The sequence below is a fragment of the Enhydra lutris genome, unplaced genomic scaffold (genome assembly GCF_002288905.1).
Source record: "Enhydra lutris kenyoni isolate GAN:26980312 unplaced genomic scaffold, ASM228890v2 scaffoldscaffold2, whole genome shotgun sequence".
Lineage (NCBI taxonomy): Eukaryota > Metazoa > Chordata > Mammalia > Carnivora > Mustelidae > Enhydra > Enhydra lutris.
Window position 1 is genome coordinate 68665488 of NW_019154086.1, and position 72089 is coordinate 68737576.

General features: G+C 39.4%; 2 protein-coding genes across 2 annotated transcripts in view; both read left to right on the forward strand.

Moving 5' to 3' along the window:
* Window positions 1–4912: 4912 nt before the first annotated feature.
* On the forward strand, window positions 4913–49675 carry LOC111151629 (gamma-aminobutyric acid type A receptor rho3 subunit). The gene is made up of 9 exons (XM_022509744.1): window positions 4913–5037; window positions 13944–14062; window positions 20610–20677; window positions 23022–23245; window positions 27602–27684; window positions 29425–29565; window positions 35633–35785; window positions 45036–45232; window positions 49373–49675. Exons 1-9 carry the CDS (start codon window positions 4913–4915, stop codon window positions 49673–49675), a joined length of 1413 nt encoding a protein of 470 aa, XP_022365452.1.
* Window positions 49676–62793: 13118 nt separating this feature from the next.
* Window positions 62794–72089, forward strand: part of LOC111147334 (ribosomal oxygenase 2) — a 30809-nt gene continuing 21513 nt past the window's right edge. The window contains exons 1-2 of the mRNA XM_022503330.1: window positions 62794–62808; window positions 68049–68520. Of these exons, the coding sequence (XP_022359038.1) occupies window positions 68083–68520 (438 nt within the window). The 5' untranslated portion in view covers window positions 62794–62808; window positions 68049–68082. The remainder of the gene's footprint in view (window positions 62809–68048; window positions 68521–72089) is intronic.

Sequence of the window (72089 nt, forward strand, 5' to 3'; positions counted from 1 at the left end):
CCTCATGATACCTGGTCTTGTACATATGTAAGAAGAAAGGCAAAACATGTCTGGTCATGTAGTACTTGACCTATAGTGAGCAAGCTCAAATGAAAGGATTGTCTGACTAACTGCTGATGCTCTCTGGGGAAGGGGAGATAACAGAAAAAGGAAGAAGGCAGCATTCTACCCTGAGTGAGCTGGGCATCCCCAACTGCTCGGTTTCAAGGACGTATATTGTCCTCTCCCCCAGAGGCCTGTTGCCAGTACATGTTTTTCTTAAGGCTATATCTAAGCATGCTTGGTAACTAGTATAATTTCTCATAAGTTATATTTTAAGCAGTACATTGTTCTGAGGGACGGTTACATTAGATTTTTTTTTTTTTTAAAGGAGATCTGAGGCCAACCAAGTTTGGGAAACAGAATTCAGGAAAACTAAACAAGCTCTTTTAATAAGGCTTTTGATGTGTTAATAATCATTCAACAAATATTTATTAAACACAAACTATTTCCCAAAAATCGTTGTGTTTGGAATACTCCAAGGTACAAACAAAGAAAGATTGCTTTCTTGTACAGCTTACATTCTAGCAAGGTTAGACAGAAAACAAACAATAAACATAACAATTAAGCTGTATAAAACATGCTAAGGCTATAAAAGGTCAACTGTAGCACGGGTTGTTGGAAGAAAGGGAACATACTACATTTTTTTTTGAAGAGTGGTCAGGGTACGTTCCATTGAGTAAATGACATTTGAGCAAAGATAAGGAGTTACCTGGATATCTGGATAAAGAGTGTGTCAGTCAGGCAAGTGTAACAACCTATTTCCATCTCAGTTTCCTGAGGTGGAAACATTCTTGCTAATGTTCAAGGAACAACAGAGGTCTGTGGTTGCAGAACAGCTGATGGGAAGGGAAGGAACAGTAGGAGTCAGAGAAGCAAAGAGGAGGAGGGAGTTGTAGATTATGGGGTGCTTTCCTAGCCATTGTAAAGACTCTGTAAATTGAGAAAAAGGAGAAGCCATTCCAATTTGGAAGAGAGAAGTGACTTTACTTGATCTTTATTTTGAAAGAATCACTGGTTGTCATGAATTAAATGAAACAGAGCAAGGGAAGAAGCAAGCAGACCACTTAGGTCACTGCTGTAAAAATTCAAGCAAGATGGTGACTGAAGACCAGAGAAGTGGCTGAGGTGGTAGTGAGAAGCATTCGGGTCCTGGATGTATTTTTAAGGTGGATTGGACATGGAGTGTGGGAGAGGAGTCAAGAAAGGACAGTATTGTTATAAGTTGAGATAGAGAAAGTTGTAGGTGAATCAGAACAGAAATATTAATGAGGTTACTTTTGGACATGTTAAACTTAAGATACTTATCAGACATCCAAGTAAAAATATTAAGCAGGCAGTTAGATGTGTGTCTTAGTCCATTCAGGCTGCTGTAACACCAACGGGGTGACTGATAAATGACAGAAATTTGTTTCTCACAGTTCCAGAAGCTGAAAGTTCGAGATGAGGGTGCTGGTGTGGTCAGGTGAGAGTCTCCTGGGTTGCAGATTTTTCATTGTATACTCACATGGTAGAAGGGGTGAGGATCTCTGGTGTCACTTTAATAAGGCCACTAATCCCATTTTTTGGAGGGCTTCATCCTCATGACCTAATTACCTCCCAAAGGACCCACTTACTAAAACCATCACCTTTGGGGGTTAGGATTTTAACATATGAATTTTGGGGGCCACAAACACTGAGACCATAGCAATATGAGATGGAATTTTGGAAGAAAGATCAATGATATAAATTGGGGAGTTGTTGGTATGGTTTTTAAAGCCTTGAGACTGGATGAGATCCCTAAAGAAGTGAGTTAACAGGAAATACCAGTGCTACAGTACTGGGGTACTGAGGGTGGCACTTTTCCAATATTATGCAGTCTGATGGAGGAGAGAGAATCAGGTAACAGGACTAGAGAAGAATGACCAGAGAGGAAAACAGGAGAGTACAGAATTCCAGAAGGCAGGTGAAGAAAACGTTTCAAATAGGAGGGAGATCAGGTGCGTCAATACTTCTAATAGACCAAACAAGATAAGGACTGAGACTAGACCATGGAACGAACAACCTCCAAGTTGTTATAGGACAGGAATACTTCCACTGTACCGTGTAATGTGAACTATAAATCCCTGAAAGGGTAGTAAAAATCTATTTCCCAAACTCACTTAGCACAAACCAATTTTTCACAAAATATCTCGTGTAGCCATGAACTACTTTGGGAAATACTGGTGCAGATAATGGTACTAAGTGAAGAGAACAGAATGGTACTAAGTGAAGAGAATAGCATAGAGTGGTAGGCTCAAGGGGTCAGGTCCTGCATCCCCCCAGAGCACTGAGGGGCAGAACAAACTGTGACCACAAGGAGGTCCTCCAGCAGCCAAAGTGACAGTAGTTTAAGACCGACAACTCTTCTGGTATGTCTTCGGTTGACAGGCTCTTTGCAGAAGAGGAAAGTTTAGTGGTCCAGAAATACATGAGAAAAGTGCTGACAAAAGAAAAGGAGTGAAAGGAAACCGTCTTTAGAATGGAATCCCGGGGCCAGCAGGGGGTGCTCTCACACCAACCAGTCCTTGTCCAATAGGACCCAATAGGAAGACCCAATAGGAAGAGAGAAACCATACCAGAGGATCCTGCTTGAATATCCCCGCAGGGGGAAGACAGGCTCACTTGCCGCTGGCCAATAAGAGACTGTCACAACTCTGGCAATGAGAAGCCCCTACACTTCGAATTCCCAGTTGATTACAGTGGACTGTTCATAACAGCCCTTCCCAACGTTCCCCTTTCCTCCACAAAGGTGAGTTCGTCCCCTTTTTCTACGGACTTGCAGATACCTTGCTAGGGCTTGCTTGTCCCGGACTGCAATTCTCTCCCTGTTCTGGAATAAACCTGTGTCTGACACTAAAATAACAGACAGTTTATTTCTAAGGTTGACACTTCTCTAGCCAGTAGGGAAATTAAAATTAAAACTACAGCCGCGGGGTGCCTGGGTGGCTTAGTCGTCAACCAGCTGCCTTCGGCTCAGGTCATGATCCCCCGGGTCCTGGGATTAAGCCCCAAATCGGGGTCCTAGGATCAAGCCCCCACCAGGGGTCCTGGGATTGAGCCCCACATCCACCTCCCTGCTCAGAGGGAAGCCTGCTTCTCCCTCTCCCACCCCCCAGCTTGTGTCCCTCTCTGGCTGTGTCTCTGTCAGATTGAAAACAAAAACAAAAAACAACAACAACAACAAAAGAAAAACTACAACAGCCATTGGATTAGGTAATATTTAAAAACCTGATAATACCAAGCTTAAAATAAGATTTTTAAAAATGAGGACTCTCGTGTTTCAGGGGTCAGGGTGTGAATTGGTATATTGGTTTTATGAGCAATATATTAGTATCCAGTAAATTTGAAGGTGTGAAAATTGTCCAGCCTCCCAGTTTTACTTCTAGGTATGTACCCTACATACCTAGAAACTCATACACGTGTGCACAAGCAAATATTTACAAGTATTCACTGCAGAAACGTTTATAATAGATAGTTTAGGATAGCAAAAGAAGAAATAATGTCTGCCAATAAAAGAATAAGTTAAATGTTAGTTATTCACACACACTGAAATGCCATATAGCAATTAAAAAGTGACTTAACTAGAGTTACGTCTATCAGCATAATAAATCTCTCAGCAAAATGTTAAGAGAAAAAGTAGGTTGCAGAAGTAACAGTATAATAGGTGACCATTTTTTTAAAGTTTCTGAAACATACAAAAGGTTTGGAAATATTTTGTAGTAAGCACATATTTTAAAGAGAAAAGGCATGGCTAAGAAGCATACAAGAAGGTTTTATGACATTGGCTAAGAGAAGATGTAACCTAAGTAAAAATAAATTAATGTGCCAAAGCAATAACATAGGATACAAGGTGTCAAGGAGACAAATCAATTCCAGGAAATTTAAGAATTTCCTTCAACTCCAGCTCTGAGAAGAAAATGGTATTCTTCCTCAATTCTGGTAAACAGGTCAGCTATTGCTATCTGCTCACTTTGTGATATTCCTGTTGGAGAAATTTAATTTCACTGACATACTCATTCTTTGGACCTTCGCATACATAGAGGAAATGTTTCCAGGGAATATTTCTACTCTTTGGGTGCAGAGAACTTTTAGGAATGTGTATGATCATAATTTAACAGTGACAGTGTTCCTTACACATGGCCCAAGGCTAATTTCTTTCTTATTTATCAGGCTGCTTAACATATTAAAACTTAAATTGAACCACTTATGCTTTCAATGGAATACACAATCATCTTAAAATATGGTTATTTGCCCAACAAAAATAATAATTTATTTTTTGTATGAGCTATGGCAATCTGTATGCATTTAGGGAGAGAAAGATTAATTTCTGGTTAAAAGGGAGCCATGAGAAAAAAGGTCTTCAAATGAATAATTAAAATTAAATTAATCATCTTTGTTCTTTTTAAGCATATTATTTTGCTGGATCATTAAATATATTCAAATGATATTGTGTTGGATTAAGGGGATTTAATGCCTAACCTCTCTTTGTCTGCCGAGGACTGCGGCTGAGAGTTCATTGAGTAGGAGATCAGGCATCCCACTAAGAACCTTCCCTGGAAAGAGGAACTAAAGGATGGAAACTGAAAATGAAAAGATCTGCTTTGTTCTCCCTAAACTGCAGATGAGCCAGACAGATGTTTGCCTGTAAGTGATGTGAACCTATTTAATCTACTAAAACAAAAGACACCGCATTGAAGGCAATGCCTCTCCCTTTTCCTTGATACCTTTACTTTGCCCTCTATTTCCTTTTCCTTTTACTTGGCACTCTATTTCCTTTTAAAGAGACGCATGAAGAAGCACTACGGATCGCAATATTGGCTGCATCCATCTACATTCCTTTCTTTCGGAAGAGATGATCCTGGCTTCCCCGTTGGTCTTCTTCACCAGCATCTGGATCGCACTGATGCCGGGTAACTGTGCTGCTTCTGAAATCACGAAGTCCCACCCGCAGTGCTCCTCTTCAGTGAAAAGATCCCGGTAAGAGAGTCATAGTATATCCTCTCCTCAGTCATTGCCCTCCCGCACCAGCTGCCTCAGCCCTATGGGAAACCTAGAAACAAATCTCCACAGGTATCACATATTTGTGGGTGACTGTCTCTAGAGATAGCATTTACCCATCAAAATAAATCACTTCTGGGTAGCATCAGGAAGAGCAGAAGCCTGGGTCTCTCTCTGGCAATTATATGCTTATTTTTGGAGAAAACAAGGGCTTGCATAGAGATCTTCTTTCAGGGAATGTATTTCTTCGATGAATAATGCATTTATTACTACTGATAATGACACAGGTTGAAAGTTTCCCCAAATTTGTTTGAGTAGAAATTGGTCTAAGCAACAACTTCTAATGTCAAGGACTTCAAGAGTAGACAGTTCCATATATCGATAACATAGTAATGGAAAGCATTAAAGCCATTTGTTGCCTTCCAAGGTAAGTTTTCATACCTCTGAAATATTACACTGAATGTCAATATATTATCATTATTATCTTATCATGAATAATTGAGAGCATGTGCGCACGTGCTAGCAAAGGCACATGAGCTGGTAGAGTGTTCATCCTGCTTCACCCATGGGTTTTAGTACTAGGGGTCCCAGGCAAAAGGAATGGTTAGTCACCCTCCCACGCAAGTGCCTTTAATAGCCAAAAATTGACTTCTTGCCTTGGGGGAAGTCTCTCCTTTTCACCAAGCGCAATACTTTGAAAAATACCCAGGAGGGGAAATTGAGGAATTTAGGTGAGTTACATCACCCAGCCAGCCTTGGCAATGAATGAGGTGACAGCTGTTTCAGCCAGATTGCCCTCTCATCTTGAATATTTATGAGGCACTCCCAATAAGATCAGGAAAATGAACATGAAATTTTAATAAATCCTTGTGAAGCCTCAGGTTTGATGACCAGAAACAAAGGAAGCGGCGGGGAGGTGAGGGGGTAGGCAGGAAAAATTTACTAGACTCCTGATTTCTTCTCTGCCCTTAAAAATCAAGGGCCATCTCTCACACTCTTTTTCCATGCTTTTTTTCCCACACTCGGATCTGAGATAATATGAAGTTTCGTCCAGTTTAGCCACTTTCTGAGTCTTCTTCAAGGCAGTTAGGCAAGCAATATTTGGGGAGCATAAGGTTACACCACCAGACTGAGGAAAAGAGATTGTCGTAGGAGCCAACCCATCACACAGACCCACTATGAATGGCAGAGTTGCTGCAGAAACATCTACTATGTGTGGTCATTTAGGTGTTCTTTAAGGGGCAAGAGGAGAACGTCAGTTCTTTGTGGTGAGGTGCGAATTTTTTTGTTCTTGTATAGGAGGTCTCCTTGTTAACTATATTTAAATGAAGAGGGAATCTCAGGGTGTCTACTTCTCGGGGCCAAACATGTCTGTTTTCACTTCTCCATATCCTAAGTGAGGTACCCCTTTCAGCAACAAGCTAGAATATAACTCATTGAAATTTCTATTAGTGTCTTTTGTTCTTCAGAGAAAAATCCTCTTGGGCAATAAGGATTGAATAAACCATCAACCATGGTTCAAAAGTAGCCACTTAGAATGAAAGCCATCATTTTCCCTGAGTGAACCGAGTAATCCAGCCAGCCAATTTCTGAGCTGTCACTTGCCAGTCTCTCATGCAGATTTGAAGGCATTTTTGACAAAAACACAGAAGTTACTCTATTAGGGTAGTTTCTAGAGTAAGGAGCCCGATTCTTCAGATCTTAGTATGTGAATAAATACTGTGAGGTTCTTTGCCCCTCACCCAATCTGATTATCAGTAACTAAGTAAGTAATGAATTAGTTAATTAATAATCCATTCTTTTATAACACAAGAGAACTAATAGAATAAACATTGAAGAAAGGCATGATCTTTCTTTAAAAACTATGAAGTGGATGTATTTACATAACCTGGCATCCCTGTGTATTATATTGGTTTTCATACAATCAGTCCCTTAAATGCTTTGCTATTAATTATTTTCTTTCAGAATATCATCTTACTCTTTACCCAAATATTCCTCTTTTTATCCAAATATTGTGAAAATTGTTTACCTAAAGATACCTTTTGTTTCTTAAAAACAAAACAGGAGGAGAAGGGGAATTGGCGAATAAAGTAAATTTTGGCTGGTGATAAATGTCCCTGTTTTACCTAGGGAAGAGATTTGGCTCCCTGGTGATACAAAGAGGATTAGGCATATAGACTCATTGAATATTTATTCATTCTTCCAACAGTCGTATTGAGTGCCCTTTTATATGCCAAGTGCCAGTCGGGGATTAAGGATGCTAGGGGAAAGATGCAGTGTCTGTGGCCTCAAGAATAGTGAGTAGAGTGCAGAGTCAGCCTCTATTGGCTTGAGCCAAGTGTTACCATTTCCAAGAAATCTGTTTGCTAGCTGTTGAAAATAAATATCATTAAAAATTAAACTATGTGTATAATTTATAAACATACAATTAAATAATTATTTCTTAAAAAGGTAATGAGGGGCACCTGGGTGGCTCAGTGGGTTAAGCGGCTGCTCAGGTCATGATCTCAGGGTCCTGGGACTGAGCCCCACATTAGGCTCTCTGCCCAGTGGGGAACTTGCTTCTCCCTCTCCCTCTACCTGCTGCTCCCCCTGCTTGTTCTTTCTCTCTCTCTGTCAAGTAAATAAATGAAATCTTTAAAAAAAAAAAAAAAAAAGGTAATAAATACTTAAAACTCACCACTTCCTTATTCCTTTACTATATTTTACTATATTATTTTTATATAATATATATATTGTCAGTACCTTGAAATCAGCCACATGGAAGTATTGACATTATGGAAATCAGCAAACACTACAAATAGGGCTGGGTTTTTGTTTTTGTTTTTGTTTTTGTACTCGGGGAGAACAACTTGCTAAACATTTACCAGCACATCCGTGAATCTAACATACAGGGATGGTCCTAGGGATGGCAATGCAAGTGCTCCTGCAAGGAAGACAGAAGGCAGTGGTAGAGGTTGGGCCAACTACAGACAGAGTGCTCCTCTGAAGCCCATAGCTGGTCATGTCCAGCCTTTTCTTGTTGCAAGAAAACTTGACCCCGGTGTTGCCAGATTCTTTGATTTTGTAAAAGACGCAGGAAAGTAAGATTTTCATGTGAAATTTTCCAATTTAATATAACATATGGGCTATGCAAAAAAAAAAAAAAAAAATACCTGCAGACCAGCTCTTAAACTGGTCTAATTTGCTTATTTCACAGATAGGGAAACTGAGGCCTTATCACTGAGCTCATGATTAGATAGAGACCCAAGTAAGATATAGAAACTGTCATGTCTCAAATGGGGCCTTCTCTCTGGGTGGCTCCTCCACAGAAATGTTTCTCTGTATGGGGTTTTTTCCTTTATAAGAGACGGTATGTTGACTAAAGTCAGGTATGTCTTCCCAGAACTGGAGAATTCAGGAACAGCTCAGTCAAAGCCACAAGACTTATAAAATGCACTATGTCCTCCCTAAGATAGTTCAAAAGCCTCAGGGACCTAGATATAAGCATCAGATCCAGAAGTATGAAGGTGGTCCTAGTGATCAAAAACTGGATCACCTAATGTTCCTACTTTATTGCATTCATGGATTTGCATCTATGTAGCCCAATAGGACATTTTTGCTTCATTTATATTTTTAAAAAGGAAAATAATAAATCTATGCAAGGAGTTTTTAAATGTTGCCTACACATTATTTGAGACTACTGGATTCCTTTGGTGTGTTGGTTCGTAACAGAGCTCCAGTGAGAGAGAAAAAAAAACAAAAAAACAAAAAACCAAAAAACTCCATGTTAAGCAGCAGGACATGCTTCTGGAATAACAAGGAGAATGGAATGATAAGGTGGAGAGTGATGCCTGAATCCTTCTTCGGAAAAGATCCAAGATGGCAAGTTCAACTTGTTCCAGATAATTTATAAAGCATTTATTACACATTCAATAACGGAATTTTACATGGAAACAACAAAAAGAATCTCAATTATGTTTTCCCTTTTCCAAGTTCTAATCCTTATTCATATAGCTCCATGATTTTTCATGTTTAAAATTATAGTATAGAAACTATTTTGTATTTTTTTAAGTTAATCACTTTCTACATTGTTTCACAGACATGATAATGGTTGGTAATTTTAATCACTCCATAATATTACTTTGAATTAAAGGATCAATTATTATTGAACATTTATTTTCAGTTTTGCACTGTTGTGAATCAGTAAATATTTTTATGCATGTAGTTTTCCCTGTACCAATAAAAATTACAAAATTCCTGGAAATGAATTATGAGTCAAAGCATATGAATTATCTTCATAGCACTTGAAATTGATTTCTAAAAGGGTTTTGCAAATATTTGCACTGTCACCTACAAAGTGTAAATATTTCCATTTTGTCATACCATTTTAACATGGTTTTAACATGGTTGGCTATTGAGATTTTGTGTTTGGGGCTCATTTAATAGATATAAAATGGTATTGTTCTTAATTGATATCTTGCTGTTAACTCTCTACATTAAATGTTTTTTATTTTTATTTTTTAAAGGTTTATTTAGTGGAGAGAGAGTGTGCACTCAAACACAAAGGAGGAGGGGCAGGAGGGGAGGGAGAGAGACAATCCAAGCAGACTCCCTGTGAGACCAGAGCCTGATACTGGGCTAGATCCCAGGACCCTGAGGTCATGACCTGAGCTGAAATCAAAAGTCAGATGCTTAACTGAATGAGTCACCCAGGCAGTCCTAGATTAAACATTTTTTTTTTTTTAGTATGCTTGTTAATTATATCCTTCCTTGGGTAAATAGTCTATTCATGTCAACTTACTTGTTTTCAACTAGTTTCATCCTAGTAAATTAATCAAATATATAGACCTTGGGAAAGCAGCTTTGTAAATAACCTGCTGAGTGTTAGTGACTCAATTAAAATGAGTTTTTGTCATTCCATTTATTTAACCCCAATGCCTCAGAATGACTTAGATGTATTTACTTTTCCTCATCTGGCTCTAGTACTTTCTAATTCTTTGCATAACATATCCTCCTCAAAGACTCCCTTAATCTCTCTGAATCCACTCAAAATCCAGTCTTTTCTTCCCCCACTTTCTTAATCACAAAATTATAATAGAGTTTCTGATACCAAGAAGAGGGAGAGCATGGAAATAGGTTTCCTTTGTTTCATCCAGGAAGGAAAAGATTCTAACTCAAAGCGAAAAGTGATGACTATTACAAGACTTACACCTACTCTTCCTCAATATTTGTTACACTTTGTGGGCAAAGACAAAGATTGAGAGTTCTCATGTAAGACTCTTCTGTGAACTGAGATTTCTTTGCTCAACCCTATCAGCACTGAGCCTTTTAGAAGACCCTCTTCCCAGACAGATGTTATCCAAAAACCTTCTTTCAGTAGCTACTAAAAATGAAGTTACTTTTTCTAGAAAAGGGGAGAGGGCAGGAGACACAAAGTGGTTTAAAGTGATATATATATATTGAATTAGACCAGAAAGTTCTGAGCTAAACCTGGTGCTCCATCATATATTAACCCCCTTATTAAGCATATTTGCTTCTCTTGCCTTTGTCCTATTTTGGTCTTCACTTTATTAATTTTTATGTATATCTTATTTTATAAGCCAGGGTCTTCATGCCAGGACACCTATACTCCTAAAGGTACATGCAAGCTATCAGAGGGGCATGTGGGCACAGATAGTTTTAAAACAATCAATTTCTGGATCTTTGACTTCCTCTGACCTCTTTCTTAGAATTAATCTACCTGAAAACTGGACTGCAGTCTCCTTCATGATGGCTCTGTCTCATTTGGCAAAATAAAGGCATACCTCTCCCTCTTCCTGAATATAAAATCCTCCTAGGTACAAAGAGATCATTATAAATATTATCGTTGATTGGTAGTGCATGACGCTAGTGTAAATAACACATGGTCTTCCAAAGTAGGTGACTTTTTTTTCTTTGTTTTCAATAAAATCGAAGAACCTAATTAATTTGTCAGGTTACAAATCACTAGAAATAATTATTGATGATAGATCACAATGTGAGTTTTAGGAAGTAAGAAAGAATTTAATTAAGTTATTGCTGAAACAATGTTGAAATAGAATTTCTTCAAAATTCATGTATGTAAAAGTTTTTTTAATAATTTCATCTATAAAGTAAAGAATGGGAATATAATTTATGCTAGATCTGATTTCATTATAGCAAGGAGTAATATCCATATACATGATGTAATTAGGGAAAATATACAATCATTTCATCAAGAAATACCTTTCTAATAAATTTTCATAATTTTCATAAGTATCAACATTTATATGAGTTATATTTTGCTTCATTTGTAATAGTCATAGATGCTAAAAGAGTTCATTTCAAAGTGAATGCATATATTCTTGCAAAGAAATATATGAGGTGATAAAATTCTATGAAGAAAATAAAATGGAAATACAAGTTCAAAGAAAGCAAAGAATGATAGAAAATTTCTTATTTTTAAAGAGAAGTTTGTTTCGTGTATTTTTTTAAAGATTTTATTTATTTGAGAGAGTGAGAGCAAGCACAAGTGGAGGGGATGGAGAAGAGAGGGAGCAACAGACTCCCTGATGGGCCCAGTGTGGGCTGGCATCAAGACCTGAGCCAAAGGCAAATGCTTAATCAACTGGAGCCACCCAGGCACCCCATTTCATGTATTTTAAAATGTATAATGTGAATATGTAGAGTCACTGAATACATTAAGTGTAGGAATAGGAGTTCTCTTTTAAATTATCAATATTTGTCGATATTTGAGTAAATTTAAATTTTATAATGAGAAAATTATAGACATCTTTTTAAATGTATGAGTACATATGTTTTCAAAATTCTTTTAGAGGGTATATAAGCCACACAATCCTTTTTGCAAAATAGGTAAGGTAAAGATAAAGTAAAAGATAAACAGGTATGGGACATCTCACTGTGTATCAGAAGAGTCCTTGAGGTAAGAACAGGTGTGTGTCCTTTCGGTACTGCCAAGAGTGGGCTTTTTAAGAGGCTCTGTGTTCAGTGTTCTTGGGATTCTTAATTAAGATTGATCCTTTCCAATCTCATGATGCTTCTGAAAATGTATGCTCTGAAAAGACACATGAGTGCTCACCATTTAGTTGTATTATATTACCAAAGGAGTTCACAAATTTTCATGAGTTTTCACCAAATTCATATTTCATTTTTCCTAAGATAGTAACAATTAGCTAGCTTTGATTAAATGTCTACTATTTTCCAGACCAGTGGTTCTCCTAAAAAATTGTTATAAATGCAAACTCTGGGCATGGGTCCCAGCAAACCAAGTGATTCAAATGCATGCCAAAGAAGATAATATTTACCAAATATCCTGGCATGAGACCTTGAACATAGTAGGCTTTTAATAAACATATTAGCTGCTATTACTTTTTCAATAAATCGCTCACTCTTGCTCCTGAAAAGAAATGGTCTAATTAATTTGAGATCCTTGGAAGAAATAGTTCTATGTATTCAGTTATTTGTAGGATATAATGACTTCATATGTATAGAATCAAACTCATTGTCTTCTACCCAAGACAGATTTCGTCTTCCAACTTCCCCCATTTCTCTCAAAGGCAAAAATAAGTCTCTGAGGGTCTGTACCAGAAACTTTCCTATTGAAAAACCATTCTGGATGGTGATAGATGTCCATAAGCCTAGACATATTTCTTCATCCAGCTGTTTCAGGATGTGAAATTCTCACCATCACAGGCACTTTATTGAGCTAAGAAATTGCATCTACAAGTCTTCCATTAGAGTTCACCATGCTTTCTGGAGAAGACATTTATGAACGCAAAAGCATATCAGGAATTCAGAGTAACTGAAATTCCCTTAGTAGACCCCTCGGTGTCTGGCTTGTTATTGCTTCAGCTGCTGCTGCTCACAGTGAGGTTGGCAGGCATCTTTCTCAGGAAGGAGCTGAGCAGAGTTGCGAGCACCTGGGACAAGAGGATTGCTCCACTTCCAGAGGAGCTGTGTTTCCACAGACATCCTGCCTCCACACTTAGCAAACCACTGCGAAGTATGGATCACAGGACCAAAAATGAGTCAAGGAGATTCAGCAACTTTTCCAAGTTCACAGACCCAGGGAGTAACAGAGTAACTCCCAGCTCAGACTCTGGGGGTGGGGGGAGGGAGCGTTGCAGGGAGGACACGCAAGAGGCCACACCCCACTTTGCCTTTACCCCAGAGAACTGTAGATGAAAATTGACTTCACCTACTTCACGACCGTACCAGACATCAAGTACAATCCAAATACAAAAACAAGCACAATGCCAAATCCATCCATTTTCGTTCTGGATTCCTCTCCATTCCCATTGCCATCCCTCAGGTTCTAGAACCTCCTACAGACATTCTGCTCTAATCTCAACTTGCACGCACACCTTCTGCTCATTTTTTCTTTGTAAAACACTATTTTCATCAGTTTACAATTTTTCAGTGTTTTTTGGTTTTGTTTTTATCTTTGTTTTTGTTTTAGTGTCTTAGTGCAGAAGTTGTTTGACTTTGATGGCCCCAAGAATCACTTAAGTAACATGTTTAATGCTGATTCCTAGGCCCTGTTTCCTCGGGCCTAGTGATCTGGGGTGGGATGCGTGAATCCAAGGTGGTAATGACAAGGTTTTCCTGGTCTAAAAACCTATATTCTGAGAAACATTACCTGCCAGTGCTTTACATCCAGACTTGGTTGATCACCTAAATTGCTCCAAATTTTGGGTTACCTTACCTGCCCACCATTATATAATAAAGAGTAAATCTTGTCAGCTCTTTAGTTATGTGTAGTATAAGCTGAGAAAATGAGCTTTAATGGTTATATTTCAGAGGATACCAAGTTGAATGCAGAAGGCTAATCTAAATTAAATTACCCAGAACATGTATATCTCAAAAGTATTTTCCCCCTTTTGGAGGGATAACAAACAAGAAGCCAGAATGAGGAAAGATGACAGTACCAAAGCATGGCTCCTGCAATACGAGCAACTTCTCCATATAGAGGAACACGACTTTGCAATGAGACCTGGATTTGGAGGTAAGCATTATCTTTACAAAACTCTTGTGCCGCAATCCCTTGCACTGTGAAAATGAAGTAGAAAATTTGAAGCAATTAAGACCAAAACACAAGACCATCAATTAAGAAAAAAAGCTTACAATGATATTCTCTTGAATGAGAAAAATTGATAAATTTTAAATTGATCAAAAAAAGATAAATGTCTCTAGTTATGGATCCACACTATTTACTAATTATAAATAGGGTGTGTTCGGTAAATAGTGAGTGGGTAGATCATGCCTATACAGCAACTTATTCTCCAACTAAAACCTATAAAATGGATTCTGTGATGATAGCCATAATATCTTATTGAATAACTTTATGAGCTTGAATGCCTGGCTTTGGTGAAAGGACTAACGCACCAAATGCCATGGCTTCCTATGAAAACCTCTGTTCAGGTTTTTCTTTTTATTACTTCCAGCACCTTCCAGATTGTTGGAGTGTCAGGCACTGGGCTGAGCCTGTTAATGCCCTAGCTTATTCCACCTTCCCAGTGCCTCGTGAGTAGGCACTATCATGATCCCTAATACTCCAGTATCCTAACCTCTCTACGCCCCAGTTTCCACACTGGAGTATTAGGGATCAGCTATAGGACAGGTGCAGCTTTTTCATAAACAACTCATACTTTAAGTTTTCAGAGTGAGGTAACACCCGTGGCACTGGCTCTCTTGTGGTTATGACCAAGGGAAGCACAGCAAGGTACCTCAGAGAACTCACTTGTTAGCAGGTAAAATAAAACAGCAGGTCAGGGAGTTGTGATGTTGAGGGATGTTTGTTGTTTTTTAATTTCGTGGAATCCATTGGGTTGCAATTCTGAGGGTCTGGCTCTGATTTTATTAGGTTCCTGACTAAAACATTAACAAGCATCAAAGTCACGGAGGGGTTCTTAACAACAGATTGCAGAGCCCCACCCCCACACCCAGGTGGCAATTCCCAGATCTGGGTGGGGCCAACAATATGTTTTTCTAATCAACTCCTGGGTGATGCTGATACAGCGGGTCTGAGAACCACATTTGATAATTGCTGAATTAGATTCTCAGCATCACATTAAATCTTGGGGCATTTCATTTTGTGGTTTTCCAGAGTATTTCTAACACTTATTAAACTTAATTTAAGCTTTTAGAAGCCTCGCAATTAATCAGGTTTAAAGATGTGTTTGTGTTTACTTCTGGGACTGCTCCTTTATCTTATTTTCTTCAACATCACTGCTCCTCAGACATGTCTTCCTTACTGGAATTCTCCCCAAAATGCCTGAGCCCTCAGCTACCATTCCCAACAGACCGTTTCTTTCCCCCAACGAAAGTTTGCCCAAAGTTTGGAACATGTACTCTACAGCCATCACGCAATAATTCTGTTCCTTGGTGTCCATGATTCTATAAAAAGTTTCTAAAGCCTCTCCTACCAACCTTTAGCTGCAGAAAATGTTACGAAGATAAACTTGCCCCGCCGTGGGCCTTTCAGGCACTAGAGGGCGCCAGTCGCACAGAAATGGCTTGGACCTGGCCTCCCCTGAACAGCAATTAGAAGCTCAAAATGACGTACGCTCTTCAACACCAGTACAAAAAAACCGCTTTAATTCCTGTCACTTTAGGTTCCTCAATTAAATGAATTCCTATCTTAGAAGAAAGTGTTCTGTGGATCTATTTGAGACCACTGAAAGCCAGAAAGATTGAGAGAAAAATGGCTGTCCTTGAATTTGGACCTTGAAACAAGCACTCTAGAAAGGCTTTATCACTCAATGTAGTTCAAGGACTGGCAGCAGAATCACCTGGGAGTTAGTTAAAAATACAGAAGCTCAGGCCCCACGCTCAGGCTTTCTGAATCAAAATCTGCATTTTAATAAGATCCCCAGGTGATTTGAATCCACTTTACAATTTGAGAGACACTGGGACAGAAGACTCGGGGAGGACTTTCTGCTCTTACCTTAAAACACTTAAATCTTGGGGGACGCCTGGGTGGCTCAGTTGGTTAAGCAGCTGCCTTCGGCTCAGGTCATGATCCCGGCGTCCTGGGATTGAGTCCCACATCGGGCTCCTTGTTCTGTGGGGAGCCTGCTTCTCCCTCTGCCTCTGCCTGCCACTCTGTCTGCCTGTGCTCGCTCACTCTCTCTGACAAATAAATAAAAATCTTTAAAAAAAAAAAAACACTTAAATCTTCATTCTCCCTCCCCTAGATCATCCCGGTCCCCCAGAAAAACATAAAACTGACCTTAAATTTCCACTTCTTTTGATCTGTTCGAGATACATGTTAAGATTTTATTTTGAGTGGGAATGCTTTATTAAAAAGCAGTTATTTTTCCTGAGGCTACATTGTGGGGTTATTAAAAATGCAATTGAAACGTGCTACTTAGTGGCAGGTGGCAAATCATCCCACGATGAAGAAATTTTTCTGACAATCATGGACTGGGGCTAAATGGTGTCCAAATGTCTTATGTGTTCAGTCAGCTCAGGCAGAAAAATCCATAAATTCAAGCAGAATTGTCAGCCTGGTAGTTCCGCGAAAACCAGTCCTTAACCATATCTAGTCTTGGTCAGAACAGCTTCTACCAGTGACCCATTTCTCTGTTCTCTTAAAGCTGCCTTCCCAGGAAATCAGGCTGCAGGACATATAAGCCAGGCTTAATTTATCTTCTTCTTTATACTTGTCCATAATATAAACACACGCACATATTTCTTTCCTCTTGAGCTAAATGTAACTTCAGCACTTCTCCTGCCTTAATGTGTTTTCCTAATTAGCTTTAACATTAAAACTAGCTGCTACTGCAGTGTTTTTTACTTTTATAAAGCATTAGAAGATTAATTGACTCATTATGTGGAAACAGGAGGATATAAATTTAGGGGAACTTTTTGTTTAACTTGGGTTATAAATTGCAACTCATTTTCTTTATGTTTTTCCTACCCTTTACATCTCTCATCACCGAGGGCTTTTGGTTTCAGTCTTAGAGATGATGATTTCTTTGTTCCTTTAAAATGAAATCAATTGAGCATCTAGATCCTGGTTCCTGAGTCAAGACAAAAGCTAACGTTGTGAAAGCCACCCATGGAATCTATGTTTGTCAAGCACAAGGGCTAGTCTGGGAGCCAGAGGGACCTGGCTGTGTTCCTTCATTAACTAGCCTTGGGTTTCAGGCAAGGCTGCTAACATCTCCGAGTGAGTTACGTCATAAGTCAGATGGAGCTAACATGGGTTCTACCTACCTACCTAACAAACGGCTGTGATGATAATATGAGATAATATATTGTATCATGTATTTTAAGTGCACTATACACATAAGATATATGACTGTTATTTAACAATCTTTATCCCAGCATGGATAAAAAAAGACTGATGGTCTATCTTCTTGTATATAAAAAAGACTACAAATGTGTGCGCTACTACCTGCGTATTGATCCTGGGTAATTAACACATAATGATAATGGCTAATGTTTCCTTATTTACACTATATTCCAAATGCTTTATATATGGAATTAATGTATTTGTGAAATTGTTATTGTTCGTGGTGTTCTACACATTACTGATCCAACCAATGCTAGACAGTTTGGTCGGTAAGGTGTTTGAACATTTAGTCTCACAGTAAGGCTATTAGGTAAGTACCATAGATTTATTTCCCCTATTTTACAGAAAACAAACTGAGACTTGGAGAAATTAAAGGATTTATGGAAGTTTTGGCTTTAACTCAGGTTTAGTAGCTAGAAATTCCATAATTTTTAATCCATGCGCTTTATTACTACCCTCTGAGACTCAGCTTCTTATCTGTAAAAGGAATGGTATTTGCAACTATAGCCAGCTCCAAAATTCTGTAATTTTACATCTTGCTTTTACATAGCCCTCCGCCTCACACTGTCCTTGAGAATATATAGATTCCTAGACCCCAAAGTAAGGTACACTTGGGCATGAAGTCCAGAGGAGCCAAAAATGAAGTCAGATGGCACCTGAGGGCAAACACTTTTCTTCAAAACGGAAGCCCTCATTCCCCAAGAATAGAATTGAATGGATGAAGAAAGAAATCAGTAATGTTTCCAGGAATCCATTCCTAATAGACAAGCCATGTTTTTGCCCCACTCTTTACCCCAGACCAGTCTTCCAACAACCCTGAGGGTCTAGTGCTTTCCAGTGGTGGCGTGAATATCTCCGTGTGTGGTGACTTTATATGACTTCCCCAGCCTTGCAGGAACAGTCATTAGCAATTGGGCTCTGCTTACAAGTCAAAAGACTTGACATGCAAATTGTTCACAGGTTTTTTCATAAAATAAGTGCTCTGTGAGAAGCACTGAATCATTTTCTCATCAGGAGTGGACTGATTATCTAAATGTTTGAGTGCAGGATTGGGACTAGTAGCTTGTGTTCCTATGAACAGGTTTGCATTTTTGCTGAATTGCAATAGCAATAACATATATTTTGTCCCATTTATGGAGCACCAATTAAGTTTAGTAACTGTGTATTTTTCTAGTCCTCAAAAAGTCTCCATGGTGAGTACTGCTACTAGGATTTTATAGGTGAGGAAACTAAGCTTAGAAATGTCACTTACCCTGGATCATGGATGAGTGGTAGAGCTGGTTTCAAACTCTACTCTGTGACTCTATTGCCAGAATTTTAACCAGGACATTTCTGCTACCTCTCTAAGACTTCGCCAAGCCTTTCAATCCCTTGGACTATTGGAGTTAATGGGAATATTTACTCATCCTGAAGCCATCCTGAAAGGCCATGAATTTCTATTTTGATCTCTCTACTAATTAAAGAAAAAAGTAAACAAAACAAAAGCATCAGAGCTGAACTCAGTATGTAATAGAGTAATCCCCAAAGAGTTCCCAAGTTAATACATAACCATAATTATTATTAAACAATTCTTAAATAGAATTGTCATAATTAATGTATAGAAAATAATTGGTCTAATACTGCAGGAAGCCGTTGGTGGTTAAGATGCGAGCAAAGTGTTCCTGAAGCCCAGAGTGAGCAATGTAGTTGGGTGACAAGTCTAGGGCCTCTCCAGCTGGAGCTACTGTAAGTAATGATATGAGGACATATTATGGAACATAAAAGGAAATCTGTCTTGATAAAGTGACAGTAACTTCAGCCAGTTAATGAGGGGAGTCCTAGATGGTGAACAGAGACTGGTGAGGCATAGCTCATTTTATAATGTGTTGTGCATTTATTTTTTATCTATTTTTTTAAAAGATCTTATTTATTCATTTGACAGAGAGAGTGAGGGCTCACAAGCAGGGGGGAGCAGCAGGCAGAGGGAGAAGCAGACTCCCCGATGAGCAAGAAACCAGACTCAGAACTGGATCCCAGGACCCTGAGATCATGACCTGAGCCCAAAGCAGCCACTGAAATAATTGACCGTGTGTTGTGCATTTAAAAGACGATCATTGGGCACTCTGCTGAATGATCAGCACATGTATGTCACATATCACAAATCCAGACATTAGTTAGCCTCAAGGAGCAAGTTTTCTAGACCGACCGTCTCACTCTTAGAATCTTGACTAAAACAGCCATCTGGGATCCATGTAGGCAAGATGTCTGTTTCTTCAAAAATAGTTGAAAGCATTTTTTTAAATTCAGAATTCTACAGAGACAATAAAATTTCATTGAGAATTGGTTACTATGAAAAGAAAACATATGAAGACTACATGTATAAACATATAAATTATTTAACATATATACACCAAATTCCATGCACGGTACTAAAGAAGAAAGTTGTTATCATCGGTTTACCCTCACACAGGAACTGATGAAACCCTTGGTGAGGTGTAGCAAGGAAACACCTTGGTCTCGGTCTGGTCTAGATTCTCTTATGGCATTGTCATCCATGTTCTCGGGACCCATGAACTGGATTCATTGAGACCCAACTTCAAACAAATCTTGGCACTTATCTGAGTTTTCTCCAATTCTGACTTTCAATACATTCTCATCAAACACATTTCTAAGGATGTTTGCTTCCTCCCAAGTGCAGATTATGGTTACTGACGTCCTGCAAAGAGACGATTGTGAATGTGTGGCATCCGTGCTTAGCACTGTTCTATCTACCGTCTCTTGTCTAGCCTGCCATGCCCTGCCAAATGAAAGAAGCTGATTTTCTGGCAAGGGAGAAAAGGCTCCAACATTTTCAGAGTTATGAGCTCCACGACTACTCCAGTCCCTGACTATAAAATATGATCCTTACAATCAAGAATACATAATTCTGTACACTCTTGGACACAGTTTTGAAACATTGTTCCATTTTAAATCACTGCTAGCTAAAACAAAAAACAAAAATTGGACTTGCTACTTCTATACTCTAAGTATACTATAAGAAGGAAAATATTGAGTTGTTTCTAAGCAAATGTGCAATGCTTTTTGAAATAACATTTATTTACACGTGCCTTTTATTGTAATTGACTATATAATAATATATCAATAGATAATGGAGAAATTTATTGTTAAAAATTTTTTAATTAATTCACTTACAAAATTGTTCTATCTCTGCTTTGAACATTTCCAAAATAATTTTAATGATTTCTCAATATATCATTCATTCTTCTTTCTGAAGGGTCTCCAGTGCCAGTAGGTATAGATGTCCAGGTTGAAAGCATTGACAGCATTTCAGAGGTTAACATGGTAAGTTTCTCTGAGATACTGGTCTTTTCCTGAAAGGATAAAGAATAGTGTCAAAATCACTGGTGTTTTAGTAAACCAATTTAATTATGTATGTTACTAATATGTATTTTTTCATAGAGTTGAAGTTACTTTGCTCTTTATTCATTTCTTTCTGCTTGAATTTAGATTTTAAATGTTACTTTATGCAAATACTACAGTTAAAGATAAAATGTAAAAAAAAAAAAAAAAAGGTAGGAAATCTCTTTAGGAAACCAGACCTAGAAAATATAAATCAATTAAATTGGAAGATCAGTAATCTTTTTATATATGTACTTAATATTTTTATTTATAGTGATTCCTCCTACTAGTCATTGACTAACTGAATGAAAAATTATAGAACATATAAAAATTCCAGCAAATTCTAAACAAACTTTCTATGACTTGTTATATTTGTTTCAACCTTCAGTTAATGTTTTCCTAGTGCTTATCATTATCGAATTCAGTATTTATTTCAAGTTTCACTATGAAACTTCCTTCATTTTAACCACCCTACTCCTAAAGGGAATAACACCAATAGTACTCACTACTCAATAATGCCTTGTTTAGAAAGTTTTGGCTCTTCCTTGACCAAAACCACCTTCCACCAACATTTTCTTGAGTCTGTTGTACTCCAGGAACAAGTACTCTTTTCCTCTTCGCTGGCATAATCTCTAAATTATCCCTGAATGACCCTGTCTGCATCTAAAATCTCATTGTCTCCACCCCAGTGCCCCTAAAACTAGGCCTCATCCTTCTCTCCTGAATAAGATGAGCTATGGGACTCAGTATCAGCTAAAATGGCACTGGATTCTCCATGCCCAAGGTGAAAATGCTTTCTAATTATCAGTGGCCCCCAGTGTCGGCTTCTTTTTCTTCTCATTTCTCATCTTCCCACCCTGAATTCACTTTCAGTTCCTTGAAGTTTTACCCCACTCTCCTCTCAACATGGTGTTCAGCCTGATTTCTTGTGATGGTGCCCACTAGTGGTGGTGCTGATGTGTCAACTGAAATGTACTAATGTCTGCTATTTGACTACATAAGCTCAAATCAGATTGAGCACCTAATTCTAAATATATGCTTACTAAAGCAATCCATGCAGTAACCCACACAACTCCCTATAGAGCAGTGTTACGAGAATGAATGAATCATTCTATTTATTTGCTCTCACCCTAATTCAAAATTACACATGTCTGATGTTCCCAGATTAACCTAGAGCAGTAATACAATGTACCTCTATTCTGAACCTTAAAAAAAAAAAAATAGCTCATCATTAATTGGTGACTTATCTGTAGTTTACTGAGTTTTGTCTTTCACTTATATAATAAATGTCAAAGTTCTGTCTCATGTGCTAGTCCAAGAATAATTTGAGTATTGTTGGGAAATAAATGTTAGTAAGAAGTAAACAGTTGTGCAAGGTGAAACATATCATCATCATCCACACCCAATGACTTGGATGTAGCTGGGGGAGTTTTTGTTCAAACAAACAAGATGTTAAATGTAGCATCTGAGAGCCAAACAAAGCTCAAAGTATTGACCAACCATTTTTTTTCCTAATAAAATAATGCTAATATTGCTCTGCCCATCCACCATCTTTATCTCTTCACAATTGGGTTATACACTAAGAATCCAGTTCCCTGAGCCATTTTGGGTCAGAATCTCAGAATACTAGCTTCTGGGGAATGTGCTGTTTTAACAGATTCACAGGTAAGTCTTTTGCACACTAGATTTTGAGAACCACCATTTCTTGGTATTCTTTCTCTCTCTCTCAAGCTGAGGAAAATTGTTGTCTCCATCTCGGGATCTCTGACAGCATGCTTTCTATGAACAACTCTAATAAATGCTGTATCCATTTTTGTGGGACTGTAGTTTATTCAACTTGGGGTCAGGGCTTCTTTAACAAAAAAAAAAAATGAATTTATGGATAGAGAAATCATTATAAAGGTAAATGTTTATTTACAAAGAAACAATAAGTCAAAATAAAATACTGGGCCATGTAGTTCCAAACCCTTTACTTCCAAGATCTCTTTAGGTGATTTACCAGTGCTTATGTAGAAATATTTCCTAGTTATAACCTGGCTTCCCTTCCCCAATTTGAATTCTCTCCGGTTCCTAGAAATCCAACATTCACCAGATTCCAGGTGAAGGAGAGGCTTTGCAATTCAAGCTCACTGGCTTCATCCTAAATCTTCCTGAAAATACAATATAAGCCATTCACTTTATAGGTCATTAATACCCGTGCCAATCAGTCTAGGACTAATGGTATTAATTGATCATCCTGAACCATAGTCCTACTGGCTTTGACTTGTCTCTTTTTCTCTCTGCCTAGGACTTTACAATGACTTTTTATCTCAGACATTACTGGAAAGATGAGAGGCTCTCCTTTCCTAGCACAACAAACAAAAGCATGACTTTTGATCATAGATTGATCAAAAAGATTTGGGTGCCTGACATCTTTTTTGTCCACTCTAAAAGATCCTTCATTCATGATACAACTGTGGAGAACATAATGCTGCGCATATACCCTGATGGAAATGTCCTCTTCAGTCTCAGGTAAGGTGGGCTGTGTACCTTCTTTGGCTTCCAGGGCTGTCTACACCAAAGCTTAGTGGATCTCACTTCTGACTAAACTCACAATATTACTGTTTGTTTAGTCTTGTTGAAGATTGGGACATAAGCAGAAAATGTGATTATTCCTTGTTCTAACTTTCACATTTTAAAGACTAGTTTTCTACTCTACTCAGCATATCATTGGAGAATAATAGAAAATAAGGTTGGACAGAGTGGAGCTGGATTATGGAAATCCCTAAGAGTCTGGCCCACGATTTTATAGGTGCACAAAATTGCTTTTCTTTTTTATCAGCTGAACATGACCAAGCAGTCTTGGAACCTTGGGTTAAATTAATTAAATAGTTTTCTTAATTATCTCCTTCATTTTTTACAAGAAGGTATAGTCATCATTCAAATTACCAAACATTTGTTTACTCCCTTTTCATTTTTTTAATTCAAAACATTGTTTTCTGACACTATGCTATAACAGCCCTTCATCTTTAATTCACAATATGTTTTTTTAGCCTAATGATCCTGTGCATGCTGAATAGCTTATCATTGGTAATTCTAAAAATGTCTAGTAAATCCAAGTAATTCAATGTTTTTCATGTCTTAGAAATCCCATAAAGTCTCCAGTAAGACTCTGAAGAAAAAAAAAAAAAAATGTCTCCCCAACGGATTCCACATCCTAGTCCTTGGAACATGTGAAAATTTCTCTATTTGGGGAGGAAAACAAAATCTTTGCAGATGTGATTAAGTTAAGGATCTTGAGATAGGAAAATTATCCTGGATCAATTGGTTGGGACCCAAATGCTATCAATCAATCGTAAGCCTCTTTGATCAAGAAAGGCAATGTGACCGGGGCGCCTGGGTGGCTCAGTGGGTTAAAGCCTCTGCCTTCGGCTCGGGTCATGATCCCAGGGTCCTGGGATCGAGCCCCACATCGGGCTCTCTGCTCAGCGGGGAGCCTGCTTCCTCCTCTCTCTCTGCCTGTCTCTCTACCTACTTGTGATCTCTATCTGTCAAATGAATAAATAAAAAAAATCTTAAAAAAAAAAAAAAAAGAAAGGCAATGTGACCATTGAGACAGAGACTGGAATGATAAAACCACTAGCACAGGTCTGCCAACAGCTGCCGGAAGCTGTAAAAACCAAGGAATGGATTTGTCCCTGAGAGCTTCTGGAGGAAGAGAGCCTTTCTGACACCTTAATTTTAGCATAGTGATACTAATTTCAGACTTCTGTCCTCCAGAACTGCAAGAGAATAAATTTCTGTTGTCTTAAGCCACCAAGTTTGTGGTAGTTTTTTACGGTGGCAATAGAAAATTAATACAGATTCTTTTTGTTCACCAGAAACACCATGCTCACTTTAGGACAAAGATGCTGTTGCCATATTGCTGTCAATGTTTTTAAAAATGCAATTAAAGGAAAGTATTACTTTTGCTAGAACTTTTAAGTCAGGAGTACCTTGGGACTCGAATACGTACTGGAGTCAGGCCTCACTAAGAATCAGAAGCAGAATGGCAGCTTCTGGCCATGGAAATCAACTGTTAAAAACTTTTAACTTTTTAAAATTAATTATTGTGATGAAGGAATTAACTCTAGTAGATTGTCCTTACCCTGCACATTCCAAAGAATGATTTCTGGCTCAGTCTCCAAGCCCTTGAAATATCCTGCCTGGTAAGAGGATCTTTGTTGACCCTGGGGCTTTGGGCCATAGCAGACAGTCTATGCTAACAACTGGATTTATGGAGGAGGTTTTGAGCTACTTGGTATCAGCTTGACCTCTGGACCAGCTGGAGACCAAGGTCAGCTAGATCTATGGAACCAACTCTCAGTTAATACTTTGGACCCCAGGGCTCAGGTAACTTCCCTGGTTGGCAGTACCCCACGGTCACACAGCGATGTTGGGACAGTAGCACTGCCCACGTAACTCCACTAGAACAGGACAGCTGGAAACTTCCTTTGGTCTCTACTGGACCTGTTCTCTGTGACTTTTCCATTTTGATTTTTATCTATGTCTTTCTCATTGTAATAAACCATAACTGTGTTAGTGTAACAGCTTTGATGAGTTCTGTGAGTGCTCCTAGCAAATCATGGAACCTGAGGGTGGTCTTGGGGAATCCCCAAACATAGAAGGACTCAAAATTGTTGTCCACACAGTTATTCTATTTGACAGCACAGCCAGTCCAAGCCTGGAGCCAGGTTACCGGTTCCAGGCTTTGTTCTGACACCATTGACTGACAAAGCTTCTGTCTTTAGCCAAACTCTGCTGGGCTCCTCTGAACTTTCTTCTCACTTAATCCCTGACTTTTGAGCGTCTGTGTTTGTCTCTCTAAGTGCATTCAGCCAGAATCTTCCATCCGCAATATCTGATCACCCTTCAAATCTGATTAGATTCCTCATCTTCCACCACCCCAGGCAATGTCTGATCACCCTGGCCTGCCATTAGCAAGAATCCTTTTAGGACCTTTTAGCCAGAACTCCCCACCCCCACCAACTACCTGTGATGTTTCCTCTGAGTAATGTTTCTGTTCATTGCCCTGGTTATAACCCTGCTCCTTAGCTATAATTTCTATTTTTCCTTGTTGTATTTGGAGTTGACCCCACTCCTCTCACCCTTGTTAATAAACCAAATTACAGTAGTCCCCCTAAATAAAATCTCCCTTACTGTTATTGAACAAGTGTCATGAGTAGTTTTTTCTTTTTTTTTTTTTTTTAAGATTTTATTTATTTATTTGACAGAGAGAGAGAGATCACAAGTAGGCAGAGAGACAGGCAGGGGGGTGGGGGTGGGGAACAGGCTCCCTGCTGAGCAGAGAGCCCGATGTGGGCCTCGATCCCAGCACCCTGAGATCATGACCTGAGCGGAAGGCAGAGGCTTAACCCACTGAGCCACCCAGGTGCCCCATGAGTAGTTTTTTCTTTACCACCACTTATTTAACCACTGTGGTTGTTAACTTATTCATATCTACTATGAAGGAGGTAGACTCAAAGATTTCACAGGTCCCTTCTGTACATGTCTACTTATATGTGGATTTTTTTTTTTGTAAATACAATATGGTAATGTGAATGTATTTTCTCCTATGATTTTCTTAATATTTTCTTCTTTCTAGCTTTACCGTAAGAACACAATATAAAATACATATACAAAATATGTGTTAACTGACTATGTTGTCAGTAAGGCTTTAATAGTTAAGTTTTTAGGGAGTCAAAAGTTATACATGATTTTCAACTGTACAGAGGTTGGTTCCCCCAACCCCTGCATTGTTCAAAGGTCAGGTGTACCAGGAATATACCAAAATGAGTATGTTTTGTGACACAGTGTCATCCAGATACCTCCTTGACTTTCATTTTGCTGCATGACTACTGAAGATAAATTGGTTCAACTTCTCTGATTAGCTTGGGGGCACGGGGGTACCTGGGTGGCTCAGTAGGCTAAGCGACAGCGTTCAGCCCAGGTCATGATCCTGGAGTCCCAGGATCAAGTCCCGCATCGGCCTCCCTGCTCAGCAGGGAGTCTGCTTCTCCCTCTGACCCTACCCCATCTCACACTCTCTCCCTCAAATAAATAAATAAATAAATAAAAGCTTTAAAAACAAAACAAAACATAAAAACAACTTGGGGGCACCACAGGTAGGAGCAGCTGTTGCCTTTGTTTTGTGCAGACTTGCTCAGGGGCCTTTTGTAAACCTCTGATCTGCTGTTGTGTATACCAGAGTCTGTACTTTGAGGCAGGATCATAGCATAGCAGCCTCTGCCTAAAGCCAGAAAAACCTAGGAGAATATAAAATTTGAAAAAATAATTCTCATCAGTATGCAAGCCTTAATGGCACCTGAATTATGCATTGTGCACATAAATCTATAACTGAAAATGCTCCAGGCTTTCTCCTTCCTCCTGGAAAAAGAATTTTCTCAAGTAAACTTGTTTTGTGAGAGAAACCTTTATCCACAGGTTTTTATTATCACCATTCCAGCCCTTTATGACTAGAAACAAAGTTTGGATCTTCCAAAGAGCAGAAAATATTTAAATCTATTTAAAAGTCGTCTCCCTTTGAAGTATGTTTTTCTGAAGACATCAGAGCCAAATAACATAGAGGCATGGACTAGGATACAGTGAGATCAGGAACAATCTTTAGAGCAGGAATTCCTGCGTTAACCCTGTGTTGTCGGCAAACCGCACACCTCCCGGGTTCGTCTCCTTAGACGTTACTTCGATAGAGGATGGCAATGCCTGTTTCCCATTATTCTTGAAAGGCACACAAAACAAACACCACAGTAAGGGAGCTTCAATATTGCATGTTTATTTGGCCATATGGTGACATGATCTGCACTTTTTGTTCTCTCTTTCCTTTTATAGGGTAACTGTGTCAGCCATGTGCCTTATGGATTTCAGCAGGTTTCCTCTTGACACTCAAAGCTGTTCCCTTGAACTGGAAAGCTGTAAGTCTTACTTCCTGATGGAGTGAGTACTCATGATCTGAACATACCATCACATATCTGCATGTATATAAGCATGTACTTACCAAGCATTTACAAATCTTGATATAAGTTAAATATATTGATTCAAAATAATTAGTTTTTTCTTTTTTAAACCAAAGATGATGCAGATTTTCTCTCAAAAGAGAACACCCAGGGAAAGGATGTTTTCATAAGTACGTATTCTGTAGTTTCCACCTGATTATAAAGGAACAAGTTCCCTAAAAGGGTATATTCTTGCTAATGTTATCATAGACTGACACACCTTCCAAATTTGGAAAGCTCTGGAATTCATTTTCCCAAATAAGTTACAATCTTCCATTAAATGTACGTGGGCTCCCCAGAAAAAAGGCAGCTATAGACATAGACCCTCTAATCAAAGCTGTCGGGGGGCTTCTGAGCTGCCTCCTTGTCAATCACTGGTGCTGAGCCCTCAGTGGTTTTTGACACCACATTTTAAAAGCTGACTGCAGATTTTCATAATGTGGCCAAAACGATGGGAATCTCAGTGGATGCTCCTCCCCAAGTGCATGAGGAGCTTTCTATAACACTATTTGATTTCAGAAGAAAATTCATTTTTGTTTTTGTTTTTGTTTTTGTTTTTTCTGGTGAAAAGTTCCTTTTTATTGACACATTCAGTTTTTAAAAACTGTCCCTTGGTCTCTCTTCATCCCCTCATCCCTCCACATGACAATCTCCATTCTTTTTATAGATTTCTTGTCAGCTAGATATTAAGTACCTTAAAACAAATGAAACTGAGGTTAAATGAGCCTTTCTAAGGGGATTTTTTTAATTAACATATACTGTATTTTCAGGGGTACAGATCTGTGAATCATCGGTCTCATACAATTTACAGCACTTACCGTAGCGCTTACCCTCCCCAATGTCCATCACCCAGCCAACCTATCCCTCCACCCCCTCCCCTCCAAAACCCTCAGTTTGTTTCCTGAGATTAGGAGTCTTTTATGGTTTGTCTCCCTGTCTGGTTTCATTGTGTTTTATTTTTCCCTACCTTCCCCTATGATCTTTGTCTTGTTTCTCAAATTCCTCATATCGGAGAGATCATATGATAATTGTCTTTCTCTGATTGACTTACTTCGCTTAGCATAATACCTTCTAGTTCCATCCACATCATTGAAAATGGCATGATTTCGGGGTTTTTTTGATGCTACATAATATTTCATTGTGTGTGTGTGTATATTGTGTGTGTATATATATACACACACACCACCACACTTAACAACAAAACTCAAGTTTCTCAAATGGCCTATAAGGCCCACATGATCTACCTCTGATTATATATATATATATATATAATCACATCTTCAGAAGAAAATTCTTTATGAATTCAGCTCATTTTGGAATTTCATCCAAGAGAGCTACAAAACTGGAGGGCCCTGATGACCTGGGGTCAGGCCTCTGGCTTGGAGCAGGTGGTTCTGTGTGTGACAGGACTGAGGGCACACAGGGAGGGGAACAGTGATTTGGAGAGTTTTAACAGGACGTGTGGGCACAAGAAAGACCACCACACTATGCCAGTGATTAGGGCCCAAGTTTTGGAGATTATTCTTTTCTTTTTTTTGGTATGGGTATTATTAGTCTATCAGCAAACATTTTTCAGGATCCCATATCTACATGTCACCCGACCAGTCATCTCATGATTCCGGTGATTCCGGTGACAGGAATACTATTCTCTTGTTTTAGATGCCTACAATGAAGAGGATCTAATGCTGTACTGGAAACAGGGAAACAGGTCCCTAAATACTGATGAGCATATTTCCCTGTCTCAGTTCTTCATTGAGGACTTCAGTGCATCCAGTGGATTCGCTTTCTACAGCAGCACAGGTGCCTTATATTATGTGGACAGTTCATCAGCATTTACTGAACTCCTACTGTTTGCAAAGCACCACAACCTGTGAAGAGACCTGAATCCAAACGCATGTCCCGTTTGGCCAGCACCCTCTTTCCTTCTTCACAGGCAGCCCCCTCCACCTTTCCAGTACATGACTTCTCTTCCTTGTGCAGTCACCTCTGAATAAACGCCTTGCTTCCACGCCCGGCCTCCGCAGTCTACTCTGAACACAGCAGACCAAGTGATCTTTGAAAACATAAAGACCACAATCCTTTCTTACTTACAACCTTCCAGTGTGTTTCCACCACACTTACAACAAAACTCAAGTTTCTCAAATGGCCTATAAGGCCCACATGATCTACCTCGGACTTCACCACTATACCCGCCCCCTCCGCTCTCTGCACACTGGCCTTCTAGCCCGTCCTCACACACACACACCTATCTCATTCTCCCCACACAGCTTCTGCTTCGACCTTTTCCTCTCTCTGCCTGGAATGATCTTCCCCCAGTTTTCTCATGACCAGCTCCCTCCTCCCATTCAGGGTGTTGTTCAAATACCATCTCACAGAGTGCTTTCTTAGCCATCTTGTCTAAACTAGGCCTCATTCCTCACCATTCCCTGTCTCTATTTGTCTTCACAACACTTAACACTACCTGAAATATCTCTCTAGTTGACTGCTTTCTTTCCTGAGGGCCTGACTAGAAAGAGTGCATGAAATCTGTCTGCCTTGTTCACCATTTCTTCCCCAGCACCTGGAATGGGCACGGCACGTGATAGATACTCAATAAATATCGCCATGCTTGCTTCAGCAGTAAATATACTCAATAAATATGGCTGGGGGAGTCAGGCAGAAACACAGAAAGTCTGTTCAATATCAGGCCTATATTGTATACTCTTCACTATGACAGATATACTTGTCATTTGGCAACATGTATTCTTGGTACTTTTTAAATTATACTTGATCCCTGTTGATTAAAGTTGGAAGTAGCTTCCTCTTCCCTGGTTATTAGCATTCTGGGTCGTTTAAGGAAGAATCCCTATAAAATGCCATTTCAGAGTTTTGAAGCCTAGAAAATGTATGCTGCCACTGAGTTTCAGAGCCGTCCTGCCTAGAATCTTTTTACCTACTGACTTTTCTCCCTGGAGGTGCTCTATTCTGCCCTTAGACTCTGGAGAGGGTTATCCGGGTGTTATCTAAAAACTTGAATCATTAAGAGAGCAATCAAAAATGTACATCACAGGGAAGGTAAAGGTCTTTTTAGAACCAACAGCTATGTAACCATTTAGATCCAGAACAAATGCTCTGTTTCACTTATTTGTCTATAATGTTTGGGATACAGCAGGTAATGCTACTAACTGTAATAATGCTTAGGGCCTTGTCTGATTATATAAGTAACACACATATTATTTGTTTTAATCATTTGTATACCCTTGGTACATAGTGGCTGCTCAATAGGTAATTGCTAAATGAATGAATGAGAGGTAAATAATTTGAAAAAAAATTCAGAGATGTTTAAAGAAAAAGCCTTTGTAATCCTACCTCTTAGAGATAAACTGTTATTATTTTTATAAATTTCCTTCTCCTTTTTGTTTCTCTCTTTGTATTTCTCTATATAGATAGATATAGTTGACCCTCAAACAACACAAGTTTGAGCTGCACGGTCCACTTAAATGTGAATTTTTTTTTTTTTAGAATTTATTTATTCATTTGACAGAGAGAGATCACAAGTAGGCAGAGAGGCAGGCAGAGGGAGAGAGAGAGAAGAGGAAGCAGGCTTCCTGCCGAGCAGAGAGCCCGATGCGGGGCTCTATCCCAGGACCCTGAGATCATGACCTGAGCCAAAGGCAGAGGCTTAACCCACTGAGCCACCCAGGCGCCCCAAATGTGAATTTTTTTGATAGATACAGTATGGTTCTGCACATGTATTTTCTCTCCCTTACAGTTTTTTTTTTTAACATTTTTTTCTCTAGCTTACTTTATTGTAAAAATACACTGCATAGTACATAAAATGTACAAAATATGTTTTACTCAACCGTTATGTTTACTGAGGCTTCTAAGCAGCAGTAGACTGTTAGTAGTTAGGTTTGGGGGACTGGAAGTTTCTATGTAGATTTTCAACAACACCAGGGCCAGCACTCCTAACCCCTACATTATTCAAGGGTCAATTGTCTGAATATTTTTTATCAGGATTTTTAATGCTCTGAGTCCTAAATTTAATTAATATTTAAACAAAGGAATGCGTGCAATGAACAATGATACATACCAAGTATAATTTATAACTATTTTCATTTTGCTGTTATGATGAAATAACTTTGGCACATGATAAATTATGACTAAGTCTCTTTAGTGTTTGAAGCTATTACAATGTCATATATATGAAGCATAGAAATTCAAGAGTACTGCTTCCTGCACAGAATATATGCTGCATATATAAAATGGCAATGTCTCTTCAGATTTTGAAACACAAGTATCCAAAATATACATCCAACCATCCTCTTAAAAAGAAAAGTTTAATTTTCATTTCCAAATTCTTATTTCACCAGTATGCCATTCCATTGGCCTCACCATCTTTTTATTTGTCCTAGTCAGGCTTTTTAAGCCCTACCAGACAGGTCCAACACTAGCTGATTTTTTTTTTCTTCTAGTCATGTTTTAGAGTCTACCTAAAGCCACACAGAATACTTATATCATAAAGCTTATATTGTAAAACTCAGAAAGATGCTTTTAAGTGTTTTAAAATCCACTAAAAATTCTTAACAGTCCAGTATGGTTACAATTTTAAGAAAAAACATTTTTATTTCTAAGAAAATTTTTAAAAAGAAAAGAATTAGGTTTAAATATACATGGTTTGTATAGCATGACAGAAAATTATCCATAATAATTTTTTTAAAAAATTTTAAATAATGTTATAGAAGAATATATATATAATCCCATATTTGTTATTTTAAAAAGCACTTACTTATATAGGGGAACCTGGGTGGCCCAATCAGTTAAACGTCTGCCTTTAGCTCAGGTCATGAGCCCAGGGCCCTGGGATATAGACCTGCATCATGCTCCCTGCTCAGTGGGGAGCCTGTTTCTCCTTCTCCCTCTGTCACTCCCTTTGTTTGTGCTCTCTCACTCTCTCTCTGTCAAATAAATAAATAAAATATTTTTAAAGGATTTTTATATGTGGTTTTTGAATGTCCAGAAAGATTAACAATTGACACTTCTGAGAGTTGAGTATAGAGCGGTGATATTTTCAATTTTATTTCAACACATCTGTATTTTTAAATTGTTACAACATAGACATTTTTAATAAGAAAGATTAAAATGTGTTTTAAGACTATAAAAATATAAGATTAAAGCATTTTGGAAGTTGTAGTCAAATATCGTTTTTTTAAGATTTTATTTATTTATTTGAGAGAGAAAGAGTAGGAGTGCAAAGGGCAGAGGGAGAGGGAGAGAGTCTTAAGCAGACTCCTCACTGAGTGTGGAACCTGACATGGAGCTTGATCTCATGACCCTGAGATCATGACCTGAGCTGAAACCAAGAATGGGATGCTTAACCAACTGCACCACCCAGGCACCTCCAAATATCAAGTTATTAATCATATATGTGTTTATTCAATGATGCTTAGGTTTCAGAAAGATTAACACTTACAAATTTATTTTAGCTTACAAGTATATGATAGTTCTGCCTCACATTATCCACGAATTATTAAATATGGGCTCTTGAGACCTAAACCCAAATGTTTTTCTTAGATTAGTATCCTGTTTAAACATATGAGCTTCATCAGAAATAATCTGTTTATATTTATATTCCTAACAACCCCCATAACCTCTGTATAGCCAAATCAGCTATACAGAAAAAACTGCACTTCTGGTTCTGGTTAGAAGAACCAGAAATAGAGTCATAATTATACAATTTTAGTTTCCATTTGATAGCTGAACCATCAGTTCCCACTTTTTCCTTGGCATCTTTACCACCTCCTGAGAACGTTAACAAGCAGGGGAGGGCTTCTGCTCTCTCTTGACTTTCAATGTCCCTCACAATCATGCACTATAAATTTACAAAGAAAACAAAAATGACTCCTGCCCCTAAAGAATGCATTGATAATTACTCTTTGTTGCAGCATAACATAGTGGCTAAAAGTTCAAGTTTTGGAGATGGACTGCATGAGTTCAAATTCCGCCCCTGCCACTTACTAGAAATGTAGGCAAGTTGCTTAGTCTCCCTAAGCTTCAGTGTCTTCATCTTTAAATTGGTTTTATAACACTCTCTACCTCATAGAGTTGTGAAGATACATGATTTAATACATTTAAATAATTTAGAATTCTGTCCGCCATAAATACTTGAATACTGTCTGCCATATGGTAAGTGCTCAGGAAATATTAGCTAGTAGAGCTAGTATTAGCTCGTCACTGTTTTCATCAACAACATCACCAGGATCCTTTCAAAACAGAATGAGGCTTTTAGTGTCACAGACCATTGAAGGTGACAGTCTCCACATATAAAAACCTTCTCGAACATTGTCTTGAGACTGACTCCTCAAGTCTCCCTAGGGGAGACTAGGGATGGTATTGTGGTTGAAGCTATAGGCCAGGAAGAACTCAACCACAATACCGTCCCTAGTCTCCCCTGCCCTGAAGAACCACACAACAGAACAGGATTTCTCCTGCTCGGTTGACAAAAACAAAGTTATTATTCAGAAAATTATGAATAAAGAAAGGACCCTGTTCATAGTTAAAACCATATAAACTAACAGTGTCTTTCTTTATGAAATTCTTCCAGAACTTTTCCTTATCTCCTTTAATCTCATGATAATTATATGAAGGTATAATATCAGAGAGGCTGTTATCCCACTCTACAGCTATAATCAAGATTCTCAGCTGCACACAATAATGGAGTAGGACTGTAACATGGGTAATATTAGACAATGAATAGTTCAAAAAATAGTGTATATTCTGACTTTACAATGCACTATGTAATGTGTCTTTTATTTCCCTTGGGAATGAAATTTTTTGTTTTTCCTGGAACGTATATCAACTGGTGGTGAGAGAAAACTCCAGAACAGATAGGGACAAGAAGGGTCATCAGCATGTAACTGAGAATAGAATACTAAGAGGAGAGTCTGCCAATTCAGGGTGGGTTTGCTAGATTTATGTTTGGGCTGAATGCCTAAATAGTGACCTGATCCATCTAATAAGTGTGCCATCTTGAGTTTCCTAAGAAACTACTACTGAGACTGGTACAAAATGTTCTCTAAACCCTTTTGCAATGCTCGTGATTTTGCTTTATAATTTTTAACCTAGTCTCTTTTTTTTTTTTTTTTGGCTTTATACTTCCTTCCAGCCACTGTGAAAAAGGAAACCTGAACAAAATTGTGTGAATGTGACCACAATTGTTGCTTCTGATCAGCATGAATCAATCGATATTACCAACATGAGTTTATATAATTCCAACCAGAAGCAAAGAAACATCATCATTTGATTACTTTTTTCAGATTTATTATAGATAAATTAATGGTACCCACCAGCCTCTGAAATAATACTGTTTACAGATACTCCTTTCACCCACTCCCTTTATGAATCCCTTGCTATCTAGATTCCAACTTGGAATCCAATGACTCAGTAGCTACTGTGAATCTTTTCCTTCAGATAAAATGTTCCCTTTCATCCGTTAAAGCTAATAAATGGTTTATTGGCTATTGCCCCAGTCATTAGTCATGTATTGAAGACTTGCCCACTTGCAGAAACAATGCAAACACAATATATTTTGGAGAAAGGTTTTTAAAGGCCATTCCACAAAATATAATTACCAGTCATTCCTGAATAACAGCTATGAAATTTAAGGGGAATCTTCGAATCACATAACGAAGCAGACTACAGGTCAGTTCAACAAGCACTGATGGAGCGACAGGCTCAGGCCCTGTCCTCCTGCTGGGTAAACAAGGGTGAGTGTGTTCAGTTCCATGTTCCCTTAGAGCTTAGAGTTTAAAGAAGCACGTGATTTCACTTAGTGTGATGTTTACACGAGGACACCTGTTCTAAGGAAAACTCTGAATTTTTCTCATAGGTTGGTACAATAGGCTTTTCATCAACTTTGTGCTAAGGAGGCATATTTTCTTCTTCATGCTGCAAACCTATTTCCCAGCTATGCTGTTGGTGATGCTTTCATGGGTTTCATTTTGGATTGACCAGAGAGCTGTTCCTGCAAGAGTTTCCCTGGGTAAGTAGCTTTGTGAAATGTTAATATCAGAGAAAGTTCAATAAGATTTAAAAAAAAATAATAATAAGTGGAGAGGAAAAGAGTCATGGTTTAGTAGGGGTGGTTAGAGACACGCATTCAGGTTACAACATTTATCTTCCCAACCTCAGGGGCAAACTGTAATTGGATTCTTTCCTTGGGAACTGAGGCATTAGGTACAAAGCCTGCACCAGCTGACCAAAAGGGAAATAATAAGGAGAAATTATGAAACTACGGAGCATAAACAGCCTCACTTTAGAAACCTGTCTCCTCACTTTCAGGGAAACCTCCTCATCCTTGCCCCAACCCACTTCTCTTTGTGTGACAAACTTTTGCATCATAAAAAAAAGATCCTTCAAACTAACTCACGCTGTACTATTGGTATTTTAATACATTACTTCTTGGGTAGGGGGCAATGTTAATTAGAAATCAGGGCTTAACCTAAACACCAAAATCAGAACCAACCACGGTGAAATTCCAGTTACTGTGGTTCTCTACTTGGCAAGAGATTCAGGGGCGGGGGGTGGGGAGAGACATTGCCAGCTTCATTAAGTCATCACACAGGTATGATTATCTACTCCATCTAGCATGCCACGTGCCACTGTCACACATACTGATTTATGGGAATGATTTCAGGCCTGCTTAGCGGTGACTGAGCTCTTATAATGTGGAAGATGCCTGGCTAAGCACTTGGATAACCTGTTACTGAATCAGAACCCGAGAGTCAATCCCACTTGCCTTCTCAGTTGTTTTAGGGCAGAGCTCCCTCATTTCAGCTGATTTTGTTCTGTGACCTGTAATGCTCTAGCCAGAGAGAAGATTGTTATAAGTGCTTCCCAATCATTGTAATTATCACACAATTCATTCCAGAAAGGGTGATTTCTAAGCTAATATTCACAAATTATATGCATACTTCAAAAGATCATTTGAAAGACATAAATTGTCATTAATATTAATAATTTGTTCACCTCTTTCCCCTATTAAAAGCTTCAATCTATAAGCAGTTGAGGCTTGACTATCTTCATGGGAAAAAATACCACCTAATGAGTAATTAAATTATTGCAGCTGGGCCTTCACATCGGAGCAATCGCGCCCTGACCTCGCTACGCAGTGGGGCAGGGGAGAGTTGCACAGGAGATGAGAGGCACATTTCCAACCCTCAAGACAGAATGAGAAAGACGTTCACTCTCTAAAGGTTTATGAACATGATTTTCAATCAGATTCCTGAAGCCGACGGCTCAGCTCTTACACTTTGAAAATGACAAGTAATAAAAGCTGGTTCCAGGGCAGGCTGGGGAGAATGGAGTACACTAAAGTGCCTTTAAGTCGCCCCTGAAATTCTATGCTTCTTGCATCTACATCTCATTCCCTAAGGTGTTGGGAAATTGCTATGCAGATTTATGTAAAATAATATATAAATCAGAACTGTCTCTCTCCCCTCTTAATAAAGGGAACTGTAGTATTTCTATTCCACTGCTATCCTCTCAGGCTTTTGCTTCCTAACACCCTCAAGTTTTCTCAAAGATATTTTGTGCTCTGGGGGCACCTGGGTGGCTCAGTCTGTTAAGCATCCGACTCTTGATTTCAGCTCAAGTCATTAGATCGAGCCCTATGTCAAGCTCTGTGCTGGGCTTAGAGCCTGCTTAAGATTTTCTCTCTCCCTTTCCCTTCCCCCCAGCACGCTCTCTCTCTCTCTCTCTCTCTCTCTCTGTGTGTGTGTGTGTGTGTGTGTGTGTGTGTCTCACTCTTAGAAAAATAAAATAAGATAAAGATATTTTGCACTTTGCTTTACTGGCTGTTTCCAAATACTGGGCCAACTGATTCTCCAGAAGTTCCTTCTAACTGTCTATCTCATTTGCCTTTTCTCAGTTGTTTCCCCTTCATCACACCCTGAAGTATTTAATACTATTAAGCCTCCTCACCAAATTCAGAACCAAGGGTAGTGGTCAAAACCCCAGCCTCCTCTTTCTCATCTGCAAAATGAGATGATTAATACAGCCTTCTAAGGTCACTGTATGAAATGAATGGGAGCTTTCGTCTCAATGGCCTGCCCATAGTGTTTGATAAAACTAAACAAACTAGCAATAAACTTGTTTGCAGTACTCTGCGCTAGCCTACGTTTTCTCCTCTTTTAGACTTTTCTTTCACTTGTCTTCCTTGCACTCCTTGAGTCTGGAATAACTCCCTCCCAAGGTTTTGCTTGTTTTTGATTCTCTCATCAAATGGAGCAAGCTTCTTGTTTCTGATTACTGTCTCTATGGAAAAAAAGAAAAAAAAAATCCCAAATCTAAGTCTTTATCTCAGATCCTTCTCTCAGGTTCCAGATAGTATTCTCAGCTGCCTGCTGGACCTCATCTCCAGGTACTGCGAGCGCGCCACATGTTCAAAACCCAGCAGATTGTTATTACCCCCTCCACCATCCTTGCCTTAACTCCATTTTTTTCTCTTGGTTTTTCTTGTTCTTTTAAGGGCCCCCAAGGTGTTGAATCTTTCATATCTGGATCCTCAATTTCCTTCTTCGTCTTTAGCAGTCATTCTTAGGTATTATCAGGAACCCCAGAGAGATTTGTTTTTGTGGGTTATATCTATCATTATTAGCCATGTTGGATAGTAAAACAGAATTGTTTAAAATATGTGTTAGTCCATTTAGAATAACAATAATCATCTCATTACAAGTTAACACATTCTATGAAAAATAACTTTTTTCTAAAACAAAAAAATTAGTGAGAGGAGAATTATTGTTGTACATTTTTGCAGATCTTTAATATCTGGCCTTCTGGGGAGCAGTTGGATTCTCATCTCTGCTTCTTCAATCTGTTGTAAAAGTTTCAGTTGAAATACAGGGGGAAAAAACTGGCCTTGCTCAGATATGTGGTTGGAGAAAAAAAGCCACATTTCAATAGTGTTTTCCAATGATTGTGCATAGTCTTCTGTGACACTGTACCAAAACTCAGCAAGTGACAGTTTCTTAAAGGTTAGTTACAGTATGAAATCTGAAACCATATCAATGAATTTTTTTCTATTCTATTAGATTAAAATGCATTGATCTACCTTGGATTTGACTGGATCTTTTTACCTAGGCATCAATCATTTGAAAACTATTAGTGCACTGAACTATATCTTCCCAAAGCTCACGTAATTCACTATACAATGTCAAAAAATCATATTTGGGGCACTGGTGGGGGGGTCAGTCAGCTAAGCGTCCAACTCTTTATTTTGGCTTAGGTCATGATCTCAGGGGCCTGTGTTGGGCTCTGTGCTCAGTGGGGAGTCTGCTTGAGATTCCCTCTCTCCCTCTCCCTTTGCCCCTCCCCCTGCTCACACTAAATAAACAAACAAACAAATAAATAAATAAAATCTTTTAAAAAGTCACATTCATTAATGTCACCATTAATCTCATGAAAAAGTGTTTGAGTAGTGGGAAGCTCTCAAGCTTATAGTGATGGATAGGTATTTAACATCATTCGAGTTTTGATTTGAAAGCTCAAATTTTATTATTAGATAACAAATATCAGGGTTGTTTTACTTTAAGTGAGAGGCTTACATTACTCAGTTTTGAGAAATGTCTGCTAGATACCCAAATCTGGACAACCATAATTTGTCTGTGAGTTGTTATTTTAAGTGAAAGTGGTGTTCCATTTTTCAGAATGTCTGGTGTTCAGTGTGTAACTCAATGGCCTGAGTCCTTTTCCTCCAGATAGCCATTGCTCTTTGGTATGCAAAAGTGCCTTCTATATATTTCTCATTTCATTAACCAGAATATTAAGAAGGCATATACACAAGGGTTATAATGTAATAAAATTAACAACTTTTCCTGATTTTTTTATTGTGATGCTAAAAGCTAAAGAACACAGTGACTGTTAGATTAGTTGGGTGCTTCTGCCTTAATTCATGTGAAGGCAACAATAGCTTTTCTCACCAGTGCTTCACACCATTGCAAATATCAACATAATGAAAAAGGTAAATAATATCTTAGTGTGAAACCCATCTTCACTACACAGACCCTCTGAAAATGTCTTGGAGAGCCCAAAGGGCCACTGACTACACTTTGAGAACTGTAGCTATAAGGTATCTAAATCTTCAGAATCAGCCTTCTTTATAATATCCTTGTGCTTTCTTTTCCATTCCTCTTGCCTTGACCAGACCTGGGACCCTTGTTAATTTTCCCTGGATTCCTCTAACCTCTACCTGCCCAGGGTCATCTTGCAAGGCTGTGAAATCTGACCCAGACGGGAGTAGGGAGCAGAAGTCCAGCCCAAGCTCCATGGGACATGGTTTGGGGTGACATCCTTCAGAAAAAGCAGGTGAAATCCACCAAAAAATTTATTAATTTGCACAAAGCTGTAGTCTGGGCTTGTAAAGGCCTTATAGTTGCTCATTTCATTTCCTACTCTTCTTCCGGCAATTCAACCCTACTACCAGAGTAATATCTCAGAACTCAACTGTGATCACAATATTCTCATCTCAAATGCCATTGGAATAAATACTCTCAGTTTGGAATCCAAGGTGTCACTTGAAAATTGCCAAATGAAATAAGGGACACTTGGTTAAATTTGAGTTTTAGACAAGGATCAAATAATATTTTATAAAATTATATCCTAAATATTGCATGGGATATACTTATACTAAAACATTACTTATTGTTTATCTGAAATGCAGATATAACTAAGTGTCCTGTATTTTTATTTGCTACATCTTCAACCATATTCCTGTCCCCAGCAGAGTTGCCCTAAGCTTCAACTAGTTTGAATATTCAGTGTTCTCAAACAGCCACCCATGCCTAACTGTTTATCTTCCCTATAGTACTTTGGTACCTTTGTTCTTGTTCTTACTCTACCTAGGATGTTCTCTCTACCTATCATTCTCTGTCAAAGTCTTACCATTTCTCAATGGCCACAAGCTTTTACTAATAGCTCCAGGCAGACATTGTGTCTCCCATATTTGAACTACATGGTGCTTTGAATCTCTCCTAAGGTGTCTCTTCTACTTCCTCTATTTTGTATGTAGCCATGGAGTGCCTTGGTAGCTTATCTTGTGTCCTCTATTAGAAGGTGAATTCCTTAAGGACAAGGATCATTATGACCACCTTTTTTGTTCCTGAGTGACTAACACAATACCCTGCACATATTTGTGCTCAATACATAGTTGTTAAATTGACATTGTGTAGCCTACCATGTTTTTAGTTAACTATATTTTAGTTACTGACTGAAAACAATGATGATTCATTGCTGGCTAAGACCTTTCCACATTTGGACTCATTTGTGAATTAAGGATGAATCATTTGCTGGTTAAAATCCTTTCACATTTGTCATGTTTCAAATGAAAAACGATAGAGGCTAAACAGCATCTAAGTATTCCTTGTGACTTAAGACATACTAGCTACCATAATTTGGAATGTGGGATGGGTTAAAATACTAATCTATCTTTCTGTTTGATTTGGTTTAGAGAGGAAGTGAGACTATTAGAAAGCTGTCCAATGGTGTCCTAACCCTCATGGAAGGATGAGTAATATTGTACTTTCATCTCTTCCTTCTATGTCCTTCCTTTCCTTGACTCCATTTTTCTCATTTGGCCCCTCTGCATGGGGTATGCCCCCTGTGTACAGCATATTAAATCTTGGGGTCATTTAATGACCCCTGTTTGTCAGGAAACAGACAACTAAAGTGTTCAGGCATGTCATCACTGATAAAGAAAAATGTCTCCTAACAGGGAATATGACATATAACTGAAAAAGTAAGTACTTAGGAGCAATTCATTTAACCATAATAGAGGTTACCAGAATTCTAGGCACTGGACTCTGGCACCACCTTCGTGGGATAATGGTTGTGGTTTCTGGCTATAGAGTGATGGTAGTAGGATATCCAGCCTGCCTTCCTTTCTCTCACATCACCTAATATTTTCTTTCTGCTTAGGCTTACACGGAAAGTGTCTTTACTCATTTAAAGGCGAATGTAGATACCTATCCCTTCAAAAGAACTGCCCACAACACAACTACTGAAGGGATGAACTGACTCAGTAGTTCTACAAGTCATGCCTACATGCCCTATTATCATCACACCAGCCAATGAACCTCTCCTTCATATATGGCCCAAAATAGCCAATGAAACACAAAGAGGAGTAATTCTTGACAGACCAAAGGGTTTTGTAGGGCCCTAGACGTGTCCTTAAGAGTTAATATAGTGAAACACTGTGGGCTAGGGGAGTTGAGTCCTATGTACCAGACTAAATATAGTGTCCTAACATTTTCCTGACCATGCCCAGCAATATCAGTAGGTGAGAAAATAATTTTCTAATTCCAGCATAGAAACTTTGTTTGACTAAATGGTCACTGTATATATTTAAAATGCCTTTACTAGGGTATTAACTTAAATGGATTTGAAAGGAATACATTTTGTTAAGATCAATGTATTTCTAAGGAGTGACTCAAGATGTAAGTGTGTTTCATTAGTAGCTGTAAGACTCCTGACTCAAATTCTTTTGCGTTAAGAATTTATATATCAGCTTTCCCATCCTTAACTTGCAAACTCAAACAATCCCTCCTCCCCACTCTCAATTTTTTTTTTATTGCTCATTTTAAACAAGGAAAATCTAAAATATTGGTTTCAAAAGAAATAAAGCTATGGTAAATTAGCTGCACTAAGTACCCTTTGAAGGAAAATGACTGATAGTTACTGCTCTCTGGCAAAAAAAAAAAAATAGATATGTAGTTTCCTTTACTGGCCCCATAATCATCAATTTAAAATGCATGACAAGTCCTGCCTGGCATATATACTCACGTGTTTGTTCTAAATCCTTATTTTGTCCACTAAGCCCCATGTTACTGTCCATTGAAAAAAATCAAGTTCTATCTTAGAAGACCAGTAAGAAAAGACATTGAAAATTTTTCGAACTAATAAGGAAAGCTACTGAATATGAAGGTTAATGTAGGATTCAGTTTTACCAGTAGTGTCTTGAAAAGGGTGAGACTTTTAGCTTTTTGAAAAACACAAAGTAACTTCATGCTTCCTGACATAATTGTACCCCGTTTTGTTTTGTTTTTGAAGATTTTATTTATTTATTTTGAGAGAGAGAGAGCATGAGCAGGGGTTGGGCACAGAGGGAGAAGGAGAATATCTCAAGCAGACTCCACACTGAGTGCAAAGCCCAATGTGGGGTTCGATCTCATGATCTTGAGGTCATGACTTAAGCCAAAAACAAGAGTCGGATGCTTAACTGACTGAGCCACCCAGGTACCCCTTTTCCCTCAGGTGTGTAGTGTCTTCTCTCAGAGATGCTTCATGTAAAGAGATTGGTTTATAACCCTTTTTTAAAAAGGTTTTATTTATCTTAGAGAAAGAGAGAATGAGAGTGAGTAAGGAGAGGGGCAGAGGCAGAAGGAGAGAATCTTAAACAGACTATGCTGAGGGCAGAGCATGAGATGGGGTTCAATCCCACAACCCTGAGATCACGACCCCTGTGGACATCAAGAGTGAGATGCTCAACCAACGGTTGAGGCACCCAGGTGCCCTGAGATTGGTTTATAAGACTAAAAACAAAAAGAGATTCCCTTTACAGATCTAGAATAAGAGGCAGCAGCTTTGCCTGTAAAAAGTATGGGTTCTACATTCAAACAGAAATGTTCCGATCCTGCTCCTGACAAAACTCAGGCCAGTTACTTACCCACTCCCAGCTCACATTTTTTTCTGCACCGTGTGGCTAATATTTACCTAGGCGGTGGGTAAACATTCAATAAAGGCAAGGAAGCTTTACTTAATAATCTTGGCTTCAGCTACGTGTATACCTGTAATGGGAATAAAAATTTCACATCTCCATGCTTATGTAGCAAGGACTGCAAACAGCATCCCCCGATACTAGGACTGTCGATATTACAGTTGTTGGGGAAGCCTGGGACTCAGTGAGACCGTGGCCTGCATTCAATGGTATGAGCTAGAACGGCACTCAGGTGTCTTCTCCCGAAGTTCAAATCAGGGTGAAGGTGAGATCCCTGGGCCCTCCTGTGGTGCCTGCCAAATTGCCACGTCTTTGGTCTGGATCATACAAACACAAAAACTTAATTTGAAATTGAATAGCTCTGTAGATTGGTCATTGTCTTTGATATGAGCTCCCTCAGATGAGAACCTTGAAGAATTATTGTACAAAGGGTAGAAATGTGTTGGTGAAAGCTGTCCACATGCTGTGTCTGTACATTTAGGAGTAAATCACGGCATTCTTCCTGCTGTTTGGGACTCTGTCTGTTGACATTAAAATGTCCTCACAACTTATAAAAATCATTAAGGACTCCATTTGCGCCTCCCTGGTGGGAAGTTAGGAAATAAAGCCATGCCAGCTAGTGTACATTTCAAATATTTACAATACTGTACTTTCTCTCCAGGCAGCACTCTCGCAGCAACCCTCTGAGAAATTAGTGCAGACACAGACTAGCCCTCCCCCAGGCCAGCATTTTATTAAGGAAATCTCAGAGTCAGTCTTTCTCCATTGTCCCCCAGAATGCTGATCTCATCACCTCTGTAGCTTATGCCAGAGAATAAAGAAAGGAAAGGGAGAAAGGGAGGGGGAAGGGAAGAGGAAGGGGGAGGGAAAGAGAGAGTAACTGGCATTTCACGGGTTCCTAGTAAGTATTTACACTGAACTGAGTCTCCGCCAGCACACTTCCATTCTAAATCTCAATTGAAATATAGTTTCAGTAATAAAGGACAACATAATAGCAATACTGATGGCTCGTAAGTATTCTATTCGAAAGAAAAATATGAAACATGACAAGATGACTCCCTGATGAATGAAAGATAAAAGACTGACTCAAAGACAATTTCTTTAACAGGAAAAGTGTAAAATGATGGGAAAAGGTAGTAGGAAAGGTTTTAGAATTTGCTTCCCAGGAGATTGTTAAAATTGAACACATTTTTATTTTTCTGGGTTGGTTTAAAGAGGCCCAAGGGAGACAAGGGAATGTATCCTTAGAGACATGTATGAGCCTGTGAAGTCTTTCCATGGAGGGAAGGAAACACTATGGACAGTTGGGGTAAGGGCGAGAAAAAGATGGAAAGACAAATCCAAGGAGAGTTTCTTGCTAAGGCTCATGGTGTGTATGAGGGTAATGTGCAGGGATTCCTCCCCTGCTCCCAACCTTGCTCACCAGATATTGTGGGCAAATACATCCACTGGTATAATCCAGCACCAGATCCCAGAACGGAATGGTTATGTCTCTGACCTTGTCGCTACTCTCCAATGGCAGGAATCACGACAGTGCTGACCATGTCCACCATCATCTCTGGCATGAGCCCCTCCATGCCCCAGGTGTCCTACATCAAGGCCGTGGACGTGTACCTGTGGGTCAGCTCCCTGTTTGTGTTCCTGTCAGTCATTGAGTATGCAGCTGTGAACTACCTCACCACCATGGAAGAGCGGAAACATTCCAACAAGACAGGGAAGGTACTGCCTGGCTTTTGGAATGTGAAAAAGACTATCTTTACCTATAATCCTCTCCTGACAGTGTTGTAAGCCCTTTTATTAAGTCTCCACGCCGTGGCCAGATACAAGTTTACAGGATTTAATATTGAACCTTATTCTGTCTGTGCTGGCTACTTTCCTCAGCATCCTTACTCACCCTAGCCAGGAGTTGTTTTGTGTGAGGAATTTCTCTCAGTGTGCCCTCTCCATTGACTCTATCCTTTGAAAAGAAGTGTTGATGCGCAAACGATACCTTTCAAGTAGGTGATGACGATGAGGACAATGATGAGAACAGCTACCATGTAATGGATTGGCATCATACTAACCACCTACCATACCGTATGTCATTTAATTCTGAGTCACCCCAAGAGGTTATGTCTTTCCATATCACCTTCATTTTACAGAGCGGAAATGGGAGCAGATAGGGAGTAACTTGGCCAAGGTCACACAGCGCAAGAGGAATCAGGATTTGTTTCTGGCTCTCTCTCACTCCAATGGCTATGCTCTCAATCCCTAAATGATAGATTTCTCTCCACCAGAGCAGGGATTTCTGTTTCTCTTCTTGTCACTTGGGGGAGTGGTAGAACATAAAGAGAGGTTCTCCTCTCCACAGTATACTGGGAATAAAAGGTGTCTTTTGGGTTCTAAATGTCATCATGTGTTTCTTGAGCCATTGTTTAATAAATATGGATAGATTGACATCTACCTGCTACATTTCACAAAAGACTGGGGCACAAGTTTGCTGTTATTATGAGAACTGATACAAGATATTGTACTTCAGAAACCTAATTGATCATATCAAATTCTTTGTAGCCTACACTTGAGACTATATGTGTGTATGTGTGTGTGTGTGCGCATACACACAGATATGCACATAATTTTAATGTAATATATTCACATTGGCTTAAGAAATTCTTATATGCACAATTATACACGCCTAAAACATTATTTAATATTTGTTACACTTGTAGTGAGAGCATTTCTTATTTTCAGAGTGTTTTATAGCCTCTTTTCAAATTAAACCTTCATATCAGCTCCATGAGGTGGGCCTAGAGATTAGTATCTCTATTTTTAAAATGAAGCAGCAGAGTTTTAGTGAAGGAAAGTGATTTGCCAAAAGATTCACAACCAAGAGAGAGGCAATTGCAATTCAGATCTCCTGTAATGCTACTTCATTCTTCTATTCTATATCCTTTGAGTTAAAGCTGTAATAGGAGCTGATTTTGCTTTATTGCTGATGCTTCCATTTCTTTTGTTGACAACGTGTGAGTATGTGTTCCTGCCACATACATACCCACGGTGACGGCTTGGCAGGTGTGAGGAAACCAGGAACTTTTAGACAAGTATGCAGTAATGGGTGTGTACACATCACCTGGGATTTGTTCAGATTTTTGTTCAGTAGATCTGGGGTGTGGGATCAGTGAGTCTGCATTTCTAATGAGCCCCAGCTGCTGTTGGTCCATTACCCACACTGCAAATAGTCATGACGTAGATAATCCATGAAGTTAAAAAGGTGACAGAGAAAAAATGTGTGATGAGGAAAAGAATTTTGTTGTTGTTCTGTTTTGTTTTATGTGGGAAGTGGTTAACCTAAGTAAGAGGCACTGTAATAATCCGGGCCCGCCTCTCTCTAGTCTTTTGACTCCAAACTTGTCTACACCTCCCCACACCCGCCGGCCACAGAACACATGTGTTCACACTACTGAATTTCCTTTTTCATTAAATAGGGTTGTACAAACTCTTCTTGTATACCACTAAGAAGAAAATCTTTCGAATTAATAAGCATCATATGTTTTTGAAGATTTTTTTTATTGGGGTAAAATCCATATAATGTAGAAGTTGCTATCTTAACTGTTTGTAAGTAGTGTTAAGAATACTTACCTGGTTGTGCAAGCAATCTCCAAAACTTCTTCATCTGACAAAACTGAAACACTATGCCATTACACAACTCCCCATTTTCCCCTTTCCCCAGCCTCTGGAAACTACTAGGCAGTACCTTCCCTGTCTTTACAAGGTGAGTCCTGAATTGTCTAGCTTCACCAGTGACCAAAAGAATAAGTAGGTTTAGTACAGTGATGAAGTATTAGTGAGACCTCCTGCTCACATATCTGAGGCACTTCCTCCCCACTGCTTTATCAACAACAAAGCTGACATCATCCTCTCTATCTGTCTGGCCCCGACATCTTTCTCTCTCTAAAACTCAGGTATAGAGGAGAGAAGTGTCACTGGTTATCCCCCAAAACTATAGACATGTCTTTCCACTCTGCGCCTCACCAGGGCATCCTATCCCTTTAACTGTTTCTCATCTCAGACAGCCGGTCCCACTATCCTCGTTAAAACTGCTGTTCTTTCAGAGCCTCTGCTCTGGGCACTAACTGCAAAAAGAACCTAGCATTTGTGTAGCATTTTATAGTTTGCAAAAGTTTATACCCATTTGTTACACCATTTTCAACTGCCTTGTGAGATAAATAGGAGAGAAATGCCAACATTCTGAAAATTAAGAATGATGTTTAGGAGACAACCTAAAACACAGAGCTAGGAAGTAGTGGCGTTAGGTTTGGCATCACTTCTTCGGACTTCAAATCTTGTGCTCTTTCATTTTGCCCCACAAATATAGGAATGGCAGGTGGGACACTTCTTTGAGATAATTGTGCCTTTGAAGGAGGTGGTTTCACTAGTGTGAAAAATTAAAGACCCATTCTAAAACTGTTTCTACTAGAACAACCAAATTACACATTTGTGGAAATTAGCACCTTACTGGTAAATTGTATACTGTAAGATTTAATCAATTATATAATTGTTCTAAGTTATCATAATGTATAGTAGGATAAGCCAGCAGTGTTCTGGGTGACTATAGTGAAACCACTGAAGAGACTGTATTAGTTATTCTATCCTCAGATCCAGAGTTCAAAGTATTATTAATGTTATTTCTGCTCTCTGAAGTTAGTTTTTGAGTCTTGATCCATTTTCATTTTACTATGAAAAGTTTCTACGGCTAAAACAAAACAAAAAAAAAGGACAACATAACTTGAATAGGGGTCTTTGGTTAGTTAACTGACTACAAAAAATATTCTCTGTCTCTTGAATTCAGTAGAATATTGGGTTTTTAATTGCTATGAACCAAATACATGTTCTGGCAGAACTCACTCTGTAGCCTCCAATTTGAATTCCAAATAATTTCATCCAGTGGTAGCCTGTTCATATTTGTTTGTTTCTTGAATTCACTATAGTTCGAGAAGTGATTCAATTTTCTCAGAAAGAAATTAGTAACAGCTGCTTTGCAGACACTGTTCTGTATCAGCAAGAACCAAGATCTCCTTCAAAGTAAAACCTTAAAGAAAAATGGTAGTTCAGATTCGATCAGGCACTGGAGCCAGAAAGCACTGATAATTCTCTCATTCTGAAAAATAAGCCAGTTTCAAGTTGTTTAATTGGGCCATGATAGTATCAGTTATAGGTACTTCCCAGCAAGACTTGGCCAAATTGCATTTAAAAAGAGCAGCTAAAATAATTTCTGTCCCATACTCCAAATTTAAGCATAAATGGATCACCAGATGATGTTGTTCTGGTTTTGGGGGAAAAAAAAAAAAAACCCTACACTGACTGGGTGTATTGCTATGTTTTCTCTAAAGAGAAAAATATGTTGAAAAGCAAATCCAACTGGCTTATATTGCTCTTCTGATAAATCATATTCAATTTCAACTTAAACTTAGGGCAAATAATTCATACTACTCAGAAACAAAGGGGATACCTGAAACAGTATTCCCTTCTGGGGAAACATTTGAGTGTTCCAGTCTACCAGGCCAGAACTAAATTAGAAGACATTGACATTATAATTGTGAAACATTTATTCGTATAATGTTCAAATATCTCTATAGAGATAATAATAAACCTTGCTAAATCCTTATTAAAAACAAATCTCTATGATGATGTTTCCATTTATTATTTAAATGACTTTTAGCCAGATACGAAAAACAAAACTGGAATTCTATTCTCTAAAATAAACAAAACATTCTTAGCATTTCTTGGAACTATTTTAAAAATCTGATTGTTTAAACTTTTACTGTAATTCCTACATACAAAACCATATTCATGACTTACTAACAAAAGTCTTTTTGTCAGCCTTCTGGAATGTATAATATTGATAGAATTCAAGCCATGGCCTTCGATGGTTGTTACCATGACAGCAAGACTGAAATGGACCAGACTTCCTTTTCTCTACACTCAGAAGAGGACTCGGTACAAGAAAGATCCACAGGCAGTCCCAGCACAAATTCATCTCAGATAAAGAGAAGGCAATCCTTAGGAGAGGATGTTGGTAGAATCATTCTGGAGAATAACCATGTCATCGACACATATTCAAGGATTTTTTTCCCCATTGTGTATATTATATTTAATTTGTTTTACTGGGGCATATATGTGTGAGGAGAAATTCCCAATATACGATACTTGTTTGGGAACAGATTATGTTAAAAACAACAACAGCAACAAACAACTCTTCACTATCAGTTTGACAGTACTAGACTAAACTGGGAGTCAGCCAGTCAAGTCTCCTGGATTACAAAAGATTTGAAAGTTGGCTGATTTACATCCAGGCAAGAGTTTAAGGTCCCAGAAGAATTTGACTCCATATATAAGAGTCACAGGCGTGCATATGACAGAAAAACAATTTCCATAAGGAAGGACTTTGTAACTACATCTCCTAGATCTTCCTTGCTTTATAAATATATATTTGTATTTACCTGAGGAATAAAGCTAGGACAATAATTTGAGAAACATTTATTCCTTAGTGCTAGTCAAGTACCAGATTTCCTAACAGAGTTGAACCCTTGTAAGGAAGAACATGAGCATCAAGGCGGTTCTATGGACACTCACACAACTGAGATGCCCATGAGGAACCTCCCTGTGCGTCTCCAACCAAGTATTTTATCTCATTTCAGTATTATGTTTCATAGATTGTTGACTCCAAGAGCAGAAAATCTAAACTTTGCTCCTATCCTAATATTAAATTAATACATCAATCTTCAATAATAGGATCTTGTATTTTGTAGTTGAGTTATAGTTTTATAGCTTTGAGGAGGCATTTAATTAATTAGTTACTATATTCACCAAATATTTATTGACTTCTTACCTGTGCCAGGCACTTTATTAGGTGTTATGTAGTTTAAAAAAAAAAATACAAAATGACGTTCCTGCTATCAGTGAGTACACAGCCTATCAGCAATAGTGAACTGGTAGCTTTCATAAATAATAAATGCAATAGCTGTAAAAGTAGAGGTTTATACACTATACTATCTGAGTTCTGAAAAGCAGATACCAAAAGAAGGAAAAGAACATGCATGAAGGGTTGGACTCTCAATTTATAAGCAGCTAAAAATGTTTCCAGACATGGCATTGAGTGAAAATTGAATGAAATTTATGTAATCCACAGTAATCCCATAGTAACTTTGGTTGAACCAAATAAATCAGGTCTAGTGGGTATTAAATAAATGTATGTTAAGTAGAAAACCTCCAATGATCAGCATTCATTTTGTAGACTGGGAGTGTGCATGCTTTTGTGTTAAGTATTTTGTGAAAAAATTCCATTTAGAGATCAGCCCTCAGTAGGAAGTATGAAATAGCCCCCTTCCTATTTTGATTTCTGGCATTGAATTAAGGGAAATAAATTGAATGGTGTGTTACTTTCAGTGTATTGCCATTTATTTATCCATAAAGTGAACCAAAATCATTTGAATTATTTTGTGTCAGGTGAAGAGATAAGTAACTAACTGCTTATTTACCAATAACATTGATTTTGGTTCTTTGCTATGAATAGACATAAGGTACTAAAAAACTTATTTTCCTTTTTGGTGCAAAAGATTTTAAGGCAAATTCCATCTCTATCATAACTTCTCTAAGTATCTGGGATACTTCATTCTACTGTTTTTTTCTTTTTTCTTTTTTTTTTTTAATTTTTTTAAAAAATTTATTTATTTATCAGAGAGAGAGAGACAAGCAGGGGGAGCAGCAGGCAGAGGCAGAAGCAGGCTCCCTGCTCTACAGGGAGCCTGATGTGAGGCTTGATCCCAGAACCCTGGGATCACGACCTGAGCCAAAGGCAGAGGCTTAACCGATTGAGCAACCCAGGTGCCCCCTCATTCTATTTTCTTTTTTTAATTTTTATTTATTTTTTTAAATTTCTTTTCAGTGTTCTGGAATTCATTGTTTATGCACCACATCAAAATACCCACCACCAGGTTCATCCCACTTCCCACCCCTCTCCCCTCCAAAACCCTCAGTTTGTTTCTCAGAGTCCACAGTGTCTCATGGTTCATCTCCCCCTCCAATTTCCCCCAACTCACTTCTCCTCATTCTATTTTCTTAACACAACTTCGGCAATTCTTTCAAAAGTTTTCAAGGATTATATTTTTCTAAGAAACTGCCCCAAATTTAGCTAATATAATTTATTAAAGCCTTTCTCCATATAATTGTAGATAGACCATAAATACATTTTAAAACTATTTATCTGATAGTTTGAAAGTTTGACTTTAAAGGAATAGTTAATTTTGTAGGATTATATTTTCAAAATACAGAACTGGTTAATATCCTGGGTGGTTCTTTGAGAATGTGTAGCTATTATTTGAGCAAACACTACAGTTGGGTTAATACTTCTGACTCTGCAATACGCTGAATATAACTGATGTTAAAAAAAAAAAAAACAGACAAATCTATAAATGAACAGAACAAATCTACACTGTTTGCTTCTAACTATCTGGTTCTTCAGCTATGACTGTTTTTCTTCTACTTTGAACTATGCCATTCAGGATGTCTAAAGCTTCCCCTGCACATATTCGCTTCACAATTTCAAATCAAATGGATCCCTGAATACATTTGGCAATCTAGGTTAGAAGAATAGGTCTCTACCACACTACTCATACACTCGGCGTTCCTCCTGAGGAACATTAATGCACAATTGTTAGCCAATCAAATGTAGCTTTTGTTAATGTCTAGAAATGGTCTTTACACTCTTCCATAATATCTGAAATATGTTTGCTGCCCAAGAGAATTATTAACATTCAGAATGAGCCCCTGGGACTTTGGCCAGTTTTCATCTCCTCAAATCAGTGGCTTGTGAAGACTGTGAAGACAGAACTGTTCCTGTGAACTTGATTTCTACCAGGGAGCACCAAGGCTTCTGGTTCTGTTATTTCAGAAAGAATGAAATCACAGCTACCTGAGAAATGTATGAGTGACAGCATATAATAGTTACCTCATTTTGATTTTTGCTTCATTTACTGATCACAATCCAGAACAGATTGTGTGTGATTGTTCAGTGAGAGATAAGCTTGGATAAAATGTGAGGATTTAAGAAAATAAGCTGCTTTCCAAGATTTAAGGAAAAGCCAGCCAGCTCTGTAAACTGCCTAAATATAGAAATGGGGTATTTTATAGGACTGCTCCAGGAAAATCTATGCAAAGATATATTTTTAACTTATTTTTTATTGTTTTCTGATTATAAAAAAATATAATTTCATTATAAAAATTTAAAATAGCAAATGGCAAAAAAAATCCACTCAGAATAAATTACATTTCAATACATATTCTTAGAGTTTTTCTATGACAACATACATTTTTCTAATGGAATCATTTTGTATACACTAGCATGTATTAATTTAAACCCTTATATCATACCAAACACTGTGTTGGGCATACAGTAAAGATGGACACTCCCTAACCTATTGAACTTACATTCTAATTGGGAATGTGTCTAACTTATGCAATTTGTAGCCAGGTTTTCTTCTTTGGATCATAAGCAACATTTCTTTTAAGTTATTTAAATTTTTTTCATAAACAACTTTTTATGTTATTTTTTTCCTCCAAAATAATTTTTATATGCAGCAGACCAGCCCACTGAATGAGTATACTATAGTTTATTTAACCCATCTCTTCTTGTGGAACATTTGCTTTATTTCCTACTGCCTGTGATTATAATGGGCTGCAATTAACAACATAAAGAATATTTAAAAGTAGGGGTGCCTGGGTGGCTCAAGTCAGTAGGTTCAGTGGTTAAGCATCTGTCTTTGGCTCAGGTCATGATCTCAGGGTCCTGGGGATCCAGCCCCATGTTGGGCTCCTTGGTCAGTGGGGCATCTGCTTCTTCCTCTCCCCCATCCCTCCCCTTCCTTTGTGCACTCTGTCTCTCTCTCTGAAATAAATAAATAAAATCTTTTTAAAAAAGAATATTTCAAAGTAAAATTATTTTAGAAACAAATACAATTTTTAGCCATATCCAAATTTCAACGTTTATTTCCTTTATAAGAATTCCTATTTGCCACTAGAATCTGCCATATCAGACTCACTTACCTGTCTGTTTAAATGGGTATATATTTCATTTAGACATTGTATAAAACATCTATATTAAACCAGTCCTATTTATTGAAATTCTACTTTCTTCCATGACTGTGATTTCCATCACAACCCTTTTTGTAAGTAGGAAGTAATTGAGATTGCAAATATTTGTGTATGACTTGTTACATAGTCATAATTTATGGTTACATTGTCTTAATCCTTGCAAGTGGATTAGGTTTCATGAGTCAGGTCTATCATTTTGTATTGTGCCACTCATAATCCCATTCTAGTTACTCACACCCACACATACAATTTTTTAACATGGAGATTAAGGAGGAAAGGAATCATACCTAATTCTATAGTCATTACTAAGGTCAAAATTCCACTGAGATTAACAACACCCTCAAAAAAGTAGGAGAAAAAGGTGGTAAGGAAATTGCTATTTCAACCTCAATCCTATACCTGGTGCTTCTGTTACTTCCTCGCAGCATCTTAAGCAACACAGTCAATGTCACAGCCCATCTATCTCATTTGTGAAATGGAGCGACCTAATCGCTCTTTGTAAAACACTGCTTTAAAAGAGCCAAACTGTAATGTCCTGGTCATTTTATTTATTTTTTCATTTTATTTTATTTCTTTTCAGTGTTCCAGCATACGTTTTTTATGCACCACACCCAGTGCTCCATGCAATATGTGCCCTCCTTAATGCCCACCACCAGGCTCACCCAAACCCCCACCCCCCTCCCCTCTAAAACCCTCAGTTTGTTTCTCAGAGTCCACAGTCTCTCATAGTTCGTCTTCCCCTCCAATTTCCCCCAACTCACTTCTCCTCTCCATCTCCCCATGTCCTCCGTGTTATTCCTTATGCTCCACAAGTAAGTGAAACCATATGATAATTGACTCTCTCTGCTTGACTTATTTCACTCAGCATAATCTCTTCCAGTCCCGTCCATCTGGATACAAAAGTTGGGTATTCATCCTTTCTGATGGAGGCATAATATTCCATTGTATGTATGGACCACATCTTCTTTATCTATTCATCTGCCAAAGGGCATCTCGGTTCTTTCCACAGTTTGGCAACTGTGGCCATTGTTGCTATGAACATTGGGTTACAGTTTACCCCAAAGCTATTGATGTAGTGAAAAGAAAGGCCACCTGGTCATTTTAAAATTATATCACTCTCCAACTGCAGTTTGACTTCCCTGAACTTGACAAAGAACTTGAACATTTTGTTTTCTCTTGTGAAGAAACTGAAAGACAAAAATGCGCTGGGAGGATATTTGTTAATAAGCAACATCTCAAAATAAAGGAAGGGGGCCCAGAAATCCAAAAAACCCCAGAAAAACAAGGGAGTCTTATCCAGAGGTGGAGGTGGAAGTGGTCGAGGCAACCCTTACTTAGAATATATGACAGCAGCATGGTCATTTCTCAGAAGATAAAATGGTGTGTGGAGGGGGCAGATTTTTTGACTCTTGCGTCTTTCCAGGAACCAGGGGCTTCAGATAAAGTTCAACATTGTCGCTTGTTTTTCCAATTCTAATCAACTGCTGAATCACAAAGTTTTTTGATCAATAATGAGGCCAATTGCGGAAAAGAGATTTCAGTCACTGAGAAAAATTACCATAGTTTTCTTTTCAATATATTGATACTTAATGTGATGTAGGAAACATTGAACTACATTTTGTTATCAATTAGGTCACTTGATGGATGAGCTATTATTTTTGGTCCCGGGATCGATACAGTTCATTATAGAAACTTATTTTCTACAAGAGTGCTCCAAAGGCTTTCTACAAAATTATGCAGCTAGTTGTTCACTCCTTGCCTTAGGCAATCAACAGGAGATGAAGTTATAATATCATTAGTTAGTATTCTTAAACCTATTGGGAAGCCATAACAGTTTCTCAAGTTTGATAGATAAGCCCGAGTCCTTTAAAAGGGACAGATAGGTTTTAATATTTCCAAGAAGACTAGCTACTGAACCAGACCCCCTAGGAAACAAACTGGTTGCACACATTCATTTCTTCTCTTCTTCCGAGAACATTAATGCAAGTGTTTCAAGTGTTTTACACTTTTAAGAAGTGTTACGAACACAAACCTGCATATCAGATAAATTTTTAGAGCAATCAGACCACCCCAGAATAACTTAAAATGGGTTTTGTTAATTGGGTTGTAGCTTGGATGAAGTCATATTTAAATTAAATGCTGAATCAGTGTGAAAGAAACCTTAGAACCTGCGAAAGAGCTTTTAAATGAATATGCAGTTCAGGAACACCGTAAAGAAAGAGATGGTTTTGTGAAAATGAGCTCTAATAATTTAATGTGACTTATAAAGATAATGTGAATTTGAAGCAAGAGTGAAAAATAAGGCAAAAGAAAGAGAATGGTAGGAGCAAAAATTGTGGTTGATTCATAAATGAACTCAGAGTTTCATAGTGTGTGTCTTAAGGGAAGATTTGGATTTGAAGGTAGAATTAATTATATTATATTATTTTGGATAATATCCTGGTCTAGATTAATGCAATCAGATGATTATTGCTCATTTGTACAAAAGATGGTGTGTCTTTGGGAAAGTAATTAATTGCATGTTGGTCCCCAAGTAATCAATGTAATATGCCATCCTGACCGAAATAATCAAATTATTCAAGTTATTAGGTTCATTTGATTCTCTCTTGACATTATCTCTTACCCCTTTTATGCAGTATATTTAGTGGTAAAATTTCTACTTGATTCTTGTGGATTAACCATTTATTATATAGCAGAACCCTATTTTATATGAAATAGTCTGAACTTGTTGCGGGTACAGATAGAATGACTTTATTTTTAATATACTTTATTGGCTATTACTTCTCTGCACCTTGCTGGCATCTCAGGTAGATCCCACAGCTTTTTGGATACTTTTGAGTTATTGGTCAACCAGCCAATCAATCAGCAACCATATATAGACACACATACATGCATACATACATACAAAACACTCACTTTGATGATGGAGATTCAAGTATAAAGTAGAGACTGATTTAAGTGTGTCTTCACTTTTCTCACCTCAGTCTTAAATCCTGAATTGTGGAAATTGTCCTAGGAAAAAGGTAAAATCTGCTCTAGTACATGCCTCTCTCCTACCCTCCTCTATTCCACCAGGTTCAGGGACAAGAGATGGATGGGGAGGATTAGGGAAAGAACTGGCAAAAGTCTTTTCGGTGATACGTGTTTTAGTTCTTTTGGTTGGTTGATGTCCATTGGGTGGCAGGTAGGCCTGGTGTCATGGGCATTAAACCAGTATCCTTACACAAGGTCTCACCTATGGGTTTAATGCTCACAGTTGCCATCTTGAATTTCTTAATAATGTAATCTTTGAATGCCTTTTGTAAGCGAAGTCTGTTGGAACAATGGCCCACGTACCAAGGCCCAGGACGTGCAGTTCTGCTTCTGGCCCTGTGGGATGGGTTCTGGACCTTGCTTTCATGCTCCCCTCTTCCAGCCCCACTGGAGCCCCACGCTACCCCCGGCCCTGATGGGGACCTATATACCAATCCACACATTCCACAGTACTTCCCTGTCCTAGTCTGATGGTGCCATGCTGTGTTTAAAGAAGTCCTGGACTGGAGCAAGGCTGTCACCCACCCCCTATGCAGGGACGGTATGAGCCCTGGCTAAGAGGTGACAATTTCCTGAGTTTGGCCAATCTGCTTTGGGTTGGGGCCCTGACCAGTGCATCAGGAAGATTTATTTCCCCATCCCCGGCCTGGGCACAGCAGTATTGGTCCAGTGGTTAGCAGGAGGGGGTACTCAGTAGCCTGTGAGCCATGTGCTTCGGTGTGAATGTGGATGCTGAGTGCCACTACAGGGCCGTCCTATGCCTGTGAAGGTATGCACTCACCTTTCAAGTAGTCCTGTGTTTGCTAGAACATGAGATTGAATAGCAAAAAAAAAAAAAAACAAAAACCAAAAAACAAAAACAAAAAACACCACCATTATAGTGAAGAGAGAATCTGCAAAGGAAATAAATCATTCTATATTTTAGTACTTTTAATGGCACTTCCCCTTACCTTTGGAACAAAGCATTTATGTTTTCATTTTTTACACAGCCCTGCCAATGATGTGGTCGTTCCTGGTGGCGGGTCTTTAGAGGTCTACACACTGTGGTTCATTGAAGTTAACCCTGAGATCTCTGACTGACCTCATGTGATTTCATACTCCTTTTCCATCCATGCCAAAGTTTATGCATCTATTTTTATAAATAACAGGAGTCTATAATTTTCTTTTTTTAAGAGTTATTTTCCTTTTCTATATTCAGAAGCAGTTTATGTAAAGTATATTTTTCTCTTCCTTGAAAGTTCAAAAAGATTCATTAGTAGTTCTGTCAGTTCCCAACTACCGCCACCTTAGAGATCAAGCAATTGGTCATTATTAGGTCATTATGATAAAAATTTTAAGGAAAGATAAGTTAATGAATGTGCCATCACAGTGTGAGTTTCTCTCAACCATCTCTACATGCTGTGCTCATGTCCCAGGAAACATTTTCAGTAGGATCCTGTTTACTTTTTTTTTTTTAAGATTTTGTAATTTATTTGACAGAGAGATCATAAGCAAGCAGAGAGGCAGGTGGGAGGGGGGAGCAGGCTCCCTGCTAAGCAGAGAGCCCGATGTGGGCCTCGATCACAGGACCCTGAGATCATGACCTGAGCTGAAGGCAGAGGCTTAACACACTGAGCCACCCAGGCGCCCACCTGTTTATTTTTTAACAAAGCAATCCAAGAAGCATGAACGTAAAGGACCTATGTGGGAGCGTATCTTATTTTTATAAGAATCATGGACAAGGGGCACCTGGGTGGCTCAGTGGGTTAAAGCCTTCCGCTTGGGTCATGGTCCTGGGATCGAGCCCTGCATCAGGCTCTCTGTTCAGCGGGGAGCCTTCTTCCTCCTCTCTCTCTGCCTGCTTCTCTACCTACTTGTGATCTCTGTCTGTCAAATAAATAAATAAATAAGTAAATCTTAAAAAAAAGGAATCATGGACGAGTTTGTTTCAGGGTTTATGGGTAACATATTTAGTGACAAAACTCTGAGGAAAACAGTCACTGGTCAAAACCCAGGGTGTACTTTATTTATTTACTTTTTAAACTTTTTTAAAAAATATTTTTGGATACTTGAGAGAGAGAGAGAGCACAAAAAAGGGGAGGAGCATAGGGAGAGGAAGAAGCAGACTCCCCACTGAGCAGGGAGCTCAATGCTGGGTTGGATCCCAGGATTCAAGATCATGACCTGAGCCAAAGGCAGAAGCTTCATCAACTGAGCCATCCAGGCGTTCCCCAAGGGTGTATTTTAATCTGCAGGTGCTTGGCTATTGAAGAAGGGAGGTCTGAAGTATCATTTATTTAAAAAGTTAAACAGCCTATCACTGCCTTTCCTGTAGATGTAGGCTGTAAAAGAAATTAGACTGTAAGCAAGACAAGAAAATGGGAATACTAACCCAATCCAATTTTGTAAGCATTGAGTAACTACACTGTGCAAAGCTCTGTCCTAGTTTTCAGAACAAATGAAAGCAATTTCCTGGCTCGAAAGAGTTTATTTATTTATTTAAGGTTTACTTATTTATATATAGAGAGAGAGGGTGAGAGAAGCTTCATCAGACTCTCTACTGAGCATGGAGTCCAATGGGAGGCTTGATCTCAGGACCATGAGATTGTGACCTAAGCCAAAACCAAGGGTTGGATGCTCAACGGACTAAGCCAAGCAAGTGCTCCATAGCTCCATGGAGTTTAAAACATAGTTATAGAAATATGTAAAATGTAATTCCAAACAGTAATTGTATACTTTTTTCAAGTCAGTTGGATTGATTTCAATGAGATGTATCACAACTATAACTTTGGGATACTTCAGCCTGGGTCATTAAAAAAAAAAAAATGTGTGCTTCCGAAGTTACCATAAGTCCAACCAAGATTATTCCATGGTAATATGGCTATGTTGGTTAGAAGGTGACTTGCTGGAGGAGTGTAGTCAATGAAGTGAAACATATATGTGTAAAAGGCTCAGTTGCATTTAATTCATTCTATGAATCATGTTCAAGATGTTGTAGTGGATTTAACAATAATGTCTCTGAGAATAGCATTTGAAGGTTTTTTTCTAAAAGATTTTATTTATTTATTTGACAAAGACAGTGAGAGAGGGAATACAAGCAGGGGGAGCAGAAGAGGGAGAGGGAGAAGCAGGCTCCCCGCTGAGCTGGGATCCGGACCTGGGGCTCAGTCCCAGGACCCTGAGTTCATGACCTGAGCAGAAGGCAGATGCTTAAGGACTGAGCCACCCAGGTGCCCCTAGCATTTTAAAGTTTTAACATTCTTCTCCCTGCCTTATCTCACCTGAGACTCACAGCAGCTTTGTGAGTTGGACAAATTAAGCAAAATTAACCATTTTTACACATGCAGAAATTGAGGTCCGAAAAGAGTTGATAGCCTGGGGTTTTGACTTAAGTCCCAGATCTACTCTCCAGTGGTTGTATAACTTTGAGCAAGTTATTTAACCTTGTTATGTTTTGGCTTCCTTATATTATATAAATTGTTTCCAAAAGTTAGGATGATAGTAATTATGGCACAGATATTTAATAAAATCATATATAAGATAGAAATTACTTAGATCTTTTCTGGACCAAAGTGAATACAAATACATAGGGGGCACTATTCACACAGTTTAAAACAATGTCCGTGCTTTCTGGAATTCTGCAATGTCATAGTCCTATAAAATAAAAGTAAGTTTGGAAACAAAAATTCCTAATACAAATATTAGTCACTTTACAAGCTCCTCAGTGTATATAGACTGAATGAATGATTCCAGTCAGACTGATTTTTCTTGTAATATCCTGTGGAAATTGGTGCACAGATCCTTAGGCTTATAGAATCTGAGAGCCAATAGGGATAAGAATCGTTTGGTTCAATCTCACTTTATAAGTAAGGAAATTGAGCATTAGCAAAAAGAGAAAGCTAAGTTCATATACTGGGCATCTCCTCCCCTGAGTTAGATCCAGTAACCTTAAAAAAGACACTCACACACCATGATTCTAAGATTCTTCATGCCCATCCTGAGTGGAGGTGGAGGAAGGACAGAGATGTGCTGGTGCAGCCTGAAGCCCAGGCAGGGCTGCCTCAGTGGGGAGCAGCAGTGAGGTGCTCCCTAGGAGGAACTGCTTAGGAGATCACAGGAGAGGATGAAAAACTTGGCTTTGAAAGGGCAACACAAAGGTCATAAACACAAAGCACCCCTGCAGGACTGCAGTTTATTTTTTTGTAAGAATCCTAGACAAGTCTATTCAGGTTTCTGTCCAAGACAAGATAAGGATGGAAACCTCTGCTCTCTCCTATCATCTCAGCATCTTGCTCCCAGGCTCCACAGGAGGATCACTAGGCTATTGGATTCAGATATGTGGGGGCTTCTGCAGGCTTTTCTGGGCAGGGCTGGGTCCCTAACCATCCATGACTTGGCTATCTATGACATTGTTTTCATGTCATAGATATGAAAACATATTTTGTTTCATTTTACAGAAACAAAATAACCGACTTCTTAATAACTCTGGAATAAATAAGCTGGAGACGGTGGAGCAGACTGCTGCTTGTCCTCTGGAAGAACTTTAAACTCAAAGGACTAAAAGCAAAAGATGAACAAACCAATTACTCCCACAGTAGGTTAGGAAGGTCATAGATGCTGGAAGCTCTTCTCTCTCCTCCTCTCCTTTTCCTCACTTTCTCTCCCTCCTCCTTTTCTTTATAGGCATGCCAGCTGCCGTGTTTAGATCTAAAAGAATGAGCATGACTTTCGTTTCATTTTGTTTTGTTTTGCCTGTCATGTTAAGAAATCTGGATTATAATGAAAATATCAGAGAGAACACACTGAAAGACAAAATTTGCAACAGGAGAACTCCTATACACAATGAATGATTTTCCCCAGCAGAGCTGACTTCAATATGTACTTTGGTTCAGTTAGACATCTTAGGGGCTATTCTATATTCTGGGAAATGGCTTTTTGTGTTGACATTGAGACTTTTCTTCACGACAAACACAAAGTACTGCTTTTCCATGTAATGGACATGGGTAAGAATTTACCATTTTTTGAATCCTCGTAACATCAATACTGTTCTTACATTATCTTGAGTGGATGTTTTGTAGTCAAAATAAAAAGGAAAGGACATTACCAATATAATGTCAACTGGATTAGAGGGATTTTTTTTTTTTTTGGTAGTCTTTTATGAAGACAGATCTTTCTGAAAAAGTCTTTCCTGAAAGACAGATCTTCCAGATCTAAACGTGATCTTGTGCAAGCTAACCTCTCCAGACTCCGCTTCCTCTGCTGTAAATGGAGGTATGCACAAGGTTGAAGAGAGGATGAAGTGAAGAGCAGATGAAACACTTGGCAGGTCCTGCTAGCAAGGACTCAATTCAAGTTTTGCTATTACTGTTAGTTTTGGACAAGTGTTAGACAAGGATATACTTTGTTTCCATTTGCTCACCTGTCAGAAATAGGCATTGGTCTTAGTCATTTTGACAGAATGAAATAATTTCCTTTGGGTCTTCTTTGGCTGTCTACAGAGCAAAGGAAACACGCCAGAGCAGAGATGTGCCCTTGAACCCGGTGTCCGGTTAGTCCAGCCTCCCCACCCAAACGTTTCTAATACTGAGTCAGACGTACAGAGCGTTAGGCCGAAATGAAAAAATTGCTGAACTTCCAGTATCCTTTTAAACCAAGATTAATTCTCACTGCGGGAGCAACGCGATATAAATCACCGTTGACAATACAAAACAGCACATCATAGCATAGAGAGCCCAAAAGAAAGCGATGGGAGCACCTAGACCTCTAGATCCCTAAACTTGGACGGCTCACCTCGCCTCTCTGGGCCTCAATTTCCCCACAGTAAGAACCCGGTTGTACTAAAACTGTTGCCCCAAATCCAGAGGCTCATCCGCCTCCAACTAAAAACAAAACAAAACACAAACACAAGAACCATCTATGTCCTTTAACACTAAAGGGGAAAACAGGCTGGCGTGAACACCGAACCCGCACGGGTACCCGGGAACCAGAAGCACGCACCACCGAATCGAAGGGGAGGGGCGGGAAGGCGGCGGCGGGAGCAGGAGCCTGAGCGGGCCGCCCCCTAGCGTGAGCACGCCGGCCCGCCCCGCCCCGCCCCGCCCCGCCCCCAGCCACCGCCCCGCCCGCTCGCGGCCGCGCGCAACAGGCCGAGCTGGGTGAGTGCAGCGGTCTCCGCCTGCTGTCCCGCGCAGCCCCTGGCGGGGTCGTGAGCGCTCTTCCACCGCCAGAGTGCGGGTGCGGGTGGGGCCTGGGGGGAGACCTGAGAGCCGAGCCCCCGGGAGCCTCGGGGGCCCGGGCTGGCGGGCGCTGGTGCTTTCGGGACCGGGGACGCGCGCTGACGCGCTCCGTGATTACGGGGACCGGGGCAGGGAGGACAAGCCGGGTCTGGTGCTGCCCGGATGGAGGGGTCGGGTCACGAGTGACCTGGGCACCGAGAGTGGCCCCCGTGAGCCGCCGGTGGTCTGGAGACTGGGACGAGCGCTCGGAAAGTTTGGAGGCTCGGCAGGGAGAGTGACGCTCGCCCTGGCCCCGGCGGCAGGCTGCCTGGGAGCGCGGCCTCCACGTGGGCTGTGCTCCTGGCATCTGGTCGGGCCTAGGAGACAGGCTTCCCAGCTGGGGAACTAGCAGCCCGTGCTGCAGAGCAGGGCAGCCCCGGCCCTCCATCCCGCCCTAACTTTAAAATTCCAGCCCCCACGTGCAGTTCACTCAGCACGTGTGACTAGCCTGGTGGCCCGACAGTGGGTTGTCCAACAGGTTAGTAAGGCCAGGTTGCTGACTGTTTTCAGGAAGCAGGGGCCTGGGAGTCACAGGATGTGATTAGTCCACTAATTAATTGTAAATTCGGCGCCAGGCCATTGATTTCACTGGACTCGCGTTTAAGTGGAGGAGCCTGATTTTCCCAGCCTCTGCCACAGTCTCTTGGATGGATGCTTTTGCCTCTCCCGCCTCATCCTTTTGAACGCCCTGCGTCACCAAAATACGTGAATGTGGTATAATCCATTTTCTCCTTAAAATGCAGCAAAGAAGATAACTGCCAATTACAGCCTTAAGTCAACAAGAGAATCAGTTTTCCCTCTGGATAAATGTTTCTGTTGAGCAAAAAATGGTTTAGGTCCGCCTAGGCGACCTCCTTACAGGTGATATTTCTGTCCTGTGTGTGTGCTTTTGAGCAGAATTTGACTATCCTCGGTGTGAATGGATCCAAAATTCCTGTGGGGAATTTACTACATTCATGTGGATTTCTAGGCCCCAGCTACCAGAAGGACTAATCCAATAGGCTTCATATGGGGCCCAGAAATGTGCATGCAAACAAGTGTTCCTGGTGACTACCCTGTAAAACACACCTCTGGAGATGATAAAGACACACCACTGAGGGCTAATGTGCCATTCAGCTCTGACAGTGCAGTGGAAAACTCAAGCTACAACTGCCATCAGAACAATCCCCACTGATTAAACTATTTCCCCCCCAACCCTGTTTTGTGTAAGGGTTTTGAGGACTTTTCTCTAAAATTATATATAAAAGATGAAAAAGGAGAATTCTGCAGACATTTCTTGGGGACCCATGTGCCACATTCTGTGCTGGGCTCTGGTAACGTGCAGATAGCTGTTGCCCTCAAGCTGTGTTGACTTCTTGTCAGGGAATATTTCTACAGAAAAGGAGGTTAGGACACTTAAAAATATAAAGGCTCTGTTTATATTTATCAGCCGTGGAGTGGTTATCAGTATTGATTTTATTGTAGGGTTCATTCTTTAAAGTTGGTTAGATTAGTTTTTTTTTTTTTTTTAATTTATGGACAGCTAGTAAAATATGAACTGAGTTTTGGTTTAATCTTTTTATACTTTAATGTTTATAGTCAACTCAGATTGGGAGCATTTGATTTAACCTTAAAACTTGAAATATAATTGATATATAACATTACTTTCAGGTATATAACATGATTTTCTATTTGTATACATTATGGGATACCAGTTGCTGTTTGTTTTTTGTTTGTTTTAAGATTTTATTTATTTATTTATTTGAGAGAGAGTGAGCAAGAGAGGAGAGAGCATAAGCCAGGAGCGGAGCACAGGGAGAGGGAGGAGCAGATTCCCCACTGAGCAGGGAGCCCACTGTGGGACTATATCCCAGGACCCTGGGATCATGACCTGACCCAGGGACCCCCCCCATTACTTTTTCTTTCTTTTTTTTTAAAGATTATATTTATTTATTTGATGCAGAGAGAGATCACAAGTAGGCAGAGAGAAAGGGGGGTAAGCAGGCTCCCTGCTGAGCAGGGAGCCTGATGCGGTGTTCATCCCAGGACCTTGAGACCATGACCTGAGCTGAAGGCAGAGGCTTAATCCTCTGAGCCACTCAGGCGCACCCCCCCCCTTTATTTTTTTAAATTTTTTTTTTTTTTCCTTTTTCCTGTAGCTTTATAAAAATATTTACTCTAACTTCTGTTTGGGTGGTCTTTGAGGTTTATGGTCTGGCTTGTGTTGGCTTTACTTTTCTAGACAAAGGTTTTTCTTGTTTAATTACTATATTTTTTAGATTCTGAGATAGTCTCTTTTACTTTTTCTAAAATTGTGATGCATCTTAAGATTTTTACATGTTTAATGTGGTAGGGTGTGTCATCTCTTCTCTCCTCCACCCCCAAAAGCTGTTGAAAAGAATGGTTGTCTTACAATATGGGTAGTGTGAGAATCAGAGAAATAGTATATTTTCCTGGTAACCTCTTAGCCAGTTTCCAATTAACTGAGCCTCAAATCATTTCAATATGAACATAGAAAAACAAGATATGCTGTAACTTTTGGCAGTGTGAGTAGTGAAATTTATATTCTAACAAAAGCATTTGTTATGCAGTCAGTGCTGGGTTTATTGGTGATTATAGATGGGAAAAATGCTTTAAGTGATTTTATTTTCAGCTTAAGTATTTTGTGTACTTCATTTAACCACACTTCCTGGAGAATGTGCTTATACTGTATTTATAAATTGTGCTTAAAGAAAAGCCTTTTATTGTCCTCTTCCTGCTGTCCACATCCCTTAAATAAATTTTAAACTGACCAATTGTGAGAGATAAGAGATGTATGGCTAACGATGAAATTACTTTTTCATTATAGGATACCTTAATGATACAAACCTTCTGAACCAATTTAACACTTTTTAAAAATTGGGAACAATGTGTTGGGGGTCTCTAAGACCATCCCTAGGTTCAGTCATTTGCTAGGACTCACAGCTGATTCATGAAAGCAACAGACTAGGTGCTTAATTGGCCCAGCAACTAGTTGTGACAGTACATGTGAAATATTGCCAACCAGGGAGGCTCATCAGACACTTCAGAACTCAGGGTTTTTATTGGGGGCCGACCATGTAGGCATCCTCTGCCTGGCACTGAGCCCCAACCAGAATTTCAGACTCCCAGAAGGAAAACTGGTGTTCGTTATAAACCACAGTGCATAAACAATATAGGCACAGTGAGTTACTTTTATTAATTAAAGGTGGTGGGAATGTTCCTGAAATCTAAGTTCTCAGACAATAGCCAAACACGGGGCCTTTCGAAGGACAGGCAGTAACTCTTCTGCACTGGTTGTGGTCTTTACTGAATCTGTCTTCATAGCTCCTTGTCTCTATACCACATCTGGGTTCTAAGTACTAGCAATACTTTGTCTCACTGAAGCCTTGATTCTTCAGTTGAGAAATCAAACTGGTCTCGGGAACTTAGGAGGAATAGGGAACATTTTCAGAAAATGTGACTTATGGATGACATATCCTAAAACTCTGAAAAAAATTTTTCCCCCTAAGCTGAAGCCCTCACTCCTCCGATGCAAGCTTTTAGTGTCGATTTGTAATCGTTTTCCACCTCAGTCCTGTGTTTTCCTATCAAAAGCACTTGATTTGAGCTGTTTATGGGTACAAAATTTAGAAGCTAAAATAAGGCCACTAGAGTTTTTGTATATTTTGATGTTTCCACTTCCTAAATTGCTCCATTTACATTTGGGTTCACTTATAAATTAGTTGTTACAGTGTGTAACACGTATTTCCAGGGTACTTTTTTGCCAGGCCAGACCACTAATTCTACTTAGTTCGCTGTGTAGCTGAAATACACCTTAGTTATAATAACAAAAGAGCAGAAAACAGTGTCTTAAAATTCTGCTAACCCTACAAAACAGTAAACCATAACATCGGTAAGTTACTGGACTTTGGGAAAAATTGTTTTTTATAAACATAATGGTTCTTAGCCTTTTTGGGGGCCAAAAACTCCTTTAAGAATTGGCTGAGAGCAATGTGCCTACCCCCAAATATACAGATACACATACACTTTGAAATAGAATCTTGCAGTTTCTGGAAAGTAATTTGAAATACCATCCTTGAATCCCATGTGAAAGACAGCAGCATCATAAATGTGACAGTAGTTGCGGTTTGGGGGCTGTTCTGAAAGAGGCTCAGCAAAGCTGGGGGTGTCGCTACTCAGATGTGGGCTGTGGACCAGCAGCAGCATTATTACCTGGGAGCTTGTTAGAAATGCAGAACCTTACCCTGCCTCAGCTCTAGCTGCCCAGATGATGGGCGTACATGTTAAAGTTGGGGAGAGCACTGTGTCTGAGGTTACTGATGTTGGTATTTTATTGTGTCTTCTCTTAGTTGAAAAGTTAAAACTTTTTAAAGATGGGATATACCTATCTTTAGCTTTTACTCTGCAGCCTCTAACTCGTGTTTTTTTGTTTTTATTTGTTTGTTTTTTTAATGGGAGCTGGGTTTCCCATAACGTAGCAATTTTCAAGAATAAGATGCAAATCAAAAGTGAGGAGGTTTATGTGGTGAGGAAAAGATTTGGGAACAGGCAGCTTCTTGCTCCCGCCACCAGGTGACGCCACTGGTCCAGGGCACATTGGTCGCCTTCCTGAACAGCAGTTGGGGGTGGTGCTGTGCCGAGGAGCACTTGGCAGTGGGCCTCTCTTAGTAGTTCTCAAGGCAAGTGTTTGTAACTCAAGAATACATCTAATTAGGTTTGGGAGCTGGTGCTGACAGAAGCCAAATTTGGGATTTTTGACTGCCGTGTCAGCGGTTGCTGGCTGAACCTGTGACCCAGAACTGCCCAGATAGCAGAACCATTCATTTGGGATCATTATACCTCCTAATAAACAGACAACGAATTTCATGACTTGGTGCTGATGTACAAGAAAAACATGCTTTCCTTTAGATGAATATGTAATCGGAGTGGTTGAGGCTGAATCCTATCTTGGGACTTGTGGTGTTGGCTGGAGGCTCTGTCACATCCCAGAGGAGATGGCATTGACTTCCAAATTCTCCTGAAAGTGTCATGGTCACACAAGCTGTGTGTGCATGATCTGCTAACACAGACACTGGCACTCCTAGTTAGCCTAACCATGTGTGTGCTTTGTTCTTTGGTAGGTCCATTTCCTCACTGCTTTGTCTTGAGGACGCAATGATGCCGAAGAAAGCAAAGCCCACAGGGAAGGGGAAGGAAGAGGGATCTGTTCCCTGTAAGCAGTTGAAGATGGAGGCAGCTGGTGGACCCTGCTCCACTTTGAATTTTGAAAGCCCCAGTGATCTCTTTGAAAGTTTAATTTCCCCCATCAAGACAGAGACTTTCTTCAAGGAATTCTGGGAGAAGAAGCCCCTTCTCATTCAGAGAGATGACCCTGCAGCGGCCACATACTACCAGTCTCTGTTCAGGCTGTCAGATCTGAAGATTCTGTGCAGCCGGGGTATGTACTATGGAAGAGACGTGAATGTTTGCCGCTGTGTCAACGGGAAGAAGAAGGTTTTAAATAAAGATGGCAAAGTGCACTTCCTTCAGCTGAGAAAAGATTTTGACCAGAAAAGAGCAACAATTCAGTTTCACCAACCTCAGAGATTTAAGGTAACAGGTTCTCCCCATCACAGAATCATTTCGTGTGTTAAAGTGCTAACATGTGGCCCCAGATCAGCTCAGGGATGAACCTGGGATGATTAGCGTCCTGCCAGTTTGAATGCTCTTTAAATCCATTCCAAATTAGGAGATCTTGTGTTATCTTTTGGCTAAACTGTTAGAATCACGCAACAAGTCAGGGGGACATAATTCGGTGTCATCACACTGCAAAAACTGTATTGCAAGTTTATAAATTAACATTAAACCTCCAGGAGCATGTTCTGTGGGTGGTTTATGTTTCGGTGTGTATGGTAGACATTTCTATTGGGTTTGTCCTGTCATTATAATTTAAGACATGATAGTATCAGGGTGATCATTTTCTTCTTGAAGTTGGTTCCCTTTACTGCTCACATCGAGCTAAGTAGAGGCTTCCGAGCTGTGACCAGATAAAGTACCAGCTGCATGTTTAAGAATGAGACTTTACAATGAGACTTATTAACAGCCTCCAGGTAACTTGGAGGGTGTGGGTCCTGGAACTACTCCTAGGGAGGCCATCATAGGTGGAAAGTAGCTTTGATTTGCAAGCCTGGGAGTCTTGGCTCACTTTTTATTTATTTTATATCAGGCTTAACATTCAAGAAATAATTGACTTTCTCTCTGCTCAGTTTCTGCTTCATAAAATAGAATCTTAGCTAATCTGCTTTTGTAGAGGTTTGAGATCTTTAGATGACAGGTGGCCCAGAACAAATGAGGGCCTCTTTTCAGTTCAGAAATCCCCTTTCATGACCCATGGCTGAACCAAAATGGCAGCATGGGAGGAGGAGGAGAGCTGTTTTTGAGGTTCCCTGGTGAGGATTCTGGCTGTGTGATGGCTCCTGGGACTTTGTCATCCGTTATCAGTACTGTTTCCTATGACTGAATTTAGTTGCTTTGTTAGAGACCATTGGCCAGATCTAGTGAATGCCTTTTCCTCTCTTGTCCAGAGTAACTTGAACCTATTTGTGCTCTGGATAAAGTATAAGTATTCTTAGATGTTCAGTACAAGTCCTGATTTCAGATAGTCCATCTCATGCAGTCATAAGAAGTTGAATTGTTCCTGGAATGCCAACCTTTTGGCCCAAACACTGAAAAATAATTTACAAATAACTCGCCAGACCAAGTCATGATTTTAATTCAGGAAATATGGATACCATGGTGCTTCTCTCTGAGCTAGTCCTTGACTCTTTCCTTGGATAGAAGCAGCACTTTTTTTTAAAAGTGGGTTTTAGACACAATAACTATGAACATAAAAGGTCAACGAAGTTGATTATATGTAATTTGGTAACAAATTAGTAAAGGCTATCATTTGCCATATGAGTGGTGTCCTTAGTGGCTGTCATTACTCTATTCTAGAATCATCTTGGGCTTTTCCCTGCTCATCTCTTAAGTCCTGCCCATTTCTCCTCTGATTCCAGGTGGCCAAGAATGTATTTTCTTTGCCCTGTTGACTCAGCTCTTTGGCCAGGTTTAGGAAAGTGGGAAGGATGAGCTTTCTCGGTCTAAAGTCAGCCCCCTGGCTAGACTGGGATGTACCCTGCTAATTTTCTCTTTCCACCACTTGAGAGACCTATAGGAGCTCACCCTCTTACAGTGGATGCTGGGTTCTAAATAGTTTATTATGAGGAGGTTTAGTGTGTGTGTGTGTGTGTTTAGGAATGTGCATATTAATATCAGGATAGTAAAAGTCTAGAGGCAGTTCATCACTGGCTAGGTTGAGAGACTGTTAGAGTAGACAGTGTCTTATTTGTTGAGTTTCAGAATGTGTACAAATTCTTACTCTAGTTGGTCTGGAATGAATAAGGAGGTAATCAGAGAGCCCTAAGTTGTTCCCCACCTTCTTTGGATAATCCATATGCCAGAGGTCTGAGTGTGTTTACCAAATCCACATGTGTTCACTTATGAATTGTCTTTTTTTATATTATTTATTTATTTGAGATAGAGAGCAGGAGCAGGGGAAAGGTGGAGGAAGAGGGAGAAGTAGACTCTCCCCATAGAGCACAGAGCCCAATCCCAGAAGCCCAAGATCATGACCCAAGTTGAAGTCAGATGCATAATCTACTGAGGCACGCAAGTGCCCCACTTTGGAACCTTCTAACAGACATTTGAAATGAGGCATTCACTGTGGTCTCTATTTTGTATATGAAAACATTGGAGTTCAGAGCTATGGACCTTTTCCATAACTGCTAAGTAAGGACTTCTGACTCCAAATCTGAGGCATTTTCCTGCCATACTTTTAAAGATGTTGATTGCTACATAGCAGGGCTTTGCCATGTTTGTTTTTGCCTTTCTTTAGGTGTACCCATGGGCTTCTGGTTCCACAAGCAGTTGCATTCAGTTTTGATTTTTATGAGTAGGTCAGTGGAGAGAGAAGGTTGTACCTGTCTAGGGGAGAAGCTTCCACCTTCCCTTTTCACTGCTCTGGGGTCCTCACTGGCATCTCCAGACAAGGTTGGGAAGCCTGACTTAAAGAAGACAGATTTTGATTGCCAGGGTGGCTCAGTCAGTTAGGTGTCTGCCTTTAGCTCAGGTCATGATCCTGGGGTCCTGGGATCAAGTCCTGCATTGGGCTCCCTGCTCTGCAGGAAGCTTGCTTCTCCCTCTGCCTCTCTCTCTCTCTCTGTCTCATGAATAAATAAATTTTTTAAAAAATCTTAAAAAAAAGACAGGTGTTTTGTTTTAAGATTTTATTCATTTATTTGACAAAGAAGGCAGGAGGAGCAGGAGAGGGAGGAAGAGGCTCCCTGCTTGGCAGAAAGCCAGACATGGGGCTCAATCCCAGTACCCTGGGATCATGACCTGATGCTTGAGCGGGGAGCCCAGATGCTTGAGCGGGGAGCCATAAAGTCACCCATCTGGTGCTGAGATGCCTCTCAGGCCATCAGAAGGAGTAGCCCTGGTTTTCTAATGGTTCCAGTTATAGTATGCGTGTAATTACAGAGCCAGATCCTATTGGCCCCTCCCTGGTATAAATTAGGCTCTTTGGGGGCTCTCTTAACTCCTTGGAGCTACTCAGAAGCCATTAAGTTATTCTTCCTCTGTTAAGTAGAGCCCTTGATCTATAAATGGATCAGTAGCCCAGTGGTCTTTATAAAAGTGTCTCCCAAATTGCTTTTCCTACTGACCTAATTCTTTCCCACTTGATACTTTTAATACTGTAGATCCTTTTTCAGTCAAATGGTAAGACTGACTCCCAAGCTGTGGTCATTGGCTGACTCCCTAAATTTTTAAAAATACATTTTAGTGTCTTTTGTATGCCAAGCACTGTACATTCGTATCCTTGAGACTGAATGTCTTTAATATCCGTTAGTGTCCTCGTAGTGACTTTTGTTTCCTTTAAGATGATTCCTAAAGAGGCAGTATGGGGCCAGGGCTAAAGGGCTCCAGCCAGGCTGCCTGGATTTCAATCCTGGCTCCATCATATCTTAGCTGTGTGTTCTCGTGCTTTGGTTTCCTCATCTGTGAACTGGACATTAAGACATTGCTCCCCTTACGGGACAGGGTTGTTGGGAAGGTTATATAACCAGGGTATGTAAAGCACTTAG

Excerpts from the sequence above, each read along its gene's own strand:
- LOC111151629 (XM_022509744.1), top strand. The coding sequence starts at position 4,913 with ATGATCCTGGCTTCCCCGTTGGTCTTCTTCACCAGCATCTGGATCGCA. Across the intron at positions 20,678-23,021 it reads GCATTTCAGAGGTTAACATG|GACTTTACAATGACTTTTTA; the intron begins GTAAGTTTCTCT and ends CTCTCTGCCTAG. Across the intron at positions 23,246-27,601 it reads AATGTCCTCTTCAGTCTCAG|GGTAACTGTGTCAGCCATGT; the intron begins GTAAGGTGGGCT and ends TTCCTTTTATAG.